The sequence below is a fragment of the Dromaius novaehollandiae genome, unplaced genomic scaffold, assembly GCF_036370855.1.
Source record: "Dromaius novaehollandiae isolate bDroNov1 unplaced genomic scaffold, bDroNov1.hap1 HAP1_SCAFFOLD_41, whole genome shotgun sequence".
Classification (NCBI taxonomy): Eukaryota; Metazoa; Chordata; class Aves; order Casuariiformes; family Dromaiidae; genus Dromaius; species Dromaius novaehollandiae.
Window position 1 is genome coordinate 1462984 of NW_026991492.1, and position 70607 is coordinate 1533590.

Below are 70607 nucleotides of genomic sequence, written 5' to 3' on the forward strand. Positions count from 1 at the left end.
AAACTTGCACGGGAGGAGCCGACGGAGGGAAGACCCAGACGCTCAATATGAGTGATCAGTGTACTTCAACTTTATTAGGTGTGGTCTTTCTTTATATAGTAGAAGACTAATCAGGCTCATACATATTGCAAAAGCTGAGCTCCTTATTGGTAACAGCAATTTGGTTTACCCAGCAACTTCTGCATTACATCACCCGCAAGTTCCCAGGACTAATCATTGATAACACCTTGGAGCCAAGGACAATGTGTCCTTGGCTCTAGCTGTTTTTACTCTCATACGGGACTTGGCTCACATCAACTGTGTGCGATATGCACTTAGTTCTGCTTCCTTTAGTTGTTCAATCTTCACATGACCTCTGCCCTCAAGCCAGTCCTCCACAATTCCCCCGTTTTTATTTTGTGCGAGAAAGACCTTTTTAGTTAATTGTTCAAGCTTTTGTGTTAAGCAGCTAAAAATCACTCTTACAACAATTAAAACTAATACAATTATGAATAGAATACGTAGCCCTTCTTTGATCAAGCCCAAAATCCAGGTACTCACATTACCAAACATCTTTCTAAACAGATCATCAAACCAATTATACTGTACGGTGATTCTCTGGGTGTGGTCCTTTAGCCATTTCAATTGCTCATGGATTGACTGTCCATGATCAGAAAGATTAAAACAACACATTCCTTCAAAATCCTCACACCCGCGTCCCTGTGCCAAAAGCAGAAAGTCTATAGCTGCTCTATTTTGCAACACTGCATGTCTCAGGCTATCCATATCCTGTGACATTTCAGAGAGAATTTGTGTAGTAACATTTGATTGCTTAACAGCCCAACAAGCAAGTTTATTTAGATTAGACATGGCATGCGCAACTGCAACGTTAGGAGCTAAAGCTGCGGAGAAAAACCTTTCCGCAGGCCCCCATAATTCTACATCATCAGCGCAATCTGAACCTAGTTTTTTCAATTCACGCTTGCCTCGACGATTCTCACTTCTTCTATGTTTGATTGCTGCAGTCAGATTTGACCAACGCTGATCATGTAAGTCAGGGGCGAAGAGTGTCCTAATGAGTTTGGCCAGCGTTGAAATTTTTTCTTGAATAGTTCGTTTTGGTTGTAACGGTGGTGCTATCCATTCTAGTACAATGGGTTCCGCCAACCCTCTTTTTCCCCCCGTTTTTATTTTGTGTTGTGTAATGGCTCCCATTAGGTATTGTGGGCCACATAAAATAGTAAGATCAAGTGGCTGATTTTCCAGGCGTCGGTGCGTAGCACGCGTAGTAATTAGCGATGCAATTTCCTGGAGTACCCGTTGCTGTTCCTCTGTGAGCGTGACGGCAGCCGCTGGGTCTGTTCCCTTCAGCAAGGGACGTAGCAGATTTAAAAGTTCATTAGGAATGCCGACAACCGGACGGATCCATTGGAGGTCTCCTAATAGTTTTTGAGCATCATTGAGTGTTCTTATGTCAGTCCTGATTGTCAATTTCTGTGGTCTGATGGTGGCATTCGAAATATGCCAACCTAGATACTGCCAGGGGCTGGATTCCTGTACCTTTTCCGGGGCCACCACAAGTTCCTTTTTCTTTAATTGTGTGATTAGATCAAATTTTTGTTCAGGAGAAAAGGGGTTTTTTTGTGCCAACAATATGTCGTCCATGTAGTGATATATCATGGTCTCTGGCCACTGTTGACGTAACGGTTGAAGTGCCGCATCGACATAGAGTTGACAGAGGGTTGGTGAGTTTCGCATACCCTGCGGTAGTACTGTCCATTCAAATCTTTGGTCTGGCCCCTCTCTATTGATAGCAGGGAGTGTAAATGCAAATCGCTGTTTATCATCTTCATGGAGGGCTATAGTAAAGAAACAATCCTTTAAATCTACGATTAGCAGGTGCCAGCCTTCTGGGATCATTGCTGGGCTGGGTAACCCCGGTTGTAAAGCACCCATGTCATGCATCTGTCTGTTTACGGCACGTAGATCGTGTAAAAGTCTGTATTTGCCGGATTTTTTTCTTGATCACAAATATTGGGGTATTCCAAGGGCTGGTAGATAGTCTTAGATGACCTTATTTGTACTGTTGCTTTACTAGTTCATGTGCTTGAATGAGACTTTCCCGTTTAAGCGGCCATTGCTCTACCCACACAGGCTGATCAGTCCTCCAGCTGAGTGGGATTGGGAAAGTCCAGGCAATGGCCGGTGCTATAAAGGGTGTTCTGAGGTAAGCACCATACCCATCTGGGCAAGGATATCGCGCCCTATTAAGGCTTGCACTCCTTCAGGTAGGGGTAAAATGGAAACGGAGCAATTAACCACCTTGTTCCCTATAGTCCATTGTAGCATCGATGATTTCCGGGCGAGGGTGACCCCGCCTACCCCAGCTACTGTAGAGCTGGTCTCTCGGGTTGGCCAATGCTGGGGCCAAATCTTAGTGCTAATTATTGATACATCCGCTCCAGTGTCCAATAAGGCATTAGTGCGTATAGATTCTTCTTTATACTTTACAGTCACGGTTTGTCGGGACCTTTGATGCATTCCGACAGTCAGTAATACTACACTTCCAGTGGAACCAAAAGCACCATAGCCTCGTGGTTGCTCTTTCGCTGGTGCCACCCCTTCAGTCAGGTGGGGAAGCGGAATAAGTTGAGCTATTCTCGATTCTTGTGGTATGTGCATAGGTGGAAACATTGCTGAAACCACAATTTGTATTTCCCCGAAATAGTCCTTGTCGATCAATCCTGTCAAAACTTGTAATCCTTTCATTGTAGCGGACGATCTTCCAATCAGTAAGGCACCTATCGGCTCATGATTAATAATTACTGGTCCATAGACATTCGTCCGGATTCTTGTTGGCTTTGTATCCAATAAGGTGACGTCTACTGCTGTTGCCAAGTCCAGTCCGAGACTCCCTCTGGTGGCTGGTCGAAGACAAAGGGATTCATGCTGTTCGGAGTGGAGCTGGGCGCCGGGGGGGTCGGTAGTTGTGTTAACTGCGGGGGTTGCTGGGTTGTTGTTGTGGTGAAGGCCGCCTTTTGTGTCGTCGCGGGGCGGCTCGTCCCGCTTCTTTGGGCGTTTCCCGAACCAGCCTTCCAGCAAGCCGCTCCGTCATGTCTACTGCTTTTGCAATTGGGACACCATACTCTACTAGCTTGGCATTCTCTGCGAAGATGGCCAACAATGCCGCATCGGTAACAGCGTGCCGCAACGCCGCATCGGTAGCAGCGTGCCAATCGTCGATCAGGGGGGATATTTCCGCCGGGATTTTGCAAAGGAGCAAGGGCAGCGAATACCTGTCTTTGATTCTGTTGCATATTATCCCGCAACGCCTGTGCTTGCTCTCTCATGCTCTCTCCTAATTGTTTCACCGCCTCTACTAGCATAGCTTGCGGTCCTACAAGTACCTGCGCCATTCTTTCTAGCCCCTCCTCAATAGTCCATGTTCCCAGGAGTGTGGCTAAAATACTACGCGTTGAAGGGTTACTATTCTGTATTGCACATTGTTTCAAGATAGTCCCTTTCAGGTAATCTGGTACCCCTGCTGCTTGTATAGCATTGGCTACTCTGTCAATAAACAAGCCGAAAGGCTCTTCCCGGCCCTGCTTTATTCCCATATAAGATGGGATACCCCCTTCCTTTTTTTTTTTTTTTTTTTTTTTTTCTTTTCTTTTCTTTTTTCTTTTTTTCTTTTCTTTTTTCTTTTTTCTTTTCTTTTTTCTTTTTTCTTTTCTTTTTTTTTTACTTTTTTCTTTTTTTTTCTTTTTTTTCTTTTTTTTTTTTTTACTTTTTTCTTTTCTTTTTTTTTTTTTTCCCAAACTGCTTTTATTAGTGGTTTCTGACCATTAATATCATAGAGAAAAACTTATTTCACATTGATAGCCTGAGATGGGTGTCCTCAGATAACTGTGGCCAAAGGAAGAGGAGAAGGAGGAGAGGAGAAAAAGGCGGGGGGGGAAGAGAGAGGGGGGAGAAGAGAGAGGGGGGAGAGAGAGAGGGGGGAGAGAGAGAGGGGGGGAGAGAGAGAGGGGGGGAGGGGGGGGGAGAGAGGGGGCGGAGAGAGGGGGGGAGAGAGGGGGGGAGAGAGGGGGGGAGGGGGGGGGAGGGAGAGAGGGGGGAGGCGCTGAGGGAGGAGAGGGGATCTGCCGCATGGTCAATGTTGCTCCTTTTGGCAGGCCTGTGTTCCCAGACCCTCCCTGGGCAATAGTAAAGGTTCGAGGGGGGTGATGGGTATGGGAACACAGGGGACACCTCTGCATGCGGGGGTTCCTTGAACCCATCGGGGCTTCCCAAATGCTCCGCGGCGGCGGCAGCTACCTTTTTTTCTTTTTTTTTACTTTTTTTTTTTTTTTTTTTTTTTTTTTGAGGTGCGAGAGCATTAGTAACTGCCCTCCACGGCTTCATCAGCTTTTTTACTGTCTTGTTGTCACTTATTACTTCATCAAACAACTTGTCCCCAAATTTTTTCCATTCAGTTTGTTCGAACATGGTATCTGGGTTAACAAAACACCCCTTAGCCACTCCGTCAGCTAATAGCCCTGGGAGTTCCTTATGACATTCTATTCCTTGAGTACCTCGCTTTTCTAAAAAGCATCTTAATAAATAATAAGCCGCTTGTCGCGCCGTGGTTACTCACTTACCGTTGCAACCTTTGCAAGACCTGCGGCAAGACTTTCTGGCAGGACCCCGTCTCGTCCTGGGCACGGACCCCCTTTGTTTGTGTCCTCTCCACCTCCTCTGTAGCTCTGGCACGTAGACCCCCTTTTGTGTCTCGTCGCCTTTAGCACAGCAGGACCAGCTGTCTCTAGCACTCTGTCGACTCCTGAGTTTTTAATCACCGAGTCCCTGACCGGCAGGGTCCCTGTTCGGGCGCCATTTGTTGGAAACTTGCACGGGAGGAGCCGACGGAGGGAAGACCCAGACGCTCAATATGAGTGATCAGTGTACTTCAACTTTATTAGGTGTGGTCTTTCTTTATATAGTATAGGACTAATCAGGCTCATACATATTGCAAAAGCTGAGCTCCTTATTGGTAACAGCAATTTGGTTTACCCAGCAACTTCTGCATTACATCACCCGCAAGTTCCCAGGACTAATCATTGATAACACCTTGGAGCCAAGGACAATGTGTCCTTGGCTCTAGCTGTTTTTACTCTCACACGGGACTTGGCTCACATCAACTGTGTGCGATATGCACTTAGTTCTGCTTCCTTTAGTTGTTCAATCTTCACATGACCTCTGCCCTCAAGCCAGTCCTCCACACTAGATCCTGCCCCTGGTATTTCACAGAGGGTGACATGAATCGCTCTCCAGTCTCCCTTGCCCGTGCCAGCTGGGTCCCCACTGCCTCTCCTTTGCCTGTGGAAACCTGCTTTTAGCACTTTATCTTTGACTCCACCTTGGAGGACCTCTCACTTTGTGAGGTTCCACTCACTGACCACCCATAGAACATGCTGTCCCAGGAGATCCCCTGTGCTCTCCGGGCACCTCCGTATTCCCCTCCAGAAGGACAGGCATCAGACACTGTGCCTTAACGTGTGGCACAGCTCTGGGTATGTAAATCTGTGACCATTCATCCCCTTCACTGTCACTGGACACTGATGGGGGAGTCCTAAATCCAGCCCTTGGTCTCTTAAGAGATCATCACTCTCAAGTGATCTCAAGAGATCATTACATGAGTATGAGCTTTTTGCTCTTGAAACCATGGGGAACCCAGTCAGCAACAGCCCATTTTGGAATGATTTACCTGGGCCTATTCTTGACACCAGCTTTGGAGAAGCCCACCTTTCAGGCACTGCACTGGGTAGAACCTACTTTATTACAGAGATCCTGTGAGGGAGTCAGCTCCGACCCAGTGTAAGACACAATTTTACATAGGCATCAGGTGAGACAGAGCAGTCTCAGTAAAGGTGGAATGAATCCAAGCATTTGTGCAGCAACATGATAACAAATACTACTACTAATACTACTAATAAAACTAAACTGAACAAACAATGCTCAGTCCTGGTATGGGATACACTGAGAGTCATTTGTGGAGAGAAATGGCAATTTTACCACTGCTGAAAAATGTCCAAGAAATCACTTTCCCCAGTGCATCCTTGAGCTCCTTGTTCCTCATGCTGTAGATGAGGGGGTTCACTGCTGGAGGCACCACCGAGTACAGAACAGCCACCACCAGATCCAGAGCTGGGGAGGAGATGGAGGGGGGCTTCAGGTAGGCAAACATGACAGTGCTGACAAACAGGGAGACCACGGCCAGGTGCGGGAGGCACGTGGAAAAGGCTTTGTGCCAGCCCTGCTCAGAGGGGATCCTCAGCACGACTGTGAAGATCTGTACGTAGGACACCACAATGAAAACAAAACATCCAAAGATTAAACAAAGACTAACTACAATAACCCCAGCTTCCCTGAGGTAGGAGTCTGAGCAGGAGAGCCTGAGGAACTGAGGAACGTCACAGAAAAACTGTTCCAGAGCATTGCCTTGGCAGAGTGATATGGAAAATGTGTTAGCAGTGTGCACGGCAGCATTGAGAAAACCACTGGCCCAGGCAGCTGCTGCCATTTGGACACAAGCTCTGCTGTCCATGATGGTCCCATAGTGCAGGGGTCTGCAGATGGCAACAAAGCGGTCATAGGCCATGACTGTGAGGAGAGAATACTCTCCTCCTAACAAGAAGACAAAAAGAAAGACTTGAGCAGCACATGCTGAGTAGGAAATGGCCCTGGTGTCCCTCAGGGAATTGGCCATGGATTTGGGGACAGTGGTGAAGATGGAGCCAAGGTCAAGGAGGGAGAGGTTGAGGAGGAAGAAGTACATGGGGGTGTGGAGGCGGTGGTCGCAGGCTATGGCTGTGATGATGAGGCCATTGCCCAGGAGGGCAGCCAGGTAGATGCCCAGGAAGAGCGAGAAGTGCAAGAGCTGCAGCTCCCGCATGTCGGCAAATGCCAGGAGGAGAAACCCGTTGAGGGAGCTGCTGTTGGACATCTTGCTATCTCCGGGCATGGGGGACTGTTGAAAGAAGAAAAGACATTGAGAAGTTAGGAGAGACTTTTCAAGCAAAAAAAGTCCCCAAATGTTGCAGTTCCCATACAACCCCCCACATTGCCTCTCTCTTTACTGAGAGGATCTCTGTGCAGCCCCCTTGCTTGAGCTCCACTTTGCACTGGCTGAGTGTGCTGCTCTGAGGAGCAGGGACGTCTTCCAGAGGACTCCAGAGGAGTCTGTCCTGCTGTACAGTAGTGGGAATGGGGATGACTAGCTCTGACAGTCACCATTTCTGTCAAATGAAATCCACCTGTCACGTGGAAAGGCTTTTCAGCTTCTTCACTCCCAGTTCTAAAGCATGATGTTGGGGAGCAGAGTTTTAGGGATTTTTAAATAGCGTTTATTTTCTTTGAGATGTCCTTGTCACCCCTGGGCAGTGTTCCTCAAAGGCAGAAATAAATTCTCAGCATTTCTGCTGCGAGTCCTGAGAAGATTGGATTCATTGTCACCTACTGCAGAGTGAGGACATCTTGCCTGTCTATTAGCCTTGTTCCCAGCTCTCCTGTCCTCGCATCTGTTTGAGTGAAGGATCATGTTACCCTAAAAAGAAACTATCCACTGCTGAGAGCAGAGGAGTCCAGGTTCAAAGTGCAGGTCTCCAACCTTCTCACCCTTTCTCCAGGCACCTGAGGGAGCTCTCCACACTCCCCTTCTAGCCAAGGACACATCAGGCTTTTTTCAGATGCCCATATACAGCCACCCACCACCATCTCCATACTCTCAGCATCTCTGCAGCATCTTCATTTGTCTCTCAGATATCACAGAGTTGCTGTGAGACAGCTGTGCCTTTCTGGAGGGCAGCTCGCAGGCTGCCAGGACACCACAGGGAAACAAAGGCCTGCTAGGACTGAAGATGTTCTCTCCTTAAGGGACAGTCAGCTCAATTCCCAACCCCACGGACTGCATTTCCTGGAGCCACAGAGGTTAGAAGGGGGTTGGGGAAACCTCATTCCCATGCAGACTCCTCTGTTGCCCAACTCACACTGTTGATGTCTGAACTGCAGCTGAAACCTCCCCTACCCCAGGGAGCTCAAGAGAAGAACAGGAGCAGCATGGAGAGGAGGAAAAAAAAGGAGCAGCATCATGATCCTGCTGCTGAAGGAGACAAGAAGAGAGAGAGACAGAGGGACATTCGGGAAAGCCTTCACCTTACCCAGCTGGGCATGCCACCTCACAGACGGTAACATCGCAGGGCAGTCGCTCTCAGCCCCTTTGTCAGGAAGCAGAAAACAGACCCGTAGCAGGAAAGATGCCCCTCTCCTCTGGCAGAGGTCTGGCTGCAGAGGAGGCGGCTCATGCCCTGCACCCCATGGCTGTCAGGGCAGAGGATCTGCTGGATGGGAAAGGAGACAGGGGCAGCTTGCTCAGAGGAGGGTGTCTGCATCACAGGGACTGACCATGACTTGCTCAAATCCATCCTGCCATGACGATTATTTTTAGCAGTCCCTCTCATTCCCTGCCCATCTCTGCTGCCTGGAGCTGTCCCCACTGGCAGCTCTTTCTTTGTCCCAACATCTTTTCCCAGTCACTGCTCACAGATGCCATCCCACCCTCTGGGTGCTCAGTTCTGACCTACAGTAACCTCCCAGATCAGGGCACTGTCCAGGGGCATCCCTGTACATGCACGTCCTAAGGAGCAGGTCACAAAAAGTCTTATGAGGCCACAAAGGTGATGTTGATGCTGTCTCTAGGCTAACGTGGGGATGAAGCGGCTTGCTGAGGTTTCTCACAAACCTATTGATCTCTCAGAGTGAAGGTTCAGGAGTCCCAGTTCCTTGACAAAACAGAAAACTCTTTCCTTCATTCTCCCTGCCAAAATTAGGGAACCGAAATCGCAGACACCCAAAGGAAAGCTCCTTCGTTTTCAAGGAGCCCTGCCCTTGATCTTTGTCTTGAACAGACCCCTTGGACATGTCCTGTGCATGAGCTAGAGCTGTGAGCAGCCTTGACCCACGTAGCACCCACTCAAAGGGAGAATGAACTTGCCCTGCCAGGGATCGATCCTCTCATGCAGAGCTTCTCCCTACAGTGCCGTGGGGAGCCTCCCCAGGCAGGCTGAGTGTTGACCCTCACAGGTGGCAGAGACACTGCCTGGGCTCACAGCACCCTGGGGCACAGGGACACTGCTCTGAATCACAGCCCTGCACAGACCTGGGTGCACACCCTGGCTTCACAACCCTGCAGGGTCCTTGAAAGAAGGTAACAGCATGCCCTCTCCCTGTGACAGTGTGGCAGGGAATCCCTGCTCTGAAGCATCTCCTCGCTTCTCCTCTGCACTGGAGGAACCAGGAGAGCAATTCAGGGGATGGGCTGGGTTTAGAAGACCCCTCCAGGAACCTCAGTAGCATTGCCCTGCAGCCAGAGACTTACCGTGTTACGGGCTGTGAAGATTTCTCCCACAGTGAGCTCTCCTCTGTCCTCCCACTCCACACTGCCTTGCACTTCTCTCTGTCTTCTCTCATCTCATGTCAGCAGCAGCAGGCAGTGCCCGCAGCCCTGCTGCTCTTTGCAGAGCAGCTGCTCCTGCACACAGCTGTGTCTGGGCAGTGCTGCCAGGTTGCCATGAGCTCCCTCCATCCCAGGAGCCTGGCCCTGCTCAGGAGCAGAGGCCCAGCTGAAGGCCTGAATGTCTCTGTCCCTTGTGCTCCCTCCTCCTGGGAAATGTTCACTGAAGTAGACTGAAATAATCACCGATGGTCCCTCTCTAAACACTGAAGGAAGACTGATTGCAGCATTACGGTTAGTCTCATGAGAGGATGGTTATCTGCAAGAGGTGTAAATGTTCCACTCTGGAAGCCCCTCTTCCCATATCTTTACTAGGCAGGAATGGGGACAAGAAGGGAGTTCATTTACCCATGGTTCAGCTTTTGATTCAAATGAGTCAATTGAGGCAACTTATGCCAGGTTAGAAGCCCCTGGGCTGGAGTGGGATTCAGCTAATTCCTGTGAGCTCCATGAGCACACAGGAGGTGGGATTGCCCAAGCTGAAGTGTGCACAACAGAGATGTCTGCAAGCAAGCTCCTTGTCTAAGCTCCCATCATAATCACTGGAGATGGAGGGTGGGAGTCACTTGCCCACACACAAACACCTGGTGACAGTTGAAGAGACAGAGGTGGTCCCAGGCATGTGCCACTGTCTGCTTGCTCTGATGGAGTGACTGTGAGACCTGCATCCTTCTAGAGCCTCAGGTGGGGAATTTCCTTGACCATCTGAAATGACTGCAGATGCCTTCTGCTCCTACTAGAGCTCCACTCAGTATGAGGCAGAGACATAGGCAGATCTCTACAGTGCAAAAAGCTAACATAATCCAGTGCAGACACATGATTCAGTGACACAGAAATAGGCCTGCAGGGCCATGTCAGATGCTTGGGGTGTCCAGTGCAACCACATGTGTCTAGCAGATACTGCATGGGACGTACAGGAAAACCATGCCCTTTTGGACTTTCTATGGGGCAACTGTCCCAGAGCATCTCAGGTTTCCTACCTGTGCCTGGACAACTGGATCCCACCTCTGCCTTTAGGGAAAGTCCATCCTGTCTACACCCAAGCGTGCTGCATAAATGAGAGGCCCGTCGTACCAAGGTCTCCGCTCCACTCTCTGCACTCTCAAACCTTCTTGCTCTCCTGTCCCTGAACCTCTTCTCATGCCCACATGATATGAACAGGGAATGGGCTAATGATGACCTCAGAGTGGCTGGATCACAGGCTGCTCAAGCCAAGGGACTTTCTTCACTGGCACCTTGTCCTGCCTGCAGATCAGTTCACCTCTGTCACAGGCCCCAAGGTGCTGCAGAGTCAGCTCAGGCAGCAAACCCCTCTCCTGACATTTCAGCACAGCCCAGCTCTGTTTCTCCCTGGCCTTGGGCACTGCAGGGTTTGCTCTCTTAGTGGGAACCTCCCTTCACCATTACATTGCCGCCTGTTTTCTATGCCAGCATGGCTCTGCTCTGAAGTGGGGCCATTGCACACACGGTGCCCTTGGGTCTTCCTAACCATTTTCACCATGACCAGTCTGTTCTCTGTGCCAGAGCCAAGGCTCTGTAGCCCAAATATATGCAAATACGTGCAGCCTGGGGCACAGCCAGGAGCACAAGCTGTCACAGGACTGCAGCATCATTGGAATAACTGAGATGTGGTGGGATCACTCACATGACTGGAGGTCTGTCCTTGTAGGGCACAAGCTCTCCAGGAGAGACTATCAGGGAAGATGAGGAGGGGGGGATGCCCTATGTGTGAAGGGGCAGCTTGGATGTGTGGCGCTCTTCATATATCAAGGCAAGGGTTTGAGTGAGTGCTTGGATGCAGTCTCTGTTAAGTAAGCTGAAAAAGTCTGTGAATCACAGACCCTGATTTTTATGCGGGGGACTTCGATCTCCCAGACATTCACTGGAAGGGCAAACAGCAGAGTGCAAGCAGGCCAGGAGGCTTCTGGAGGGCATCAAGGACAACTTGTTAGCACAAATGTACAATTTGTGATGCTTCTTTGTATCTGCATTCAAACAGGGAGGAACTGATCAGGGATGGGATAGCCAGTTGCAGCCTTGCCTACGGTGACCATGAAAAAGTAGCATTCTGCATCCTGAGGGGAGTGAGGAAGGACAGTAGCAGAGCACAGACCCTGGACTTCAGAGGAGCAGACTTGGGCCTGTTCAGGGGACTGGCGGGGGATCCCAGGGGAGGCAGCTCTGAAGGGACCAGCAGCTCAGCAAAGCCAGCAGATCTTTAAGGACAGCACCTGCCAAGCACAACGACGGGCCATCCCAATACTCAGTAAAACTAACAAACATCTCAGGAGATCGGCTTGGCTGCTCTGCGAACCCATACCTCACCTCCAGGGCAAGAAGGCAGCATGAAGGAAGCAGAAGGAGGGAGAGGCTACAATGGAGGAATTCAGAAATATTGTCCAGCGAAGCAGGGATAGTGTTAGGGAAGCCAAAGCTCCCCAAGGGTGAACACTTGCAGGGAACATCAAGAGCATGAAAAAGAGCCACTACTGCTTCAATAACACTTCTCAGCAAAAAGCTGAAAATCAGTGTAGTTGTCTTCCCAAAGCTTACAGCAACAGAGTGAAAAGGAAAATGTTGGCTCACTGCTGGATTGGGCAGGGAATCTAGTAACAGAAGACCCTGGTAGGACTGAGAAGCTCAGTGACTTCTTGGCCCTACTCTTCACCAACAGGATCTCCTGGGCTGTTGTGCCAAGAGTCAGAACTCCAGAGGGAAAAAAAAAACCCACCACAGGTGGATGAGGATTGAGTGAGGGATGACTTGCAGGAACTCAACCCATACAAGCCTATGGGATTGGATAGGCTGCATCTGAGGACACAGCAAGGCCAATCTCTATCACCTTTGACATGTTGTGGAGATCAAGGGAGGTCCCAATGAGCAGAAAAAGGCTTATGCTCTGCCCATCTTCAGAAAAGGCCACAAGGACACCCCAAGGGGCTGCAGGCTGTTCAGCTTCACTTTCATGAGGAGTGTTTCATGGATTTAATCCATGAAACATACAAATATATGTGTGTGTATATCTGTGTGTATGTATTGATTATATATATATTTCATGACAGAGCACTTGTGTAGAACAACAGACTCTGCACACAACTGCAGGACCTGTATTTTCATAGCTCTGTGCTGTGTGCCATTCATTTCTACCAGATGATAAATATTTCTTTTTAAAGGCAACAGCAGCCTCTTTCTTTCCCTATCCAAAAAGTCCCAAAGAAGCCAACCAAAGCCCTGCTTGCATGAACTCAGGGATGAGTCTATTCCATGCACTCCAGGCATGCTGCTGGACCCACAGCATCGGGACCTCAGCACAAGCCCCCTGCCCAGCACAGCCTGCGGGTGGTTCAGGCCTCCCTGGAGAGCCCCAGCCCAGCAGGGAACAGCCCTGCAAGGCCAGCATGTTTCTGGCCTGTCATGCTCGGAGACAGAAGTGTCCTCACAGGCCATTTCACAGCCCTGTTGCTGCTGCTCAGCTGCTCAGACTGAAGTGATCTCGCAGCTGCTTTGCTGATGCCGTTCCTGCTGCTGGCCTATCCGGTAGTCAGGCAGCAGTGACCTCACAGTCTACACTCAAGCCATAAACCTGCTTCTGGCCTATCAGCAGCAGAGACAGAGGTGACTTTACCTGAACCGACAGCAACCGAGGGCCTGCTGATGGCATACAGTCTATAGAGAAGGAAGTGACCTCACTCTCAGCATCAGCGCCATGTCCCACTTTTGGCATATCAGGTACTGAAGCAGCAGTGACTCCACAATCAACATCCCCAGCACATTCCTGCTACCTGCCTATCAGGTACTCAGGCAGAAGTGACCTCACAAGACCTTTCACAGCCATGTTCCTGCTGTTGGTCTATAAGCTTCTCCTATCGGAATGACACCACAGCCACTTTGCTGACCCTGTGCCTGCCAGTGGCCTATCATTTCTTCAGGCATCAGTGACCTCACAAACAACAACGAAGCCATTAACCTGCTCAGCAGCACAGGCAGAGGTGACTTCACAAGAACCTACACCACCAAGAGCCTGCTGATGGCCTCTCAGCTACGGAGAAAGAAGTGACCTCAGTCAGCATAGAAGCCATGTGCCTGGTTCCTATCTATCAGGTACTGAAGCAGCACTGACCTTACAGGCCCATATCTGAGTCATGTGCCTGCTGCTGGCCTATCATTTCCTCAGGCAGACGTGACCTCACAAGCACAAACCCCAGCCATGTCCCTGCTGCTGGCCTGTCATGTTCTCACACAGAAGTGACCCTGTCATTGACTCTCAGGAAGGCAGGGAAGCTTTTTCTCCCAAGATTTGCTTGCTTCTGCAGTGCCTTCCCAGGAGCTGGGAGAGGGCCTAGGAGGTAGCAGTGCCCTGGCCCCAGGCACGTGTCAGCACCGTCCCCTCGTGAGCCTTGGGACCTGTCCCTCCTCCCTCCAGCCCTCTGACCAGCCAGCTGCTCTCCAACAGGGTGACAAGAGCCTGAGGTCTCCTTGCCAAACCTGAAGACATGCTCCTGATGGACTCCCATAAGCACTGCTGGCTGCTTGTCCCCAAGCACGTGGCCCAGGAAGTGTGTGCAGGGGTGTTATCACAGCCACATGACTGGGAGGAACAAGAAGGGCCAGGTCCCACCTGTGCCCATTAGCTGGCTGCAGGGAGGACCTTGGGGACTTGGTTTAGTTCTACAGAACAAAATTCTGGGTGTACAGTGCTCCTCCACCTAGCTGCACTCCCCAGTGCTGAGGAGCTAAAAAGAAAGCTTTAGGTGCAGGGAGAAAAGCAGAGAAATACTGCAGGTCTTGTTCAGGCCACATGTTACGGGATCTGCTTCTGAGTGTGTTTCAGTGGTGGCTGTGATGTGACTCAAGTCCCTTGTGAGCCACACATTGGAGGCATCTCGTAGTCTTCAGCCACCCTAGACTTTAAGGTCCCAGGCTGAAATCTTTGCTCGAGTGCGCAGAAACTCCCCCTTGCCTGAAAGGGGTCTCTCAAATCCTGCTGCCCTCCATCCCAGGAGGGGTGTCAGAAAAAGACCCTCCTTCCCCCAGGTGCTGCTGGTCATGGAAGAAATGACCTTGCCAGAGAGGGGGTAAATCCACCCATATTTGGAGAGGTTTACTGCTGGGACTCCTGGCCTGCATTCCCCCTCTGTTGATTCATTTCTTCTTTCTTCCTCCGCCTCTCCCACAGAAATTTATCTGACTCTGTGAGGTGTGTCCTGAGCCCACGGCATGAGCAGAGGAAGCCATACCCAGCCTCGTGGCTCAGGGTTGGGATCCTTGGCACCTCAGGAGGGTCACTGCCACTTGCTTTTTCCAGGCCTGTGCTGTGAGGTCTCGTGCACACATTTGCTTTCTCAATGGGCTCCCCAGGCTGCCCAGATTATCAGCGTGGCAGTGGCCTGGACTCAGCTCTTTCTTCACAGTCCTGATCTATTAGGCAAGGGGAAAAATGGAGTTCAGTGTAGACTGAGGTGGGACCAGAGGAAACATCACTGAAGAGCACAAAAGGCGTCAAGTAGTTAACAGTCCCCCTCAGGACATTCAGCCCTAAGGTTTTACGTTTTCTCTTTCAGACTAGAATCAGGCTCCATCTTGCAGCCACTGAAGGCAATGGAAAGGGGGTTTTGGCTTCTTTTCCCCCCATTGCTGTGCTTGAGCATGACTCCTAAGGTTTAATTTTGGGTTAAGTTAGATTAGCAAAGACATGTTCTATGACTACAAAATCATAATCCTGGCCATGCTATTAGAGGCAGAGTAAACCAGAAGTCCCCCTTGAGCAGGTCTGACACATCCGGCTCCAGCAACTTGGCCACTGGCAAAAATGCCTTTTTTTGGTTGTTTTAAAATCTTTGCAGTACCTGGGCACTTGTTGAGCATACCACGCTCTCCAACATGGGTGGTCTGTGAGTTCTGCCCTTCCTCTATTTTGCCCCTCTTTGAGACTGCCAGGTTATTTTGTGTGTCCCACTGCACTTGCCCTGCTGCCTGCACTTTTGCTAATACAACCCGGAAAAACGGTGGCCGTCCTTGCTACAAGAGCACCCTGCGGACTTCTTGTCAACTTGATGTCCACCACCACCCCCAGGTCCTTCCCTGGATCCTCTTTCTTGTCCTTCTTGAAGATTGATGCAATGTTTGGTGGGGGAGATGGGGAGGGCCAGGGCCGGGCAGCAGCTGTGGGGCTCTGCCAGCTCCTGCTGCACTGCTGGTCCCTGCAGTGTGGGGAGAGGGGACGGGAGATGGGGCAGCGTGGGGGTGGCAGCAGATCAGCAGGGCAGGGGCAGGGGGCAGTGGGGGCTACAGCAAGGGGTTGTGGCTGGTGTTTCTGCAGGGCAGAAGTTGTTGCATTCATCTCACATGCCAAAGTCCTTCACTGAGCCCAGGCAGAATCAGGCCATTTCCCTGGTGCCCGTGCCATCCTCCCAGCAGGATGGGGACATACAAGGTGGGCACTCTGCCGTATCCCTGCTCTCTGGAGAGCCTTTCCCCAGGTGAGTGTGTCCGTGCATTGGTGCTGGCCTGCTCAGCCATTCCTGGACCCTCCCCTGTGCTCCCCGTGGGGCTCCAAGCTGGTGGTGCTGCTCTGCAGAGCAAGTGGCTGTGGGGCAGCAGGGCCACAGGGTGACTCCATGCTGGCCATGGTGGTCAGGGTGGGAAGCAGACCCAGCGGCATGGGCATCATTGCACCTGACAACCCCCCACCAAGGGGCCTGTGGCCATGGATGATGCTCTGCGCAATCACAGGGCATTTCAAATGCCTCAGGCTGTGTTCAGGTGTGTCATTAAATATAGCCCCTGGTTTTGGATTGAAGGTGACATGAATCACTCTCCAGGCTCCCTTCTTGTGCCTGCAGGGTCCCCACTGCCTCTTGTTGGATTGCAGAGCTCTCACTAGCCTGGACATTCATTGGTTTAACCATTCACCTTTGGGTGACTCCACCTGATTTTGTGAAGCTCCATTCACTGCCCACCCCGAGGCACATGGTGCTCTTGCAGAGGCCCTGTGCTCTCCTGGGGGATCCATACTCCCTTTGAGCAGGATGGGCATCAGCCTCCAGCCCTGTCATATGGGAGATACCACACGACCACTCACCACCTCCAGGAGCACTGGGCACCCAGAAGTCAGAAGTGAATCCAGCCTTTGTTCCCTAACAAATCACCCCTTGAGCTCATGCCTTGAGCCCAAGGAAAGCCCTGGAAAAGCAACAGGGTCTTTCAGGGTGAAAGTCCTTGAGCACATTTTTGACTCCAGCTTTGGAAGGAGAGCCCAACCTTCAAGCCCTGAACTGAAGAAATCTTCTTTTATTAAAGAGACCACATCTGAAACAGGCATATACATTTTCACAGAAGACTTCTGGGTCAGACAGACTGGGTTTGAGCTCCTGGAGAAGTGGAAGGAATTCAGAAATTGGTGTACAAACATGGCTATCACAGGGAGAATTCCCAAAGCACAAGAGTCGTCTGAGACAAATTAGAAACCTCTTGTGAAGAAGCATGGGCAGCTTATTTCTGCTGAACTAGTACCAGTTGAATTAGTTTCCTCAGGGCCTCCTTCAGCTCCTTGTTCCTCATGCTGTAGATGAGGGGGTTCACTGCTGGAGGCACCACCGAGTACAGAACAGCCAACACCAGATGCAGAGCTGGGGAGCAGATGGAGGGGGGCTTCAGGTGTGCAAATGTGCCAGTGCTGAGACACAGGGAGACCACGACCAGGTGCGAGAGGCACATGGAAAAGGCTTTGTGCCGGCCCTGCTCAGAGGGGATCCTCAGCACAGCAGTGAAGATCTGCACGTAGGACAGCACAATGAAAATGAAACACACAAAGACTAAGCAAAGACTAACCACAGTAACCCCAATTTCCCTGAGGTAGGAGTCTGCACAGGAGAGCTTGAGGATCTGGGGAATCTCACAGAAGAACTGGTCCACTGTGTTGCCTTGGCAGAGTGGTATTGAAAAGGTGTTCGCAGTGTGCAGGAGAGCATAGAGAAAACCACTGGCCCAGGCAGCTGCTGCCATTTTCACGCAGGCTCTGCTGTCCATGACTGTGCCATAGTGCAGGGGTTTGCAGATGGCAACATAGCGGTCATAGGCCATGACTGTAAGGAGAGAATACTCAGCTGACATGAAAAAGACAAATAAAAATATCTGGACAGCACATCCCAGGTAGGAAATGGCTTTGGTGTCCCACAGGGAATTGGCCATGGATTTGGGGACAGTGGTGGAGATGGTGCCAAGGTCGAGGAGGGAGAGGTTGAGGAGGAAGAAGTACATGAGGGTGTGGAGGTGGTGGTCGCAGGCTATGGCTGTGATGATGAGGCCATTGCCCAGGAGGGCAGCCAGGTAGATGCCCAGGAAGAGTGAGAAGTGCAAGAGCTGCAGCTCCCGCGTGCCTGTGAATGGCAGGAGGAGGAACTCATTAAGGGAGCTGCTGTTGGACATTTGCTCTGCCTTGCTTCAGGGCACTGTCCAAGGAGGAAAGGGCATTGACAAGTTAGAACAGGCTTCTCTGAGCAAAACCCAGTCCACTCCTCATTGCATCCCCCACAAGGCCTCTCTCCTTTACCTTGTTCAGTTCCCTTTCCTGGCCTCCGCTTTGTGCTGAGTGTGCTGTGCAGCTCAGGGGCCTCTGCCCATGGGCTCCAGAGGAGTCAGCCCTGCTCTGCTGGGGTGGGTAAATGGAGGTGTCAGAGCGCCCCGTGTATTCGGTGGGGATACCTGGGCATGGCTGCCCTGAGCTGAGTAAATGGGATTTGGTCTGGTGACCCAGGGGGAATATTCTCTTTTTATCACTGGGAGAGACAAACACAGCACTCATGGCAGCTGTATCTGGAAGAGAAGGTCCCTGTGGGGGATTCATCTCCCCCAACCTTGCCCTCTTGAACAGGGCTGTCTGTATCTGGATCAGTCGCACCAGCTCCCACTCTGCCAAGGGAGAGGAACAGTGCAGTGAAGGCAGGGACTGACCCGACCCTTCCTAGACATGTCTTTCCACCTGAGATGGACCCTGCCCTCACATCAGTTTACCATCTTCATTCTGTCTCCAGACACTGGAGTGGGAGTGGGAAGTTACTGCCTTAACTGCAGCTGAACCCTGTCCTTCACCCCAGAGAGCAGGAGAGCAAGAACCAGCCCAGCACAGAGAGGTGAGGAAGCAAGGAGCAATACTGTGACGCTCCTGCCACAGGGAAAGCAAGGAGCGAGACAGACGGGCACTCAGGAAAGCCTTCCCCTCACCCAGCTGTGCACACCACCTCCCACACGGCAACATCACAGGACAGTCACCTTCAGCCCCTTTGTCACACAGTGGGAAATGGGTACGTTGTCAGAGCGATGCCCTAACCCCTGCTGGAGCTCAGGCTGCTGAGGAGGGGGCTCATGCCCTGGACCCCCTGGCCTTGAGGGCAGAGGATCTGCTGGGTGGGAGAGGAGACACAGGGGACTTGCTTAGAGGAAGAGGTCTGCACTGAAGGGGACGACAGGGAGGTCTCCAAATGCCCCCCCCACACACACACACACAGACACACAGCATTTATGGTTCTAATTTCCTCTCATTCACTGATCATATCTTCACTGCTCGGCACTCGGCATGTTTCCTCCTGGGAGCTGTTGCTCTCTCCCATGTCTTTTCCCTGCCAGCACTCTGCAATCAGTAGGAAAATGAAAGCACGGACTCAGGAGCACCCTTATCTATAAGTTAACCCCTGTCCCTGCCTTGACCGTCCTCTAGAAAAGGCCTGTCAGAAATATCCTGGGGGTGAGCTGGAGCTGAGAGCAGCCCTGATGCATGCAGCACTCTCAGCAGCAGGAGGAACCTGCCCTGATGGGGGTCACTCCTCCCACTCAGATCTTTTCCCCACAGCACCGTGGGGAGCTCCCTGGGCAGGCTGAGTGCTGACCCTCACAGGCAGCAGAGTCACTGCCCCGGGCACACAGCACCCTGGGGCGCAGGGACACTGCCCTGAATTACAGCCCTACGCAGACCTGGGTGCACTCCCTGGCTTCACATCCCTGCAGCATCCCATGATGCCTTGTCCCTCTGACTGTGTGCCAGCAGATCCCTGCTCTAAAGCACCACCTGCTCCAAACAGGAGAAGCTGGCAGAGCTGCCCTGACAGACCCTATCGGCTCTGGAAGGTGCCAGCTGCAGAAGAGCCCTCCAGGAACCACAGCAGTGTTGCCTGCAGCCAGAGACTTACTGTGTCAAGGGTGGTGAAGATTTCCCCCCACAGCAAGCTCTCAGACACCCTTCTGTTCCTGACTGTCTTTAACCTCTGAGTCAGTCATCTCATTCTGGCCCCTGCAGGCAGTGCCCTGACTCTTGCTGCTCCTTTAAAAGGAGTTGCTCCTGGACAGAGCTGTCTCTCTGCAGCACCTGCCAGGTTGCCATGGGCTCCTGCAGTCCCAGGAGCCAGGCTCAGCTCAGGAGCAGAAGCTCAGCTGAAGATGTGACTTTCTCTGTCCCCCGCACACCCTTGAGATGTTCCCGGGGCTCCAGGGCTGACAGTTCCTGAAAGGCAGCAGAGTCACCCAAAGGAAATGTCCACTGAAATAATCACCAATGGTCCCTCTCTAAACCGTGGGGAGAGACGGAGTCCAGCACTGCAGTTTGTCTCATCACAGGACAGTTTTCTAAGAGAGGTAGAAATGTCCAACTCTAGAAGGCCCTGCTCCCAGCTCATAAGGAGACAGGACACCTGCACAAGGACAAGAAGGGAGTTTGTTTACTTGTGCTTCAGGGACTGATGTAGAAGAGTTAATCAATATATCTAATGCCCGTTGAGAAGCCCCAGGGATGGAGTGGGATTCACTTCCCTTCCATGCGCTCCGCAAACTCATAGGACATGGGATTCCCCTTGCCCAAGTTGTAGTGTGCACAAAATGCCTGTCTGCATGGGGGCTCCTTGCCTAAGCCCCCAGTGTAATCAGTGGAGATGGAGGGAGGGAGTCAGCTGCACACACACCCCTTTGGACATTGGAAGTGTCAGAGGTGGCCCAAGACACGTGCAAGCGTCTGCTGGCTCTGACGGAGCAACTGTGAGACCCACATCCTTCTAGAGCATCAGCTGGGAACCAGGTGGGGAGTCTCCTTGGCCAGCTGAAATGGCACTTGATGCCTATTACTACAAGAGCTCTGCTCACTATGAAGCTGAGGGTGTTAGAGGAGCAGACTTGGGCCTCCTGGGGGGCCTGGTAGAGGGATCCCATGGGAGGCAGCTCTGAAGGGCAGGGGAGCTCAGGAAAGCTGGCACATCTTTAAGGACAGCATCTTCCAAGCTCAAGAATGGCCTATACTGATACTCAGGAAAACAAGGAGATGTCTCAGGAAACAGGCTCGGTTAACAGGGAACTTACGACTGAACAACAGGAAGGAATGGGAAGCATGGAGAGGCTGCAAAGGAAGAATTTAGAAATATTGTCCAGGCAAATCATGAAGCAGTTAGGAAAGCCAAAGGCCCTCTAGGATTGACACTTGCAAGGGATATCAAGGGCACAGAGATGAACTGCTGTTGCTTCAGTAACAGTAGCTGCAGATAGGTCTGGGGAAACTCAAAGCCTTTGCTTCAGTCCCCACCAACAAGGTGTCTCAGGCCATTGTCCTAGAATCAGGTCTCCCAAGGTGAAAAACAACCAGCAGGGCATGAGCGTTGAGTCAGGTTTTACATGGGAGAACTCAACCCATTCAAGTGTTTGGGACTGCATGGGCTACAGCCGAGGATGCTGAGAGCTGGCTGAGAGACATCAGTAAAGGGAGGGAGGTCCCAAGGTGAGGGCAAGGTGGGGAAGCAGGTTGGGTGTCTACAGTCTGCAGGCACCCAGCAGCAGGCATGGGACAGTGCAGGACCATCTGTGGTAGATACAGCCAAGGGCATTGGCATACTGTGGGGCCCAAAAGAACAGAGGTCTTTGTCCTATGGCTGTTGTCTCTGTCACTGAGGTCTGCCAGGAGACACCAGGGCCTCACTGTCCCCTTGCCCACCAGGGCACTCCAGCAGGTGCCTTGCTGTGGTCCTGCACTGGGCGTTGCACACCCCCACCCCGACACTGCCCCCAGGGATAGTACTGGGCAATGTGTGAGGGAAAGGATCTCCCTTCTCAGGAGCTGGGGGTCTGTGCTTGGCCATTTTGCTTCATAACACACATCAAGGGTTCACTTGGCATCAGAGGCACCTGCACATTTCCTTCACCAACTGTAATCAGTGCCTCCAACTTTCTCTGGCTGCTGTTTGTGGCTGTGAGGTCACTTCTGCCTCTGTGGCTGAAAGGGCAGTGCTGGTTATGTGGTTGCTGTTTGTGGTCGTGAGGTCATTTGAGCCTCAGTGCCTGATAGGCCAGTACTGGTCACATGGCTGGTGTTTATGCTTATGAGGTCACTTCCACCTCAGTGCCTGATAGGCTGTGCTGTGGTCATGGTTGCTGTTTGTGGTTGTGAGGTCATTGTGCCTCTGGACCTGATAGGCCAGCAGCAAGCACATAATACAAATGATCCAGCAGCATGCGAAACTGCATGCCAAAATCTAGTTCTAGCAATAAGAACTTCAGGGCAAATGGGTATTAACTCAGAAAGGGTACTATCTTTAGCAAAAATCTGAGGAATACCCAAGCAATTTTTGGAATCGCTTAACAATTTGTAATTGTTATGGAAGGTTAGGCTCGCCGGCCACTATAACAAGGTCCAACCCTAGGTTCCCGCAGAGAAGTTCGGGGCCAAATCAAAGTGAATTAAATAAATAAATTTTAATGATGTGTCTGCAGTAATTGCAGCTCGAGCTGGGTGCCTTCGAAGAGGTACCCCGAACAAAGAAATCCCTGGGCAATTATAACTTCTGAATCTAAGTTTTCCACCCCTCGCAGTAGTGCGGACCAATAGTAACATTCAGCTCTGGGGTCTCCTGCTCCTTATTGGGTCTCATCATTGTCCCCAGGCAGGCTGTTTCTTTCCTTATCTTTATTGTTGTGGTTTCTGCTGACGGATGTGCCTTCGTTCCTTGTTGGGTCCTGCCGTTGTCTCTCAAGGTCCTGAGGAGGAGGAAGCAATTCCAGACCACAACAGTTAACACTGCCCCAGCAGTGAGGGGAGGCTTTGTTTCTCAAGGTCCTGATGCTCTGCACAGGCCTTATTTCAAAGCCTTGACATCCTCCCTTTCGGAGTGTGAGACACAGGAACACAGACTGCTTCTAACTCTCTTCTCTTTCCAGCTGGAACCAGCTCTGGGGCACTTTCTTACTGAACTAGGTGAAAGTTCCTCATGTTACCTGAGTGCGGCCTAAGGCTTCAGCAAATTTAGCTCCTCATGCTAAGCAAGTTTTACAGAAATTGTGCTAAGTGGCTCCCTCTAGACAGTTTCAGGTCAATAACTTCCTGAACAGCGGGAACAGCCTGTTCCTGCCCGGGAATCATGCAGGACCTTTTGCAAGGGAGACAAAGGTGACAGCTACCGTGCTGCAGCAGCACCGGCTGCACTGCCCTCTCTGTCTCCCACCACAGCCCTGCCCACCCCTGCCCCTGCCCAGCCTGCTCTGCCCCCTCGCTCCCAGCCCCGGCCCCTCTCCTGCCACTGCAGGGACCAGCTCTGCAGCCAGGAGCTCCCCGGCCCCTGACCCTTCCCACCTCTCCTCACATCAGCGATCCAGCCCCAGACATGGAGCTGGATGCTGTCCTCCCCCGGGGTGAGGTCTTTCTATTCATGGAATTTTAGAGGAGTTCTAGTGGTCTGGTGGACTGGAGACCTCTGGAGCTCCAACCTCCACACAAAGCAAGGCTGCTTAGAGCTCTACAGTCTTGTCCGGCGATTGCTGGACTGTGCACGACCCCGGTTACCGTCCCCAAACCTGCTCTGCTCCTCTCGTCCAGACACTGCGGGATGGCACCTCTTGTTGGTGGGTCACTGGCCCACCTGCCTTGCTGTCACCCTCAGCTGCCGGCTCCCCTTCCCATATGGAGCAGCCCCACTCCTGCTGCTCCCAACAACATTCTCTTTGTAGCAGGATCCCAGTCACAAATGGTGCATAAAGAGTCGAGCTGAGATAGAGAAAAACCCACTCTCCTAACTATGCATGATAAAATCAGACCAAAGTGGCTGCCCTCAGTCTTTCATCCCTTTAAGACCCTGTGCAGTGTTACCTGGGTATGGGGTCCAAATCCACCTTTACACATCTACACCTTTAAACTGATCAGGCAAGACTTCCAGTCAGGATATATGGTCACCATTTGTACCTACAGCCTTCTCTGAGATCTGCTCGGGTGCCAGCTTCCCTTGCCAAGTCTTTCCTGACTTCGGTGCGGGGGCAGATCCGAGGCAGAGATGAGGAGTCAGGTCAGCAGGATGGGGACAAGGTGAGGTCAGGATCCGAGAGGTGCAGGGCCAGGCACAGCCATGTCCACAGCATAACTCAGGCGAGGCCCAAGGACAAGGGGAGCAGCTCCCTGGCGAGGGGGCAAGGCCTTGCTATGAGGGTGGTCACTCTCTGCCTCCCCTGCTCTTGTGCCCAGCAGATCTCCCTCCCTGTCTGCCTGCAGCCCCCTCCGGCAGCTCCTGCTGCCCCAGGGACACAGCAGCCTGCCCCGTTCTGGTGACTAGAGAAACCTGTTTCTCATTCTCATTTTCTATCTCTGAATGCTGCCCTGCTCCTCTCCTGGGGCATCCCTGCTCCCCAGAGAGCCTTTCCCAAGTCAGTGTGTCTGTGCTGGCCTGGCCATTCCTGCGCCCCTGCCCTGTGCTCCCCGCAGGGCCCCAGGCTGGTGGTGCTGCTCTGCAGAGTGAGTGAGCTGTGGGGCCACGGGGTGACTCCTGACTCAGCTCTGGCCATGCTGGTCAGGGCAGGAATCACACCCAGCTGGACAGGGATCACCACCACTGATACTGCTGGCACATGTCTGTGCTCGTGGATGGTGCTCAGAGTAACCCCAGGGCACCTGCAATGGCAGGAGATGTGTTTGGGTGGGCACTAGCTCCAGCCTGTGGTGTTTCACTGAGGCTGCAGGAATCACTCTCCAGTGCCCCTTCCCTGGGCCTCCTGGGTCCCAGCTGCCTCTCCAGGGATTGTAGAGCCCTCGTTTTCCCATGCATCCCTGGATTTAATGCTTTACCTTCTGGTTACTCCACTGTGGACCATCCCTCACTTTGTGAGGCTCCACTCACTGCCCACCCCCAGGCACACACTGTCCCTGGAGATCCTCTGAGCTCTCCTGGGGGCTCAGATTGCCCTCCAGAAGGATGGGCATCTCTCATCAGCACTGTCACCTGTGGGACAGCCTGGCACAGGCGATTCAGAGACCATTCCCCATCTCCACTGGCACTGGTCACCGAGAAACAAGCTCTGAATCCAACCCTTGGTCCCTAACAGATCACACTGGGATGCTGAGCTCATTCCCCAGATCCCATGGAGTTTGCAAGCAGAACAGCAGACCCTGCAGTGGTGCAATCCCTTGAACATATTTTTGACTCCATCTTCTGAAGAAAGGCCAGACTTCAGGCACGTCACACAGGAGAACCCCTTTTATTATGGAAATGTTATTCTGGAGGCCAGGTCTGGCATAAGGGTGCCCAGGGCCTGGTCCTGCCTGAGCTCACAGAAATGCACAAGGAAGCACCATGTTACAGGAGCGCTTAGGCCACGTACACACACGAGAGCACAGCAGGACAGTGTGGAAATTAGGAGAACAGCCTTGAAAAGAGAAAGTCCTGCTGCTGTTGGTGGACGAGTCTGCAGGAAAGCTGCAGCCCCCACTCCAAAGCTACAGCAAGGATATGCCTGCTGTGGCAGTAGGGATGAAGGCAGTGTAGGGATGGTCCTGAGGAGCAGAGGGTCTGTCCCCACAAGCTGCATCCAGCCTCTCCTCCCTTCTGCTCCCACTCCGCTGTGAATGTTGGAGCACTGAAGAGGGAAAGGACCAGCCCATGGTGACAGCTGTCTGCCACCCTCGCAGGAGAAGGGTGTGAGGTCACACCCTGAGTGTGGCTAGGAGATCTGGGCTCTCCTAATGGACATCGGACTTCTGGTCTCACCCTGTCAGTGCTCATCTGAGCCTGGCTCTGGGCCTCTGAGCATCCTTGGTGTCAGTTCTGAAAGAGACACTGCAAAGGGAAACCCATTGCACTGGGGGCATCCGAGGGAGCTCAAACTAGTGGGCTCTGAGGTTCCCCCACCTCTGCTGATGAAGGGGGAAGCCTGGCTTCCTGTTTCAACATGGTCTCTGGGTCAGATTCAAAGGAGAGATTCCAGAGCAGACATGACATGAACTGGATATTTTTCTTTGTTTTTACTGTAGATGTAAAAGAGAAAAGTAAGAAAGAAATAAATGCACAACACACACCCTTGATGCCGGATATCCTGGTGAGTGAATGAATGAGGGACAGTTATTGGTGCTGACCTTGTACCTGTTGGATCACTTTCCTCAGTGCCTCCTTGAGCTCCTTGTTCCTCATGCTGTAGATGAGGGGGTTCACTACTGGAGGCACCACCGAGTACAGAACAGCCACCACCAGATCCAGAACTGGGGAGGAGATGGAGGGGGGCTTCAGGCAGGCAAACGTGCCGGTGCTGACAAACAGGGAGACCATGGCCAGGTGCGGGAGGCACATGGAAAAGGCTTTGTGCTGGCCCTGCTCAGAGGGGACCCTCAGCACAGCAGTGAAGATCTGCACGTAGGACAGCACAATGAAAACGAAACACCCAAAGAATAAACAGGCACTAACCACAAGAAGCCCAGTTTCCCTGAGGTAGGCGTCTGAGCAGGAGAGCTTGAGGATCTGGGGGATTTCACAGAAGAACTGGTCCACAGCATTGCCTTGACAGAGTGGTATTGAAAATGTGGTAGCAGTATGTAGGAGAGCATAGAGAAAACCAGTGCCCCAGGCAGCTGCTGCCATTTTCACGCAGGCTCTGCTGTCCATGATGGTCCCGTAGTGCAGGGGTTTGCAGATGGCAACATAGCGGTCGTAGGCCATGACTGTGAGGAGAGAATACTCAGCTGACATGAAAAAGACAAATAAAAATATCTGGGCAGCACATGCTGAGTAGGAAATGGTCCTGGTGTCCCACAGGGAATTGGACATGGATTTGGGGACAGTGGTGGAGATGGAGCCCAGGTCGAGGAGGGAGAGGTTGAGAAGGAAGAAGTACATGGGGGTGTGGAGGTGGTGGTCGCAGGCTACGGCTGTGATGATGAGGCCGTTGCCCAGGAGGGCAGCCAGGTAGATGCCCAGGAAGAGTGAGAAGTGCAAGAGCTGCAGCTCCCATTTGTCTGCAAATGCCCGGAGGAGGAACTCGTTGAAGGAGCTGCCGTTGGTCATTTGGTCCCACTGGGCTTTCGGGACTGTCCAGGGAGGAAACGACATTGAAAAGGTAGGAGAGATGTTCCAAGGAAAAAACAAGTAACATTTCTCTTTGAAAACACCACATTACTTCTCTCTTTTTTGGGGAGGATCACTGGGCAGGTACCTTGCTTGAGGTCTGGTTTGTGCTGGCTGAGTGTGCTGTGAGGAGCAGAAGCCTCTGCCCATGGGCTCCAGAGCACTCAGTCCTTCTGCACAGTGGTGGGAACATGGGAACAGGGGTCAACAGCTCTGACACTCACCGTTTCTGTCAAACTAAATCTATTCGTCATGTGGAATGGCTTTTCAGTGTCTTCACTACCTGCTCTAAAGAATGACAGCTGAGGAACAGAGTTTTAGGGAAGTTTTAATAATGTTTATTTTCTCTGAGATGTCCTTGTCATCCCTGGGGAGTGTTCCTCAAAGGCAGAAATTCTCAGCATTTCTACTGTGAGTCTTGAAAAACAAAAAGATTCACTGCCACTTGGTACAGAGTGAGGACAGCTTGTCTGTCTATTAGCCTTGTTCCCAGCTGTCCTGTGCTCACAGTGCTTTGAGCTGGAGGAGCATCACTCTCATACATTGCCCTAAAAAACCCCCCAGCTACTGCTAGGAGCAGAGGAGTCCAGTTTCAAAACCACAGCTGTCCAACCCTTTCTCCCTTTCTCAGGGCACCAGAAGGAGACCTTCACACTCCCCTTCTAGGCAAGGACACACAGGGCTCTTTTCAGCTGCCTGTATGCAGTTTCCCAATACCATTTCCATACTCTCAGGATCTCTACAGATTCTTCAGGGGTCTCCCGGACATCACAGAGATGCTATGAGGCAGCGGTGTCCTTCTGGAGGGCAGCTCAAAGTCTGGCAGGACATGACAGGGGAATGGTCAAAGGACCATCAGGACTGAAGTTGGGCTCTCCTTAAGGGAGAGTCAGCTCAGTTCCCAGCCCCAGACTGAATTTTCTGGAGTCACACAGGTTAGAAGGAGGCTGTGGACACCCCACTCCCAAGCAGACCCCTCTCTTGCACAACTTGCAGACAGGTGTCAGAACTGCAGCTGCACCCCACCCCCCCCAGGGAGTGACCGCAAGGAGCCCGGGAGAAAAATAGAAGCAGCATGGAGCAACATCATGATCCTGCTGCCAAGGCAGGCAAGGAGAGAGAGACAGACGGGCACTTGGGAAAGCCTCCACCTTACCCAGCCGGGCATGCCACCTCACAGACGGTGACATCGCAGGGCAGTCGCTCTCAGCCCCTTTGTCGGGCAGCAGTAAGCAGGCCCGTGGCAGCAGAGAGGCCCCTCTCCTCTGCTGGAGGTCTGGCTGCAGAGGAGGGGGCTCATGGCCTGGACCCCATGGCTGCCAGGCAAGAGGCTCTGCTGGGTGGGAGGGGAGACGTGGGAAGCTTGCTCAGAAGAAGCTGTCTGCATTGCAGGGACTGACCAAGACTTGCTCAAATCCATTCTCCCATGACGATTCTGTTGGCAGTTCCCTCTCATTCCCTGACCATCTCTGCTGCCTGGAGCTGTCCCTGCTGGCAGCTCTTTCTCTGTCCCAGCTTCTTTTCCCAGTCAGTGCTCACAGACCCCTTCCCACCCTCTGTGTGCTCAGTTCTGCCCTACAGAAACCTCCCAGGACAGGGCACTTGCCTGGGGCATCTCTGTGCATGCACGTCCTAAGGAGCAGGTGAGATAAACTCCCATGAGGCCACAAATGCTGTCTGTAGGCTAAGGTGAGGCTAAAGCAGCTCGATGAGACTTCTCACAGACCTATTAATCTCTCAGAGTGAAGGTTCAGGAGTCCCAGTTCCTTGACAAACCACAAAACTCTTTCATTTATTCTCCCTGCCAGAATTAGGGAACTGAAAATGCAGATACCAGAAGCAAAGCTCCTTCTCTTTCAGGTAGCCCTTCTCTTGATATTCCTCTTGAAAAGAATCCTTGGACATGTCCTGTGCATGAGCTAGAGCTGTGAGCAGCCCTGATCCACTCAGCACCCTCTCAGCAGGAGAATTAACCTGCCCTGCTGGGTCGCTCCTCTCACCCAGAGCTTCTCCCCGCAGTGCCATGGGGAGCTCCCTGGGCAGGCTGAGTGCTGACCCTCACAGGTGGCAGAATCACTGCTCTGAACCTCTCTGAATTACAGCCCTGCCCAGACCTGAGGGCACACCCAGGCTTCACCCCCATGCAGCTGCCCCTGGCAGGAAGGAGCAGCATGCCCTGTCCCTGTGCTTGTGTGGCAGGGAATCCCTGCTCTAAAGCATCTCCTTTTCCTATGCACTGGAAGAAGGAGGAGAGCAATTCTTAAAAAACCCATCATTCATGGGACAGGCTGGATTCAGAAATCCCCGCCAGGAACCTCAGTAGCATTGCCCTGCAGCCAGAGGCTTACCGTGTCAGGGGCTGGGAAGATTTCCCCCACAAGCAGCTCTCCTCTCTCCTCCCACTCCACACTGCCTTGCACTTCTCCCTGCCTTCTCTCATCTCATGTCAGCAGCAGCAGGCAGTGCCCGCAGCCCTGCTGCTCTTGGCAGAGGAGCTGCTCCTGCACACAGCTGTGTCTGGGCAGTGCTGCCAGGTTGCCATGAGCTCCCTCCATCCCAGGAGCCTGCTCCCTGCTCAGGAGCAGAGGCCCAGCTGATGGCATGAGTTTCTCTTTCCCTTGGGCTCCCTCCTCCTGGGAAACGTTCATTGAAGTAGACTAAAATAATCCCCGATGGTTCACTCTCTAAACACTGAAGGAAACGTCCCACTGTGGATGTCCCTATTCCCACCTCTTAACTAGGCAGGACACCTACACAGGGAAAAGAAGGGAGCTCATTGACACATGGTTCAGGTTTTGATTCTGATGAGTCCTTTGAAGCATCGTACACCAAGTTAGAAGCCGCTGAGCAGCAGTGGGATTCACATCCCTCCCGTGAACTCCACAAACACACAGGAGCTGAGATTCCCCTTCCCCAAGCTGAAGTGAGCACAACAGAGGTGTCTGAATGTGAGCTCATTGTCTAAGCTCCCATTGTAATCACTGGAGATGGAGGGTGGGAGTCACTTGCCCACACACAAACACCTGGTGACAGTTGAAGAGACAGAGGTGGTGCAAGACATGTGCCAGTGTCTGCTTGCTCTGGTGGAGCAACTGTGAGACCTACATCCTTCTAGAGCATCAGGTGGGGGCCAGGAGGGGAATTTCCATGGCCAGCTGTAATGACACTGGATGCCTAATGCTCTTACTAAAGCTCCACTCACTATGAAGCAGAGACACAGGCAGACCTCTACAGTCCAAAAAGCAAAAAAACTTCAGTGCAGACATGTGATTTAAGGACATAAGATAGGCCATAGGCAGGACCATGTCAGATGCCTGGGGTGTCCAGCACAACCACATGTCTCTAGCACATACAGCATGGCACCTAGAGGAAAACCATGCCCCTTTGGAGTGGTGCTGGGCGAGAGCCCTGGGGCATCTTGGCTTTCCTACCTGTGCCCAAACAACTGGATCCCACCACTGCCTTCAGGCCAAGTCCATCCCAGATACATCCAAGTGTGCTGCATAAATGGGAGACACATCACACCAAGATCTCTGCTCTAGTCTCTGCACTCTCAAACTTTCTTGCTCTCCTGTCCCTGAACCTCTGCTCACCCCTGGATGTTATGAACAGGGAATGGGCTAATGATGACCTCAGGGTGGCTGGATCACAGGCTGTTCAGGACCAGCGACTTCTTCAGTGGCACCTTGTCCTGCCTGCAGATCAGTTCACCTCTGTCACAGGCCCCACAGTGCTGCAGAGTCAACTCAGGCAGCAAACCCCTCTCCTGACATTCCTGCACAGCCCAGCTCTGTTTCTCCCTGGCCTTGGGCACTGAAAGGTTTGCTCTCTTAGTGGGAACCTGCTTTCACCGTTACATTGCCGCCTGTTATCTATGCCAGCAGGTCTCTGCTCTGAAGTGGGACCATCGTACACATGATGTCGTTGGCTCTTGCTGACTGGTTTCACCATGGCCAGTCTGTTCTCTGTGCCACAGCTGAGGCTCTGTAGCACAAACATATGGAAATGCATACAGCCGGGGCCCAGCCAGGAGCACAAGCTGTCACAGGACTGCAACATCATTGAAATAACTGAGATGTGGTGGGATCACCCACATGACTGGAGGGCTCTCCTGGGAGGGTACAAGCTCTTCAGGAGAGACAGCCAGGGACAATGAGGAGGGGGGATGCCCTTGGTGTGAAGGGGCAGCTCAGATGTGTGGAGCTCTTCCATGGAAGAAGCAATGGTCTGGGTGAGTGCTTGGCTCCAGTCTCCTTTAAGCAATGTGAACAAGTCTGTGGATCACGGGCCCTGGTTCTTAGGGGGGTGGTGGTGGTGATTTTCATGTCCCAGACATTAACTGGAAGGGCAAGCAGCAGAGTGCAAGCAGGCCAGGCGGTTTCTGGAGGGCATCAGGGACAACTTCTTAGCACCGGTGTCTGATGGGACAATACTCATGATACTTCCTTGTATCTGGAAATTTCAAACAGGGAGGAACTGATCAGGGATGGGATAGGCAGTAGCAGCCTTGCCTATGGTGACCATGAAAAAGTAGAGTTCCAGATCCTGAGGGGAGTGAGGAAGGAGAGTAGCAGAGCACAGACCCTGGACTCCAGAGGAGCAGACTTGGGCCTGTTCAGGAGACTGGTGGGGGATCCAATGGGAGGCAGCTCTGAAGAGCCCAGAAGCTCTGGAAAGCCAGCAGGTCTTTAAGGACAGCATCTGCCACACACAAGGATTGTCCACCCCAATACTCAGTAAAACTAGTAGCCATCTCGGGAGATCGGCTTAGCTGCATTGGGAACCCTTCCTGAAGATTTCCACTATTTCACCAGAGGAGAACATTGACATTAAAATTAGTCAATCATTTGATCAGATGAAAGTGTGCTCATATTTTTGATATGTTGAAAACAGCTCTTCACCTTTTCAGGCAGAGCTCAGGTGTCCAACCACAAGCAACCAGTGGCACCTGGAAAGGCCCCGGTGTCTCTGAGGCACCTGCTTGGGCCTGGCAGCTCTCATAGGGGACCTGCGTGAGACCGGAGCCCCTGGGAGCTGCAGAGGGAGGCTGGGCAGAGGGGACCAGGGCACCTGCAATGACACCAGCCCTCCATGACCATATGACTGCATCCCAGGCCAGTTCTGAAAATTTCTTTAAAAAAGAAAAAAAAAAAAAGAAAAGAAAGAAAGCCCCTAAAGGACCACTATATTATAAAAAATAATAATCAGAAAGACAATAAGAATGCAAAACATTTAAAAGCTGGGAAGTATAACAAAATATTTATTTGCTTTAAATCTCTTTCTTAATTTCTTTTTGTTGCATTTTTAATGAAAATTTTGGTGTCTCTCCCAGTGACCCAAAACCACCCCCTTGCCCTTGGCTCTCCATGCCACTCCTCACTCTGCGCAGAGCGAGTCACACTCTGAGATGCTGAGTTCTTGACTGACAGAGGAAAGCAGGGTGACCAGGTTTCATTAAAATACTGGGTTTTTGGATGACCACATCTGCACATACCTCAACATACCTGTGTTACAGTGATGTCTTACAGGTGTCCCAATGAATCCAGCCACCCTCCCTCTTCATTCCCTGCCACGTTCCCTTTTCATTCCCTGCACGGTCAATGAAGTACGATATCCCTTCCCTCCCCTTCCCTGAGGGACTGAGGCAGAAGTGACCTCTTACCAGCTCAAAGCCACGCCTGTGCTTCTGGCCTGTCAGGTACTGAGGCAGGACTGCTGCCACAGTCATCGCTGAGGCCATGTGCTCCTGCTGGCCAATCAGCTCCTGAAGCACAAGTGACCTGAGAAGCACAAAGAGCAGCCATGTCCCTGCTGCTGGCCTGTGAGTTCCTCAGGAAGAAGTGTCCTCTCACTATGCACCAAAGCCATTTTCCTGCTGTCGGCCTATGACGTCCTGAGGCTGATGTGAGCTCAGGAGAACAACCAGCAGCAATTTGCCTTGTGCTGGCCAATGAGCTACTGAGGCACAAGTCACCTCACAAGTACAAACTGCACCAATATGCCTGTGCTGGCCAAAGAGGTACTGAGGCCAGGGGACCTCACCATCTGCATCCAAGCCATGGGCCTGATCCTTGCTTATGAGGTCCAGAGGCAGAAAGGACACACAAGAACACACAGAGGCCATGTGCCTGCTCCTGGCCTATCATGTACTGAGAAACAATTGACCTCACCGTCATCACCAAAGCAGTGTACATGCTGCGGCCTTTTAGGGTCTCAGGCACAACTTGACCTCACCAAGACAACCAGCAAAAACCTACTTGCTGCTGGCCTATCAGGTAGTGCCTCAAAAAGAACCTCCAATCCATGCGTCTGCAGCTGCCCTATCAGATAATGAATCACAAATAACCTCACAAACGCAAACAGCAGCAATGTACCTGCTCTGGCCTATCCTGTACAGAGGAACCAGTGACCTCAAAGTCAGCCTAGAAACCATGAAATGGAGCGGAACGGTACCTGTGCATGTTAGCTGACTGTGAAACTGATTGGCCAGCAGAAGACACGTGCCTTGCATGCTGCTTGTGAGGTTCTTTCTTTCTCTGGCGCTGACAGGCCATCAGCAGGCTCTAGGCTGGGAAAGGTTCTGGTGATGTCAGCTCTGTGTATTCTCCTAATAAGCAAGAAACTGGTTAATCACTTCAGTGTGGACTTTGGGATCTCTTCTGCCTCATTACCTGATAGGTCAGCAGCAGCAGGCCCACGGGTGGGGTCTGCTCGTGAGGTCACTTTATCCCCAGTACCTGGCAGGCAAGTTGCAGGCACACTGCTTGGATGCTGACTGGGAGCTCCCTTCTGCCTCCGCACCTCCAAGGCCAGTGTTAGGCCTCAGTCCTTGCTAGGCCACCCATCAGGCACACTTCCAACATCCAAGCCATGTTCCTCCGGGCTGCTTACGTGGCCTGCCACCTTCTGCTGACCTATGGGGTACTCAGGGAAGTTGGACACGCTGCACTGGGCAGATGTGACCATGTGTCATGCTTATAACTGTGGCTCCTGGGTGGCCTGTCTCTCACCACTTGTCCCCTTTGGGGAAGATGAGTAGCTCAGTGGTGGCTCCCTTGGGAGCCAAGTGAGGCTTTCCCCCACCTGCAGCCCTGTCACCCTTGCTTCCTCTCCCTCCCTTCGCAGAGAACAGGAGGGCGGGAGCAGAGCAGCCCCCACGAGCTGCCAGCAACAAACCGTCTCCTGACACAAGAGCCATGGGAACAGGTCTCCGCAGCAGGAGGGGGACCAGCAGCTTCCCAGGGTTCATCCTCAAGGCAGGACAAATAAACTGTAACTTAAAGACAACTGGTCATCAGCTAGACACAGCTGTGAGTCCACCTGCCTGCACAGCTCTTTGGATCACTACACCTAATCCACAGGAAGGCCAAATCCCCACAGCCTTTCCCTTCAGGAAAGATTTGCTGGAGGAGAAATCCTCTGTGGGCCTGCCTGTCCCAGCTCCATCACCAGATGGAAACACGCCCATTGCTTGGGGGAACACACAGAGGAGCTTTCTGCAGAGCCAGAAGCCCAAGAGCTGGGAAACTTCTCTACTTCAAGCTAAGCAGGCTTTGAGGCACACAGACAAAGGCACACAAGTGGTACTGGCATTTATTAGAAGGGTCTTTGACTCATCCCACATGGCACCACAACCATCTAGGAAAAGGAGGGAGCACTACAGCATTTGCTGAGCAGGCCGGCACTAACAGCATTTGTGGGAGAAGGAATTTGCAGGAGAGCAGAAATACCAGGAGGGGAACCCACACCCCAATGCACCCAAGAAAGCCAGGCACATTGATGGAAGCCTTCGCATCCGTATGCAGCCTCACCTCATTCACTTGCAGCTGGCTTCACAGGGGGTCACCATGTTGGCCAAGGTGCTGACAGCTACAGGGACACACCCTGGCACCCTGACTCCATCCTTGGGGGCTCTAGCACTGCACTGGCAGCCTACATGACTGGAGCGACCTAGCAAGAAAGAATCAGAGGGTTACTATCGTGTCTGCTGGCCTTACATAGTCACAACAGCCAGGGCCAAATGTCTCCCCTCTATGCTGAGCTGTATTTGCGAGAGTGCAGACAGCAGGGCCACCGGAGACAGTCTACCCCTCTTTTTGGCACAGCTGGGGACACGATCAGATACCGGGTCCTATTTGGGCTCTCCAGTTCTGGAAAGACACTAACACACAGGAGGGGAGTCCAGCACAGGGACACCAAGATGGTCAGAGGCTGGCGTATGGGGCGTATAAGGAGAAGCTGGGAGACCTGGGTTTGTTCAGCCTCAAGAAGAGCAGGCCAAGGGGGAATCTTCCTGCCTCCACAGTTGATGAAGGACAGGCATCTCAGAGCCATCCATTGCCTCGAGGGGCCTGACTTTTGTGAGGTGCCATCTCTACTGTTTGCCAGGGTCTGGGCAGGCAAAAGGTGAAAAAGTGGCTCTGACTGCTTTGATTTACACCCTGTCTCTCTGATGGATCGCAATGAATGAGGGTCTGGGATGGGAAGATGCAATGAGGGTCCAGATTGCGATGGACCTGCTGCTGGCCTATCACATACTGACACACAGCTGACCTCACAACCACATTCTCCACTTCACAGCCTGCTACTGGCCTATCACAGACGGACACACAACTGACCTCACCAGCACATTCCCCACTTCACAGCCTGCTGCTGGCCTATCGGCTTCTCACCCAGAAGGCACCTCACAGGCACCTTTACAGCCAGGCGCCTGCTGCAGCCACAGAGGCTGCTGGGACAGGAGGGACCTCAGAGTCAGTTCCCAGCCAGGTGCCAGCTGCTGCCTGCCAGCTGCTCTGTCTGCAGTGACCTCACAAGGGACTTCCCAGGCAGGGGCCTGCTGCTGGCCTATCAGGGACTCAGAAGGAGATGACCTCACAGTCCCCTGCACAGCCCTGTGCCTGTCCCTGGCCTACAAGCCTCTGAGACAGCAGCTACCTCACGATAACTTCCCCAGCCATGGGACAAATCCTGGCTTATCAGCTGCTCAGGCAGAAGTGAGCTCCAAAGCATAAAGCCAAGCAACATGTCTCCTGCTGGCCTGGCAGCTACTGACCAAGAGCTGATGTGACACTGGGGATCTCCCAGCCCGGCTCTCTCAACTTCTACCTACACCTGGCCCGTGAAACTTAGCAATTGCAGCAAGGCCTGCAAGTAATTCTGGGCAACATCTCCTAACAGGAGGATTGCATGGGAGCAGCGACCATGGAGCTGCAGACAGCAGGGCCTCATGGCCCAATCGGAGGGAGAAGCCTTCCCGCAACTCCCAAGTCTGGCTCCTGCCCCAGTGCTGAACACACCCAGCAAATCCTCCACACCCCCAGGACAACAAGCACTCTCCTGCTTGGGGCCCTGACACTCTGAGACACGGGCAAGGACTGCGGCCAGGGCATCTCAGCGGGGGAAACCAGCAGAGCCGGGATTCAGCAGCTCTGCAGCCCAGCCTGGGAGCAGGGCTAATGGCACCGGCCAGGGCAGCACTGGCCGCCCAGCAGCTGCCAAGGCCCTGCAGGAGCCCAGCAGCTCCCAGCACAGAGCTGCTCTGCAAACACCCTCCCGGCTGCTGCCAGGGCCGCAGGGCTGCGGCCCAGCAAGAGGCCCGGAGCAGCCGCAGCAGCTGGGGCCTGGCGGGACCCGCGGGGACAGCCTCTCTGCGAGCCCTGGAAACGCCCTGTTCAGGCCAAAAGGGAGCCTGGGGCAGGGTCCTGGCGAGGCCCCCAGCAGCCTGCTGCACTCCCATTGGCTGACGGAGCCATCAGTCCAACTCGGCCTGCCCTCCTCCCCTTGCTGGCCAATCAGAGGGCAGCACTGGGGGTGATGCCATGGCAACACTGTGGCCCTGTGTGACCTGGCGGGCAGCACCCCCCCCCGTCCCCCACCCCACGGTGGGGCGCCATGTTGTGGGCAGCAGCCCCAGGGCTCGGCAGCCCTCGTGCTGTGCCTGGCAGGCCTGGGCCGCGGCCAGGCAGGGGCTGCTCTCTGTGGGGCCGGACTGGGCCCTGGCGTGTCACTCCACAGGGCTGAGGAGCCCCGGGGCCCCGGGGCAGCCAGGGCCAGAGCAGCTCTGGGCCTGCCGGTGCTGGGCAGCGGAGGGGTGGGGCTGGGAGGGGGTGGGGAGATGGCCCTGCTGGGCTCCCCCCAGCACTGCCCCCCACGGCTCAGAGAAACAGGCTTGGGGTCAGCAGGGCCTTGTGGGGTGGCGATGGCACCCCCACCTGTTCCCAAGCTGCTCCCCCAAACAGGCTGTCTTTTGGGTGCAGAGGTCTGACCCCCGTTTGCAGGAGGACAGGGGCTGTGGCCATCGGAGAACAACATCTCTGAGCCCAAAACATGCTCTGCCAAGCTGGAAGCATAAAAGGATTCAGGGGGAAGGAATAGAGGTTCTCCCAAACAAGCAAACACTTTGGGGTTATTACAAGGTGAGGGATCCATTTCCAACAGGGGCATTTCCAGCAGGCTGCTGAGAGCCCCATGGGAGCTGCAGAACACCCCAACCTGCAGGACACAAGACCCTTTTCCTGCCAGAGCCAGATGCCAAAGGGGGACCCACTCCCAGGAAACCTGGACCTGCATTGCCGCTTGCCATGAGGGGATAGAGCTGGGGCTCAGGGCAGCAGCAGCCTCAGGACCCAGGAGTCCTGGCTGCCACATTGTCCCCTTAGCCAGATGGGACCCTCAGGCAGGGCTCTCATGGCAGCCCGCAGTCCTGGCCAGCCACTCCCACAGCCCAGGACCCACAGCTGTGTTTGCAGTTAATGGTCTCTGGGTGACACCTCGGGAAGGAGCTCCTGAAGCCCTTACCCTTTGGCGGAGAACCCCAGCAGCACAGGGAACAAGGAACTGTAGTGTGGGCTGATGGTATCGGTCCAGCAGCCTTCCATCTCGCATACCCCCTTCTCATCAGTGTGTCTCTGCAGGCGGGGAGGAAGGATGCTCTTCCCATCTTGTCATGCAAAACTCCTCTCCAGCATGTGTCTGTTCCTCTGCCTGTCAGTGAGCAGCTCCAACACAGCCCCGCTGTCTCCTGTCCCTCCTCCTTGTCATGGAGCAGCTCCAAAGGACAGCAGTGGGGAGCACATGAGCAGTGCCCAGCAGTGCCCGAGTGTCGCAGGCAAATAAGGACACTGCTGTGGCCCCGGGGAGACCTCCCTGTGATATGGCACTTCCAACTGTGACCTCAGCTCGTGTCATCAGGGGGCTCAGGAGGTCACTGCCAGGGAGATGGCACAGCCAGGGAGAGAGCAGAGAGATTTCCCCTCATGTCCTGGAAAGCAGTCACCTCCCCTCACCCCAGTTATGTTCCAAAAATTTCTGATAAATCCTTCAAGAACATCTCCAGACAGTGCCAAAGGTGTGAAATATCTCAAATGGGGCACTGGAGAGGTCGCTTCTCTGCCCCTGTACCATCAGGTCTCTGCAGTGGGCAAACCTGGGACTTGGGGGTTGGTTTGGGGGGTTGGCAGTTTTCAAAGTCATGATCAAAGTCAGGTGAGATGAAGGAGCACAAAGTGTCACCACGGGCCGACATGCTTTGGTGAGCCTCAAAGCTAGTTCCTCCTGGAAGGCTGTGAAATGCCTCAGGACCTGCATTTGGGCTCATTCGGAAGTTTGTGAGGTGACAAGCTGCCAGCTCTGCAGCTGCTGGAGTTTAAGAATGTCCCTACAACCAACCTTCCTCCCCTTCCTAGTCTCTGCACAGTCCCAGGGTGACTCTTGCAGAAGGGAGACTCCATCCCGCTTGAATACTGTCAGAGATGGGGCTTTCCAAGTCACTGCAAAAGGAAGGACTCGTTTACTTCTTTGGGGTGCTCATTCAGCCCTTGGCACCCCCTCTGTGATGCTGTGAACCCCGGCCCTGTGCCCTGGGCCCTCTGTCCTTTCTCTGCCCTGTCTCCTGTGTGTCCACCCAAAGTCTTCTGTATGCACCAGAGACACAACTTCAAATGACAGAAGTGTTGCTTTAGAGAGCTCACTTGAAGGTGAGACATGTTGTGGAGCTGAAGGCCTGATGGAGGCTAGTCTGGGATGTAGCTGTGCCCCTACACCCCCTCCTGCTCTGGGCCCAGGAAGGTCCCAGAAAGGAGAGCTGTGGGGTCGGTGTGGTGGGATGAGTTGCTCTGAGCAACTCCTACAGGACTCAGGGATGTTGAGAGAAACCTGGGAAAATCTCAGGAAAATCCCTCTTCTCTAGGGCTTTGCATCAAGCCTTCTCCAGACTTTTGTACAGAAACACAACCCAGTCTGGGATCCACAAGAGCAGCACGGCCCTGGCATGGCCCGCGACCCCCAGGAGCTGTGTGGCTCTCTCTTCTGTTTCCACGTGCCCTGATGATTAAATGGACAATTTCTACCATCACCTTTACAGCACCCTAGCTGGACATTGCAACTTTCAATTTTTTTCCAGTTTTCCTCCTCCCCTTGCTCTTGCTTCATTCAGATGCCTAGCTGCAGCACTGCACTTCAGAGAGTTTAAAGCTTGCTCTGTCTTTCAGCAGTCTGTCCCTTTAGCCAAGTCCTTAATTGTGCTTATATCTACTGTTTCCTATCTATCCAAAAGGTTTCTATAAGGCTATCCCTTATGGAAAATGGACCTCATTGGAGGCAGCTTGGAGTTAGCATCCTGTTCAGGAGTGCAATTATTTGTTATGAAACTATATCATGGTTTTTTTTTAATTTGTTTGAAAAAAAGAAAAACCTTCCTTGTCTATTTGCAGCTAGTTTTCTAGGTAAAGCAGGTGGGAATTGGGGCCTATGAACTGTAACATTTGGTTGCAGGCTTCAGTGGAATAAGGTTAGCTTTTAGCAAGAGTGATGGAGGTCCCAGGTGGCTGATGAGAGCAATGGCAGGGTTGGGGAGACGGGGAGGAAGACTGTTCATGCAGTTGTGACCTCTGGGACACTGCTTTTCCAGGATGATTTGACTTTATTAGGAGCCACTCTGGATTGATCTCAACTGGAGAATGTTGCTGTCCCTTATTCTGAAAGCTGAAAAACAATAATGATAGTGATAACGATAATGATAATGATAATAATAGAATCTTTAAAAGCAGAAATACTTGTATATTATTGAAGTCTCCATCTTTCAGGTACGCTCCCCAAACCTCTCCAGTTAGCCATACAAGACTTGAAGAAAATTCTAGGGAGAGATATGGTGCATCAGGGCTTCTTGCATTTTAGTTATCTCCATGGTGTATTTGGTGCTGAGTCCATGAACCACAGCTACTGGAAGCAGACTGAATGAAATGTTCCAGAAGTCAAAGTCAGAAACAAAGCCCAAAGCTTCTTTGAGTGTTAGTGGGTCCCACTAAGGGCCATGAGCAACAAAGACTCCCCCGGGTCTGATTCGAGCAGAAATTTGTCATCACTGACTACAGGCAGGCAAAGGAAATGTGCAGGTGTTTCTAATGCCAAGGCAACCTTGATGTGTTTGCTCAAGCAAAATGGGCAAGGATGGACACCCAGCCCCTGGGAAGGCAGATCCTTTCCTCCCACATTTCCCAGGGCTCTTCCTGGGGGCAGTTTGCATGTGGGGGTGCGTAATGTCAAGTGCAGGACAATGACACAACACCTCTTGGGGTCCCCTGGGGGCTGAGCGGCCCTCAGGCTTGTCTATGCCCTCCACTGTCTCCACCACAGGCCATCCTACACTGTCCCATGGCTGCTGCTGTGTCCCTGCAGACTGTAAATCTGCTTCCCCACCTTGCTCCCACTCCAGGAGCTCCCTCCCTTTACTGGTGTCTCTCCATCCTCACTGGCTGTTCCTTGAAACACAGAGCCAGGGGCTGATCACAGACTCCCTCTGGGTGATCTCTGGCAGCACAGCACTACTCTTTGAGTGACATTGATTCACGCTAATGTCCAGCCTGAACCTCCCAAGTTGCAGTTTGTGGCTGTTTCCCCTCCTCATGCTGGTTCCCACTACCAAGAGAAGCTCCTGGGAGCCCCTCACTGGGACACACTGCTGCAGCTGTGGCCACCCCAGTGCTGAGTTGAGGGGGATAATGGCTCCCCTTGTCTGCTGGCCAAGCTCTTCCTAATGCAGCCCATGGACCTCTGCCCTTATTCGCAACAAGTGTGCCCCACTGGCTCGTATGGCATTTCTCACGATGCCCAGGCCCATCTCCTGAGAGTCACTCCTCAGCTGCTAAGGTCCCATCATGTCCTAAGGCAAGGGATTATCCTTCCCCAGGTGCAGGACTTGCCCCTTTTCCTTATAAAACTTCCTGAGGTTTCTGTTGGCCACACCCTCAGGTTGCTAAAGGTCCCCCACACTGAAGCTCTCTTGTGTCAGCTGTGAATGTGTGTGTGTGTGTGCAGATGGCTCCCCCTGACTTGTGGTGCCTCGAAGTAGAGAAGAGCATGAGGGATTGCAGGACACCACAAGTAATAAAAGGAGGTTCTAGTGTAATGGAATTGCTGGCTGAAATAGGAATTACCAGGGCAATAATCTCAGAAACACCAAACGAGGGTGCAAGCAAACAAAACCTGGGCCTGTGGGAAAAGTGTAAATAGAAATGTGCTGTTTTCTTCTGGGAGGGTGTGAGGATGGTGTGACCACAAGGCAGGAAAGGGAGGGTCAGATACCGGTATGGAGACACTTGAGGTTCAGGAGGGGTTAAACAGAGTAGATTTAATGAACTGGGGACTGTGGGGGGCACTCGCTGATGTGAGGCTGCTGGACGCATGGGTCAGACACCCAGGCGGGACTCACTCTGTGTATCCTGAAGGCCCCTTTTATTTCCTAGAACTCTTTCCTTATCTCAGCTGTGCTAAGCTTGAGTAGCTCCTGGCTGCAAAGCAGCTAGACATGGTTGACCAAACGGAATATGCCTGTCCAGCCTGGATGGGTTTCGGTCAGTGTGCAGAGAGCACACGCTGGGGCTGTGATCACGTACTCTGCCAGTCCCCTGACTCCTCACCAGATCTCCCACAGGTGTTCTCACCGCCCTCCACACCCTGACTGACAGAGACGTGGTGTTGGTGCCACCAGTGTGTAGGCAAGGTTTGGACATGTCTTTCAGGCACTAGCTGAACTGACAGCTAAGGTGTACAAGCAACTAAATTATAGCAAATATATATAGTAAATTATAGCATACATGCACACAAAACTAATCCACCCAGGAGACCGGGAGTTTAATGTGTTTCCCCATTGTCCTCAATTCCACAGCCATGATGACAATCACTGCCAGGGGTTGTCCCACACTGATTCTTCGGATTTTACATCACTTAGTCGTTGGAGTAGGCTCGTTGGGTTCGATGTACTTACTGCAGGTTTGCCGGTGTCCCAACTGCCATCAGAGCACAGGGTTAGGATGGAGAGCAGGAGTGTCGCGGCTCCACTCAGCATACTCATCAGGACTCGGTTCTCTGGGTGAAAGTCTTCTGCAGGGAACATGGACTAGGACACTTTCCCCTTTGATTAGTACCAGGTGGGTGTCTCCTGGCCCATCAGCAATGATTTCCCCCTCCGACTATTCCAGTTTAGTCAGATCGTGCACCCTGTATAGCCAACACCACCTGGATGCTGAGTGGGCTGCAAGAAATCTCCTTCCTGGCTAGTGGGGACCCCTATCTGCTCAGGTATCAGTTGGGCTACTTGGTCTCCCTGTGTACATTGCAGGGGTTGGGATCCGGTGTAGTGGATCACAACTCTCACCTCCTCAGGACGGTTCAAGGCAATGACACCTGCAACGATGTCCACCCCCCTGGAGAGCTAAACTACTGCTGGGCACCAAGGGACCATAATACTCCTGAGGTATGGTGACCACCAACCCCATAGTCACAAGATGACGGCTCTCCAGTTCCAGGGTTATTTCTTTGTGTGGAAATTGCAGACCCAACCCTGCACTCCCGGGCATGGCTCACATGGGGAGGCAGGCTTGGGGGTGCAGCCCTTGCACTCTAAGCACATGCGGCCGCTCTATGGATTCCCCTTGGAAACGAGCATATGGGATAGAGCCACGGCATGGGTGGACCCTGAGGCAGGCAGTTGCCTGATGAATGTTTTTGCTCCAACCCCTGAGGGTACCAGCAGAGGACAATCTGTGCAGCTGCTCTTTGAGCAGCCTGTTCATCTGCTCTGTCAATCCTGCCCTTTGCAGATGGCAGGGTATGTGATATGTCCAGGCTATTCCCCGCTCTCCAGACCAATTCCGAACATCACTGCCTGGAAAGTGAGTGCCCTGATCACTTTGGATTTCCATTGGGGAACCACATAACCCAATCAAGACTTCTAATGCCTTAATGGTGTGAGCCTGGGTGGCTGTGGTGCAGGCGTGGGTGTACATAGACCAGAGCAGGTATCTACAGCGGTCAGGACATATCTGTGCCGCTGGCTCTCTGCTAACGGTCCAATGCAGTCAATTTGCCACTCCTCGCTAGGCTTCTGTCCTCTGCAGATATATCCCTTACTGGTCCACAAGTGCTGTGGAGCTAAGCAGGTGCAACGGGGGGCAATGCTGCCAGGACCCTGCTTGTGCCACTGGCAGCTCCCCCTCCATGCACGCTGCTGGTGGGGCAGTGGGTGTCGGGGATCCCCCTTGCGCTCTCCCGGGACCCTGGGGCAGAGCCCCCATCCTGCTGAGCTCCTCTCTAGTAAAATAAACTGCCTCTGCCCCATCATCCCACAACCTTAACAGCCACTCTAAGAACCCTTCACAGGGCGGCTGCCTGCAGCGACCTGCACATCCTGCAGCTCTGAGGCTTTAAAATCACCGCTAGTTGTGGTCCCTTGTAGACTGGCTGCATTTGGTCCAGTGAGCAGCTGCTCCACCACCAGCCGGGCAGCTGTGTCCCCCTCCTGCTCTGTGTCTGACTCCGAGCTGGGGGCCTCATCAGGGTCGCAGACATTCCCATCCCAAGTTTCTGGATCCCAATGCACTTTTCGCACCAGTGGCCTGCACCGCCAGGGGACGGACATCTTGCTAACCCCCCTGTCACCACCCGCAATTTGCTATGTGGGTGGCCAAAACAGCATGTTGGTGCTACAGCTTCTCAGCTCCATCTGTGGTTGCAGTTGAAACCTCCTGGGTAGGTTGGCAAGACTCCTTAGCGGCTTTGAGATCGCTTCCCAGCTGCCCATTTCCCTGGTGCTGCATCAGTAACGCCTTGTCCAGGGTGCGGAGAGCAGTCAGGAGGATCCACCCCAGATCCCTCGTCGCCTTTCACACTGCCAGCCTTGCTTTTTCCAGCTGGAGCTTGGAAACCAGTTCCAGGAGCCGCTCTGGGGATACTCCCAGCTCACTCTCCAGCTCCGGCCATGCGGTGGGGCGACTCACCCCGCCAGCCTGCGAGCCATGGGTAACCACCAACCCGTAGTGGCCACCCAGGAACGTGGCTCCCCGCCTCCCTCTTGTCCTTTCACACCCAAAGAGGCATCTCCACACTGGTCTCCTGCCGACTACGCCAAATGTGACCGCAAGGCAGGCAAGAGAGGGTTGGATACCAGCAGAGAGGGACACTCAAGGTTCATAAGGGGTTAAACAGGATAGATTTAATAAAGGACTTACACCACAGACTGCACGAGGAGCCCCGGGAACCGTGAGGAGGGGTTGCTGATGGGAGGCTGCTGGAGGCATGGGTCGGATGCATGGGTCGGACGCCCAGGCAGGGCTCGACTCATTGTATCCTAAGGGCCCCTTAAATCTACTAGAACCATTTCCCTATCTCAGCTGTGCTAACCTTGAGAAACTACTGTCCGGGAAGCAGTTAGATGTTGTTGACAAAAGGGAATATGCATGCCTGGCCATGATGGGAATTTGGTCAGTGTGTAGTTTCACACGCTGGGCCTGCTGCCACGTACTCTGCCAGTCCCTGACTCCTCGCCAGGTCTTCCACAGGTGTTCTCACTACGGTGGGGAATGGCCAGTGCTGGAAATGGCTGGTACAAGGGGTTGGGTGTGGGAGGAGTTTCCTGGGACAGCTTCTCCTCTCTGTTCATGCAACAACAAGCTGGGCTGGGTCTTTGGTCTGACAGACCCTGCTTGAGGCCCCCCACAAGATGAGGATGGTCTACAGGCCCAGTAGATGGTCTCAGGATCTCCTCTGCATGCTCCCTGCCAGCCCTGCAGAGGACCAGGAGAGGGCTCGTCCTGCCAGGGCTCACGGCAGCATGTCCAATCCTCCAGCTGGGCATGGAGCCTTGTCTGGGTGTGACTTTTGGGGTAAGGACCAGGCTCTCTGTTCCACCCCCCACTCTTTGCACAGAGCGAGTCACACTCTGTGGTGTTGAGCTCTCTCAACCGACGAGGAAAGCAGGGGACCAGCTTCAAGGAAATGCTCTAGTTTTGGATGGTCAACATACCTGTGTTACTGTGGTGTTTTAAAGGAGTCCCGAAAACATCTTGCCACACTCCCTTTTCCTTCCCTGCATGGTCAGTGAAGTGTGACTTCATTTTAGGGGACAACAGGGAGGAAGCTGATCTCACCCCATGCCAGATCCTGTCAGTCTCTGTCTAATCCAGTTGTCCAGACTTCCCTTTCTAGTCTATGGAGGGAAATAAGTTGAGATGTTTTGAGATACATTTCCTAATCGCAAGTTAAGGCCCCGTAGGAGACAGATCAAAAACTTCCAGTACCACATGGGAACACAGCTACCCCAGGGCATCTCAGGCAGCAGTAGCCTCTCTGTGTTGTCAGATGAATCAAGCCCAAAAAGTAGATTCCAGTCATAAGTTGAAATCTTCTCCAATCTTTTCCAACAACTTTGCAAAGTTTTTACCATTGCCAAATATTTTTTTCCTTTTTATTACTTGGTAGTACCATGTTCATGCACTAGAGTCATTAGTCTGTCTATGTGAGTCTCCATACCTATAAACACATTCTTCATCAAAATACATTTGCTGCCAATATTCTGAACAGACAAAGTCTGTTCTGAGGAACTGCTTTATTTCAATCGACATGTTTCAGATCTCTTCTTCTGCCTCTCTGTCCTTTCTTCTTCCTCTGCCTCTTCTCTCTTTACAGGGAATGGTTCACTGAATCACAGCCTTTGGGGTGGACGAGACCTCTGGATTTCATCTAGTCCCAACCCCCCGGTCAGTGCAGAGGGAACTAGATGGGGTTGCTCAGGGGCTCCCTCCAGTTATGCATTTTCCACAAAGGTGCTGAGAGTGCGCTCCATCCCATGGTCCAGGCCATTAAAAAGATGTTAAACAGTCCTGCCCCACATGTTGATGCCACAAGGAACTGACTGCCCCTTGGAACTTGTACCACTGAGCACAGCGTTTCAGCCTGATGGTCCAGCCAATCTACCATCTGCCTTATTGTCCATTGATCCAGAGCAGATCTCAACAATTTGCCTATAAGGAGACTACGAGGGACTGTGTCAAAGGCCTTGCTAAAGTGAAGGTTCACAAAATCCGCTGCTTTCCCCTCGTGCACAAAGCCATTAGTCCTACGACAGGAGGCAATCAGGTTGGTCAGGCATGGTTTCCATTTCCTCTTGGTCAACCCATGCTGCCTCTTCCAACCCTTCTCCTTCATATGCTTGGAGATGGCTTTCAGGAGGATTTGCTCCATCACCTTGCCAGGGTTGGAGATGAAGCTGACCAGTTTATTGTTCCCCAGATCCTCCCTATTGCCCTTCTGGAAAATGGATGTGGTCTGCCTTTTCCTAGTCATCAGGAACCTCCCTGATTACCCTGACATTTAAAAGATGATCAAGAGCTGTGTTGCAATGACTCCAGCCACTTCTCGCTGCACCCTGGGGTGCTTCCCATCCGGTCCCATGGACTTGTGTGTGCCCACTGGACAAAAGTCCTCCCCAGCTGCATCGTCCTCTGCCATGGGTGAGGCTTTGCTAACATAGATGCTGCCAAAGGCCTTGGGGGCCTGGCGGTAGACAATACCAGTAAAAGAAGAGGTAAAAGAGGCAATGAGCACTTCATCCTTTCCCCGTCTTTGTCACTAGGTCCTCTGCTCCACTGAGCAGGGAGACCACATTTTCCTTGGATGGTTGTCAACATCCTTCTCATTCTCCCCTCACCATGGAGGGGTCCAGGCAATGGACTTTTATGTGGTTAAAGGTGGATGCAAAGAATTTCCAGGGTGATGTAGAGAAGTCTGAGGCAGTGCCTCCCAGGCTGCCCTTACAGTCCACAGGGAGGAGGAGGTGTTCACCTGCCTTCTTTTAGATGGTCACATAAAACACAAATGACTCCTGTCCCAGAAACATTAGCTCTGTGCTTGAAATAGGGCCTGAGGTCACAGGCTTTTAGGATAATTCAGGTTGAAGAGGCCACAGGAGGCCTGTAGTGCAACCTGCTGCTCGCAGCAGGGTCAGAAAGAGGGTCAGAAACAAAAAAAAAAAAAAGCCCTTGCCAAAGGATTTCTGGGTTGATAGAGCAGGAGAAGACAGTAGAGGGTTGATGGAGTGGTAGAAGTCTCCTGGACAAAAGGGTTTCCTTTTTCCCTTTCTCCAGAGAATTAAATCCTCAGCTTTCCAGAGGGAAGAAGCTGGGACACTAACTTTGCCACTAACATGGAGGCGGAGAAGCTCCTGAGGCCCTTACAGACAGAGGCTGGTCCAAAGGCCACCACCCCCATGGCACCAGACCCCCAGGCATGCCTGCCTTGCTGCTGGGCACCCTCCAGCCCCAGGCAGGAGGTCTGCTGGGAACAGCGTGGGGTCTGCAGCCTGCAGCTCTGGCCACCCAGCAGGTGTGGTGGGACCCCACTCCTCTGGATGAGACTGGGCTCTGCTGCATTTCCCCAGTGTGAAGACTGTGTTCCCTCCAGCTGGGAATTCAGCCTGGCAGGGAGGGCCAACACAGGAAACACAATCTCTGCTGCGGGATGTGAGAGAGAGGGGAGGGCAGAGGGGGATCTGCTCATGCCCCAGGCAGTGATTCCCTCCCTGCAGCCAGTACAGCCCTGCTCATGCCCTGTAACCTGTGAGCCCAGGACATGGGACTCCCATCTGCCCTGGCTCTAAAGATTTCTCAGCCCTCAAGACCCAGGATGCAAAGCACCGCTCTGGGGACACCTCAGCAGTCGAAGGGGCTGAATGACTGACATGTTCCTGAGAACTTTTCTGCAGTCTTCTGCACTGGTTTGATGCCTGTTGCCCATGGAGCAGAGACTCCTTTTGAGGATGAACTCACTCCCTGTGTGACTCTGAGGACAGAGTTGACCAGGCAGTACAAATGCCAGCAAGGCCTCAACCCCACAGCAGTGTCCCCTGCCCAGGACTCCTCCTTCCAGCCCCTTCCTCCTGGAGGATTTGGGTTGGGAGGGACTGCTGGAGATCTCCAGGACCACCATCTGCTCTGAGCTGGACTATCTTTACAGTTAGATCAGGTTGGTGAGTGCTTTCCTCTGGAGAGTTTCTAAAAATCCCTGTGGCCTTGCTCCAGTGCTGCTCAACTACCATGGTTATTTCTTTATTTTTTTTTCCTTAATCTCATCTGAAATTTTCCTTACTGCATCTTCTCCTTGTTGTCTCTTCTCCTTTCCTCCCCTTGGCCCCCAGCCAGACCATCCCATCTGCTTTGACCAAGGACAATCGCAGCCTCACCTCCAAGCACAGCCTTGCTGGGATCTCCAGGGGCCGTGCAGGTGGGCCGTGGTGGCCAGCTCCAAGCAGAGCTATGTGCTGCAGGTCCCTACATGGTCTCAGAGGAGAGTGTATGGAGACATAACATGAGCCAGGGCAGAGCCTGTGGGCTGACACCAAGGCAGAGCTGAGATCAGCAGGGGTGAGAACAGCAGACCTCCAGCAGCTCCTCTCCCTGCCTGTGCAGGGAGTGACACACCCAGCAGTGCGCCTGAGAGAGGACAGTGACGCAGGACGGAGGGCACCGTGAGCTGCGTTACTGGGCTCCAACCACCTGTGCTGGGTCTGGGAGTCCTGGCAGCCTGTGCCGCTGGCTGCAGCCCTCGAGAAATCCCCGACTCTGCTAGCAGCAGTGGTTCCCCTCCAGGACTGTCGGGAGCTTCTGGAGTGTCGTGGCTCCTGTCTCCCTCCTGTCCCTGCGCTGGCCCAGCCCTGCTGCCCTCCGTGTGACCCCATGGCCCCACTGAGCAGGCACCGCACAGGACAGGGTGCGTTCAGGGTGGGGAAATGTCCCCCCAGCATGGTTCCCATGACAGCCCTCAGTGCCCCCTCCCCCAAGGCCCTCCTGCCCAGCAGCCTCCCACCAGTCCCCAGCCCCTGCCCAGCCCTCATCCTGTCCCCCAGGGTTAGCAGAAGGCCATGCTCCAGGGTCTGCTGGGGTCTGGGCCCAGGGAAAGAGGCCAAGCGGGGTGGTCATTCCCCCCACCCAGGTGCTGAGCCCAGCAGGCAGACGGAGCTGCTCACATTCAAAGATCAGCCCTCACCAGGACCATGGGGAATGGCCAGTGCTGGAGATGGCTGGTACCAGGGACTGGGTGTGTGAGGAGTTTCCTGGGACAGCTTCTCCTCCCTGTTCATGCAACAAGCAGCTGGGCTGGATCTTTGCCCTGAAGCACTCTGCTTGAGGTCTCCCATGGGAGAAGGATGGTCTACAGGCCGAGTAGACGGCCTCGGGATCTCCTCTGCATGCTCCCTGCCAGCCCTGCAGAGGATCCAGGAGAGGACTTGTCCTCCCAGGGGGTCACAGCTGGACACACGGTCCTCCAGCTGGGCATGGACCCCTTTCTGGATGTGACTTTTGGGGTGAGGACCAGCATGCAGGGTGAGGGAGATTGTCTCAAGGTCATGTGCTGGGGACAGGGCCTGAGGGACAGCAGCAAACTGAAATGGCTTCTGGGTCCTGCTTCCTTCAATGCAGGCTCCCACAAAGGATTCCAGACTTTTTTTTTTTTTGGTGCCACCCACCAGGAGGGACGATGGCACTCTGAGCTGGGAGGGTGGGGAGCATTAATCCTTCTTCAGGCACTGCCCAGGTGATGTGGAGGGTCAGGACAGTGAGGACTTCGGCTCTACACCATAAGCTCGCTTTAGTGTACTCACACTCTGAAAGTGTTTTTTTTTAATGTACGTCAGCATTTTTCTCTCCAAGACACTTTCAAGCCCAGTTCCACTTCCTTCTAATTTCTCCCAGTCACTCCTCTGATCTTGCTGGCCATTCCCACACCCCCTCCCCTGCTCTGCAGGGCCCCAAGCTGCTGGCACTGCTCTGCAGAATGAGCAGGCTGTGAGGCCACAGGGCCATGAGGTGACTCTGCACTGGCCGTGCTGGTCAGGGTGGGAGCAGACCCAACCAAATGAGGATCACAGCCTCTAATCCCTGCAGGGGGACTGCAGATGTGGCAGGTGCTTGCAACGACTGTGGAGCATTTCCAAGGATGCTGGTTGTGTCCAGGTGTGCTTCTAGATCCTACCCATGGTATTTCACAGAGAGTGACATGAAACGCTCTCCAGGCTCCCTTCCCCGTGCCAGCTGCGTTCCCACTGCCTCTCCTTTGCTTGTGGAAACCTTGTGCTGGCACTTTATCTTTGACTCCACCTTGGTGGACCTCTCACTTTGTGAGGCTCCTCTCACTGCCCACCCATAGAACATGCTGTCCCAGGAGATCTTCTGAGCTCTCCGGGCACCTCCAGCTTCCCCTCCAGAAGGACAGGCATCAGACACTGTGCTTTAACATGTGGCACAGCTCTGGCTATGTGAATCTGTGACCATTCATCCCCTCCACTGTCACTGGACACTGATGGGGGAGTCCTAAATCCAGCCGTGGTCTCTAAGAGATCATTACATGATCATGAGCTTTTTGCTCCTGAACCCATGGAGAACCCCACCAGCAGCAGCCCCTTTGGTCATGATTTCCTTGGGCCTATTCTTGACAGCAGCTTTGGAGGAAGCCCAGCCTTCAAGCTCTGTACCAGAAAGAACCTACTTTATTTCAGAGATACTGTGAGGGAGTCAGCTCTGACCCAGTGTTGGACACAATTTTATGTGGGCACCAGGGGAGACAGAGCAGTCTCAGTAAAGGTCAAATGAATCCAAGCATTTTCACAGCAACATGATAACAAATACTGCTAATCATAGTAACAATAGTGAACAAACAATGCTCAGTCCTGGTATTGGATACCGTGGGAGTCATTTGTGGAGAGCTTTGGCAATGTTACCACTGCTGAAAAATGTCCATGAAATCACTTTCCTCAGGGCCTCCTTGAGCTCCTTGTTCCTCATGCTGTAGATGAGGGGGTTCACTGCTGGAGGCACCACCGAGTACAGAACAGCCACCACCAGATCCAGAGCTGGCGAGGAGAGGGAGGGAGGCTTCAGGTAGGCAAACATTGCAGTGCTGACAAACAGGGAGACCACAGCCAGGTGCGGGAGGCACATGGAAAAGCCTTTGTGCCGGCCCTGCTCAGAGGGGATCCTCAGCACAGCAGTGAAGATCTGCACGTAGGACACCACAATGAAAATGAAACATCCAAAGATTAAACAGGCACTAACCACAAGAAGCCCAACTTCCCTGAGGTGGGAGTCTGAGCAGGAGAGCTTGAGGATCTGGGGAATCTCACAGAAGAACTGGTCCACTGTGTTGCCTTGGCAGAGTGGTATTGAAAAGGTGTTCCCAGTGTGCAGGAGAGCATAGAGAAAACCACTGGCCCAGGCAGCTGCTGCCATTTTGACACAGGCTCTGCTGCCCATGAGGGTCCCATAGTGCAGGGGTCTGCAGATGGCAATGCAGCGGTCATAGGCCATGACTGTAAGGAGAGAATACTCTCCTCCAAAGAAGAAGAAAACGAGGAAGACCTGGGCAGCACATCCTGAGTAGGAAATGGCCCTGGTGTTCCAGAGGGAATTCACCATGGATTTGGGGACAGTGGTGGAGATGGAGCCAAGGTCAAGGAGGGAGAGGTTGAGGAGGAAGAAGTACATGGGGGTGCGGAGGCGGTGGTCGCAGGCTACGGCTGTGATGATGAGGCCATTGCCCAGGAGGGCAGCCAGGTAGATGCCCAGGAAGAGTGAGAAGTGCAAGAGCTGCAGCTCCCGTGTGTCGGAGAATGGCAGGAGGAGGAACTCGTTGAAGGAGCTGCTGTTGGAGATTTTGCTATCTCCAGGCATGGGGGACTGTGCAAAGGAGAAAAGACATGGAGCAGTTAGGAGAGAATCTTCAAGCAAAAAGCCTCCAGTTGTTGCAGTTCCCATACAACCCCCCACATTGCCTCTCTCTTTACTGAGAGGATCTTTGTGCAGCTCCCTTGCTTGAGCTCCACTTTGCACTGGCTCAGTGTGCTGCTGTGAGAAGCAGGGGCCTCTGCCCATGAGCTCCAGAGGAGTCAGTCCTGCTGTGCAGCAGCGCGCACAGGGGAATGGAGGTGACGAGCTCTGACACTCACAGTTTCTGTCAGGTGAAAACTACTCATCGTGTAGAAGGGCTTTTCACCGTCTTCTCCCCCCATTCTAAAGAATGATGTTTGAGGAAGAGAGTTTCTGGGATTTTATATTTTATTTTAGATGGTATTGTCACCCCTGGGGAGTGTTCCTCAAAGGTAGAAATCCTTGGCATTTCTACTATGAGTCCTGAGAAAAACGGATTCACTGTCCCTTGTTGCAGCATGAGGACAGATAGTCTGTCTATTAGTCTTGTTCCCAGCTGTCCTGTGCTCACACCTCATGGAGCTGGTGGACGATCGCACCCATATGTTGCCCTGAAAGGAAACCAGCCACTGCTGAGAGCAGAGGAGTCCACTTTCAAAGTGCAGGTCTTCAACCTTCTCTGCCTTTCTCCAGGCACCTGAGGGAGGTCTCCACACTCCCCTTCTAGCCAAGGACACACCGGGCTCTCTTCAGATGCCCATATACAGCCTCCCACCACCATCTCCATACTCTCAGCATCTCTGCACCTTCTTCATTTGTCTCTCAGCTATTACAGATATGCTATGAGACAGCAGTGCCTTTCTGGAGCTCTCAGCCTGGCAGGACACCACAGGGAAACAGTCAAAGGCCCATCAGGACTGAAGATGGTTTCTCCTTAAGGGAGGATCAGCTCATTTCCCAACCCAACAGACCCCATTTCTTGGGGCTGCACAGCTTAGAAGGGCACTGCTGACCCTCACTTCCATGCACTCGCAGCGGTGGTGTCTGAACTGCAGCTGAAAACCCATCCACCCTGGACAGCCTGGGAGAAGAACAGGAGCAGCATGGATAGAAGAAACAAGGAGCAACACCATGATCTTGCTACCAAGGGAGGTGAGGAGAGAGACAGAGGGACACCCAGGAAAGCCTTCACCTTACCCTGCGGGGCATGCCACCTGGCAGATGGTGACGTTGCAAGGCAGTCACTCTCAGCCCCTTTGTCGGGCAGCACTAAACGGGCCTCTGGCAGGAGACATGCCCCTCTCCTCTGCTGGAGGTCTGGCTGCAGAGAAGGCAGCTCATGGCCTGGACTTCATGGCTGTCAGGGCAGAGGCTCTGCTGGGTGGGAGCAGAGACGTGGGGGGCTTGCTCAGTGCAGTGTGTTTGCATTGGAGGGACTGACCATGACTTGCCCAAATCCATCCTCCCACGATGCTTCTGTTAGCAGTTCCCTCTCCTTCCCTGCCTGTCTCTGCTGCCTGGAGCTGTCCCTGCTGGCACCTTTCTCTGTCCCAACATCTTTTCCCAGGCAGTGCTCACAGACTGCATCACACCTTTTGTGTGCTCAGAGCTGCCCGACAGAAACCTCCCGGGACAGTGCACTGTCCAGAGGCACCTCTGTGCCTGCAGGTCGTAAGGAGCAGGTACCATAAACCCCAGGGAGACCACACAGCTGATGCTGATGCTGATGCTGAAGCTGTCTGTAGGTGGAGGTGGGGTTGAAGGGGTTTGCTGAGCTTTCTCCCAGACCTCCTGATCTCTGAGAGGGAAGGTTTGTGAGTCCCAGTTCCTTGCCAAAACAGAAAACTCTGCCAAAATTAGGGAGAAAACAGAAAGCACAGAGACCAGAAGGAAAGCTCCTTCCCTTGGAAGTAGCCCTCTCTTCCTCTTGAAAAGACCCCTTGGACATGTCCTGTGCATGAGCTAGAGCTGTGAGCAGCCCTGACCCATGCAGCACCCTCTTGATGGGAGAATGAACCTGCCTGGCTGGGGGTCAATCGCCTCACGCAGAGCCTCTCCCCACAGTGCCGTGGGGAGCTCCCCAGGCAGGTTGAGTGTGGACCCTTGCAGGCGGCAGAGTCACTGCCCTGGGCACACAGCACCCTGGGGCACAGGGATGCTGCTCTGAATCACTGCCCTGAACAGACCAGGGTGCCCACCCCAGCAGCACACGACTGCAGTATCTCTGGAAGAGGGCAGCAGGATGCCCTGTCCCTGTGACAGTGTGGCAGGGAATCCTGCTTGAAGCATCTCCTCTTCCTGCTATGCCCTGGATAATCCAGGAGAGAGAACAACAAAAATGCTATCAGCCATAGTTTCTGCTGGGTTCAGAAGACCTTGCCAGGAACCTCGGTAGCATTGCCCTGCAGCCAGAGACTTACCGTGTCAAGGGCTGTGAAGATTTCTCCCACAAGCAGCTCTCCTCTCTCCTCCCACTCCACACTGCCTTGCACTTCTCTCTGCCTTCTCTCATCTCATGTCAGCAGCAGCAGGCAGTGCCCGCAGCCCTGCTGCTCTTGGCAGAGGAGCTGCTCCTGCACACAGCGGTGTCTGGGCAGTGCTGCCAGGTTGCCATGAGCTCCCTCCATCCCAGGAGCCTGGCCCCACTCAGGAGCAGAGGCCCAGCTGATGGCCTGAATTTCCCTGTCCCTTGTGCTCCCTCCTCCTGGGAAATGCTCACTGAAGTAGACTAAAATAATCAGCTATTGTCCTTTCCTAAAGAGTGGAGAGAGACTGATTCCAGCATTGCAATTTCTTTCATCAGAGGATGGCTATCTATGAAAGGTGAAGACGTCCCATTCTGGAAGCCCCTATTCCTTTCTCTTAACTAGGCAGGACACCTACAGAGGCCCAAGAAGGGAGACAAAGGGAGGCAGCTCTGAAGGGCAGAATTTCTCAGGGATTTGTCAAACAGAAACATGCTGATGATGTGCAAAGAGAAATGGCAAGGTGTGTACAGGGGGCAGAATAACCCCATGCTAAAATAATCACCGATGGTCCCTCTCTAAACAGTGGAGAGACACCCATTCCAGCATTGCATTTTGTCTCATCAGAGGATGTTCATGTGTGAAAGGTGGAAAAGTCCCACTCTGGAAGAGCCTCTTCCCATCTTGTCCCACCACTGCCTTGAGGCCAAATCCATCCTGTCTGCATCCAAGCGTGCTGCATAAATGGGAGAGGCACATCACACCAAGGTCTCTGCTCTAGTCTCTGCACTCTCAAACCCTTCTTGCTCTCCTCCTCATGAACCTCTTGAACCTCATGAACCACCGCCAGATGACATGAACAGGGACTGGCCTGATGATGTCCACAGGGTGCCTGGATCAGAGGCTGCCCTGGCCCGGGGACTTCTTCAGTGGTACCTTGTCCGGCCTGGACATAGATTCACTTCTGTCACAGGCCCCATGGTGCTGTGAATCAGCTCAGGCAGCAAACCCCTCTCCTGCCATTTCAGCACAGCCCAGCTCTGTTTCTCCCTGGCCTTGGGCACTGCAGGGTTTGCTCTCTTAGTGGGAACCTCCTTTCACCATTCCATTGCCACCTGCTATCTGTGCCAGCATGGCTCTGCTCTGAACTGGGGCCATTGCACACACACCGTCTTTGGCTCTTGGTAACAGGTGTCACCATGACCAGTCTGCACTCTGTGCCACAGCTGAGGCTCTGCAGCCCAAATACATGCAAATGCCTGCAGCCTGGGGTACACACAGGAACAGCTGGAGATGCACAAGCTGTCAGAGGTCTGAAACATCGTAGGAATGACTGAGATGTGGTGGGATCCCTCACAGGACTGGAGGGCAATGCTTATAGGGTAAAATCTCTTCAGGAGAGACTGTCAGGAAAGATGAGCAGGGGGGATGCCCTTTATGTGAAGGGGCAGCTCGGGTGTGTGGGACTCTTCCCACATGGGATGCAGGGGATGGACAAGGGTTTGGGAGAAACTGATCAGGGGTGGGATAGTCAGTGTCAGCCTGGCCTACCGTGACCATGAAAATGTGGAGTCCCAGATCCTGCGGAGACTGAGGAAGGACAGTAGCAGAGTACAGACCCTGGACTTCAGAGGAGCAGACTTCCTGGGCTGTTCAGGGGACTGGTGGGGGATGCCATGGGAGGCAGCTCTCAAGGGCCCAGGAGATCAGCAAAACCAGCAGGCCTTTAAGGACAGACCTGCCAAGCACAAGGATGGGCCATCCTGATACTCGCTGAAACTAGCAGACACCTCAGGAGACCAACTTGGCTAAGCAGGGACCTCGCACCTGAGCTCCAGGGTACTAGGGCAGCATGCAGCATGGGGAAGAAGGGAGAGGCAGAGGAGGAATTTAGAAATATTGTCCAGCCTCATAGGCTTGGTGTTAGGGAAGAAAAAAATCTCCCCTACCATTGACACTTGCAGGAGATGTCAAGGGCATGAAGATGAGCTGCTACTGCTCCAGTAAGAATCAAAGAATAAAAAGGGAAATGTGGCTAAATGGGACAGGGAATCCTCTAGCAGCAGATGCAGATAGGTGTGAGGAACTCAACCCCTGGTTAGCTTCCATTTCCACAAGCAAGGTCTCCTGGGCTGTTGTGCCTTGAGTCAGGACTCCAGAGGAGAAAAACAGCCAATGGTGGATGAGGTTAGTAAGGGATTCCTTGTGAGAACTCAAACTACACCAGTCAGAGGGGTTGGATGGGCTGCATGTGAGGATGCTGTGAGAGCTGACTGCTGTCACTGCAAGGCCACTCGCTACCATCTTTGACAGGTTGTGGAGATGGGGCAAAGTCTCAATGACTGGAGAAAAGCAATTGTTACCATCTTCCAAATTGTTATCCATCTTCAAGAAAGGCCACAAGGGCAACCTGGGGAGCTGCAGGCAGTGCAGCCTCACATTGGTGAGGAGTGAGTCCTCTTGGATCACAGTTCTGGGCACATGAAGGAGAAGAAGGTGCCTGGGAAAACTTAGCATGGATTTGCCCAGGGTAGATTGTGCCTTGCCAACCTGTTTGCCTGCTATGAATAAAAAGCTCTATTTGTGCATGGAGAAGAGTCAATGTCTTTTACCCAGACTTTATCAAGGTGTCTGACACTGTCTCCCTCAATATTCTTGCGTGCATGTTAGAACGTTACAGTCTAGAAGAGTAAACAACCGGATGGGTAAAAAGCTGCTTGGATGGTCAGGCTCAGAGGGCAGTGGTGAATGGGTAGCACTCTTCCTGGAGGTCAGGGAGAAGTGGAGCACTACAGGGTCTCTCCAGGAACTTGCCCTGTTTATCATCTGTATTAGTGACATGGAACAGGCAAAACTCATCATGCTTGTGGATGACCCCACAGTGGGGGAGGGGGGGACCAGTCATATGCTCGAGGGCTGCCATTCAGAGGGAGCTAGACAGGCAGGAGGAATGGGCTGTCAGGAACCTCACGGAATTCAACAAGGACACATGCCAGATGTTGTACCTCGGATAAACCAACACCCCACAGTGATACAGGCTGGGGCCTGAGTGCCTGGGGAGTGGTTCTGTGGAAAAGGACCCGAGGGTCCTGGGGGACAGGAGGCAAGACATGAGCCAGCAGCATTCCCTGGCAGCAAAGAAGGCCAGAAGCATCGTGGGCTGTCTGGCCAGGAGCACAGCCAGGAGGCTGAGGAAAATGATGATCGCTTTCTAGTCAGTATTCATTAGACCATGTCTAGAATACTGCATCCAGGTTTGGGTTCCCACAAAAAGAGGCTGATAACTGGGAGCGAGTTTGACCGAGGGCCCTCACGGTAGTCAGGGAGCTGGAGCACTTGCTCTGAGAGGAAATGGGGCTTGTTCAGTTGCAGAAGAGATGGCTTTGGAGGGATCTCATAGCAGCTTTCCAATGGCTACGGGAAGGTCATCCAGAAGATGGAGCAGGGCTCTTCACCAGGGTGCACAGTGGGAGGACAAGAGACAATGGGCATAAGTTGAAAGAAGAGATGTTTGTGCAGGAGATAAGGAAAAGCTTTTCCATTACGAGGATGGTCAAGCATTGGAAGTGATTGCCCAGAGAGGCTGTGCAGTCCTCTCCCTTGGAGGTTTCCAAGACCTGACCAGATGAAGCCCAGAGCCACCTGGTCTGATCCCAGAGCTGACCCTGCTCTTAGCAAGGAGATTGGACTAGAGGCCTCCTGAGGTCCCCTCCACCTCAGTCTCCAAGACAGCCTTGATCAGTCCTTTACTTTGCTTTCAAATTTCTTGGGTTTTTTTCTTTCTCCCCTTTTAAGTTTGTCTCCTTTACCATCCTGATCCCTTCCCCTACAATCGGCCCCACCCCTGCTTACCCTTAACTCATTGGTGCTGTTTTGGTTTCTTTCTTTTTTGTTTCTTTGTTTGCTTGCTTGTTGTTTTGACACAGGAGGAGCTACAGTGCAGAAGGATCTTGAGGAACTTGGGTGATTCAGACAACAGGTACCTCATGAAGATTTACAAGAGAAGTCTCAGTCAAGTCCTGTGCCTAGGCAGCAATAATCCCGTCCATGAGGAGAGGTTGAGGGACCTGGGCTTCTTTAACCTGGTGAAGTGCAGGCAAAGGGCAGTAGAGTAGTTGCCTGTGACTGCTTGAAGGGTGGTTTCAGAGATGATGGAGCTTTTCTTGGTAGTGGGAAACAGTATGAGAAGGAGAAAGAGCCACAAAGAGCAGCCTGTAGGGTTTAGATGTGACTTTAGGAAAAGAAAATGTCACTTGTAGGGTAGAGCTGTGGTGCTACAGGACACCCAGGAGGAGTCTGTGATCAGCCCCTGGCTTTGTGTTTCAAGGCAAAGCAAGTGAGGACAGGAAGACATCAGGAGAGGTCAGGAGATCTCGGGGTGAGAGCAAGGTGGGGAAGCAGGTTGGGCGTCTACAGTGTGCAAGGAAACATGCACAGGCATGGGAAAGCACAGGACAGTATGCGGTGGAGATGGCCAGAGGCACTACCAGGATTGAAAGCTTCTAATAGAACTAGGTCTTTGTCCTCTTGCCTATGGCTGTTGTCTCTGCCACCAAGGCCTACGAGAAGACGCCATTCCTTAAAGCGCTGTGGCCTGGCTGCCTCCTTGTCCCTTGGGAGCTCAGGAGGGGATGTATCATGGTCCTGCACTCGGCATTGTGCACCCCCACCTGCACACTGCCCCCAGGAAGAGCCCTGAGCAATATACGATCGAAAGGATGACCCTACCCAGGGGCTGGCTGCCAGTGCCTGGCTGCTCTGCTTGATAGCACACATCCAGGTAGACTTGGCATCACAGCCACCTGCACATTGCCTTTGCCTGCCTGCAATCAGGGCCTCCAACTTTCTGCTCTAATCAGCCCCCAGGGAGACTTTGTTGGTAATGGCCCTCAGTGGGACCCATTAACCCTCCAAGAAACTTGGGATTTGCTTCTGACTTTAACTTCTTGAGAGGTTTCTTCAGTCTTTTCTCAGCATCTGCGTTTCATGGGCTCAGCACCAAATGCACCCAGGGGCTCATTAAAGTGCAAAAGCCCCTAAGGAGCCATGGCTCTTTCCATAATTTCCTTCAGTTCTTCAAGTCCTGTGTGGCTAATTGGGAAGCTTTCAGGAGAGTATTGAAATTAGGCAGATTTCAAAGAGCACCTGAAAACAAAAGATGTCTGCTTCTGAAGCTTTCTTTATTCTCCAGTTTTCAGAATAAGCGATACCCATATTCCCCACCTAATATGGATCCAGAGCATCTCTTATTGAAGTGTGGGCGTGTAGGAAAAGCAGTATTTTTGATAGGACACACATATGGACAGCCTTCCTCCCTAGCTCCCCAGCCCTGCCACTTCCCTCATCAGCCACTGGGGACTTAGAGCACTCTGGTTAAAATCTAACCTTTTTCCTCTCAAGGCTGTAGCTGAATGTTACAGCTCATGTGCACCAATTCCCACCTGCTTTCCTTAGAGAACTAGCTGCAAACAGACACAGAAGGATTTGTCTTAATTGCAATGAAACCAAAATAAAGTTTGAAACACTTTAAAAAAAGATAAAAGACGCTCCTCAGCTCTATGTCAAGTCCAAGCTGCCTCCAGTGAGCTCCACTGCCCACAAGACATAACCTTCCTTGAAATGTTTTCAACAGATAGATGGGAAAGGATAGACAAGAAGCAGAACAAAGGAGGTGGCTAAAGAGACAATGAGACTGCTGAAAGCTGAGGCAAGCTTCAGACTCCCAGAAGCTCAGAGCAGCAACTGGAGAGTTGAGAGGTATCTGAATGATCAAGAGCAAGGGGAGGAGGAAAACTGGGAAACTATGGAAAGTGCATACACCCAGATCATCTGATGCAAAGCTGACTTTAGAAATGATCAATTTAATCAGGGCATGTGGAAATATGTGAAAGATTAGTGAGATTAAATCCACAGCATAGCAGACAGAGCAGTGGTAAGGCAAGTTAAGAGGCAGATCAATATTTCTTTTCCCAAGATAAAGACCCTTCCTGAAGATTTCCACTCTTTCATCATAGCACAACATTGACAGTAAAATTAATCAATCATTTGAGCTGATGAAAGTGTGTTATTATTTTTGGAATGTTGAAAACAGTTCTTCACCTTTTTCAGGCTGAGCTCAGGTGTCCAACCATAAGCACCCAGTAGCATTCGAATGGCCCCAGTGTCTCTGAGGGACCTGCCTGGGCCTGGCAGATCTCGCAGGGGACCTGCAGGAGACCGGAGCCCCTGGGAGCTGTAGATGGAGGCTGGGCAGAGGACACCAGGGCACCTGCAATGGCACCACCTGTCCATGACCCTGTGATCCCAGCCCAACCCTGAAAATCACTTTGACTTTCAAAAAAAAAAAAAAAAAAAAAAAAAGGAAAAAAGAAAAAGGATCTCCCCAAAAGACCAGTGTATCAAAAAAGAACCAAACAAAAACGGGCAATAACAACACAAAGAAGTTTAAAAAGTTTAAAAGTGTAGCAAAACTTTTTTTTTCCCCACTTTTCATAATCTGTTTAATTTATTTCTTTCTGGCTATATTCATGCACTGCAGTAATTACCCTATTTGAGTTTACATGTTTATATATATGTATATGTTATTCTTCATGATATGCTTCCTGGCAACACTCTGAATGGAGAAACTTTGTTCTGAGAAACTACTGCATTCAAATTGACATGTCTCCTCTCTCTTCTTCTGCCTCTCTGTCCTCTCTTCCTCTGCCTAGTCTGTCTTTACAGAGGCCTCATGGCCCCTCTGCCTTCCGGGGAAGTCTCCTGTTGGATCCTGCCAAGTAGATCCTGAATGAGCTGAAACTGGCTCTCCTGCAGCCCTGGGCTCTGCTTTGGCTTCTTGTCTAACTTCCCTACTATCTCATGATCATTGCAGTCATGGCTGCCCTCAGCCTTTACATCCCCATCTCGTTCTGTTTTGCTTTTGACTGACAGAGTCCAGCTGGTGTTGGCTCATTGATTGCCTGTGCCAAGAATTTTTTCCAACACTCTAGGAATCTCCTGGGCTGCTTGTGCCCAGGCCCACTGCCCTTCCAACAGATTTCAAGGGGGTGAAACTACCCTGTGAGAGCCAGGATCTGGGACCATGAGGCTTCCCCCAGCTGCCTACACAAAGTTTCAGCTACTTCCCTTCCCTCCTCAGGCAGCCGTTAGCAAACACTCCCAGCATGTCACCCAGACTGCTGTGTCCTCTTATCCTTCCTACAAGGTCTCCACTGGCTCATCACCTGCTCCAAGGCAAAGCCCTGTGCACTCCAGCCACCCCTTTGCACAGAGCACACCTGCACCTCCTCGCCACCCCAGCCTGCCTTCCTCAGGAGCCCAGTTTCATCCTGCCATGTGAGCTGTCCCACCACATGTGTGTGTAATTCCCTGGAGATAGGGGAGAGGGAGGTGCCAGTAAAGGGACATGGCTGGGATGTTGAATGTGGGGCCCAGAAAAGAGGATGACTCAGAAGAGGGACAGGGGAGAACAAGACAGAAGTGACACCTCTGCAGTGTTGATGGTGAGATCACCTCTTGTACAGGAACCTCATGGGCTGGGTTGTGGTAGGAGTCATTTTGAGGACAAGAAGAGAATCACACCACCACTCATCCCATCAGAGATGATATACAGGGAGGAGGATGGGGAGAGGCAGGCAAAGGGGACATGGCTGCAGTGTTGACTGTGAGGTCACTTCCACTGCAGCTGCCTGATTGGCCCTCAGCAGATGTGCTGGCCAGCAGGCTTTGTGAGGTCACCCAGTGCCTCAGAGAGCCCACCCAGCAGCAATGACAGCCCTGGGGAGGGGAGGGGGTGATGCAGGTGGCAGGGACCCATCTGGGTGCTGATTGTGAGGGCACCTCTCTTGCAGCCACCCCACTAGTCTGCAGCCGGCCGGCAGGCAGGCAGGCACAGCTCAGGGCCACCCTGCTCAGGACTAGCCCTCTGGAGTGGACCTGCTGCCAAGCAGTGCACAGCTCCTCACCTAGATCTCCTCCAAGCCCAGCATGCTGCCCCTGTGGCCCAGAGAAACCATGGACGTTACCTGGAGGCTTCCTTTGGCAGCTCAACCTTCCCAAAGTAGCGCATGGTGTATTGTTACTAGCCAGAGGGTTTTTTTATAGTGTGCTACCAAGAAGGAGTCATCCTGCAGGCTCCAATATACAGTTTGATGATGGGTGGGTGAACTGAACTGTGCAAGGCCTCCTGGCACAGCCCTGCACTACTCTAGAAGGAATCTACCTTCACTTGCTTTTATCCACACCTCACGGCCAAGAGGGCACCTTCCTCCAAATTAGCCTCAGATCCACACTTGGGATGTCATCTCACAGGGGGTTCACTTGCAAAGAAGAGTCCATGAGTGACTTAATACCAATGCTATGCCCAAGCTGATCAGGCAGGAGCTTCAGAACCTGCAGGCCTCAACCAGCTCAGTGACACACTGCAAAACGTGCTCAGCTGAGTTGGACACCTGATCTGTCAGGTCAGAAATTACTCCCTTAGAGCAGAGAGGAGCACGTGGAAAGGTGAGGACCATAATTCTGAGGGGGCTTGCAAGTTATCTGCACAAAACAACTTCAGCTTTGCAAGCTGATTCTCAGCTATGACCCCTGAAGTATTTCCTGCTGACTTGCAGGAAGTGCTTGAGCATCACAACTCACTTTAGTCACTGTGTATTTGGAAGAAGTGATTTTAAAGGCCAGTTCTTTTCTGGAGACATACTTTGTCTTTGGAAGTTTCCTTATTTTGCCCATTTGAAAAGCTAATAATTGTAGCACTGCCACTTGAAAGGGTGTCTCTGAGTGCTCCACTGTGGCAAGACCATTTTCTGGTTAACTCTGTGTGAAAAAAGTCCCATGTGATCTAAACTGCTCTCTGAGGCCTCCCGCTGGATGTCAGCCCCTGGATGTCCCATGTCAGAGCCCAGGGCAGTGCGCAGGGTGCAGGGTGTAACAGAGAGCCCCAAAGCAGAAAGGCCTTCAGCAGGAAGAGCTCAGGACCTTTCCCTACCCATTATATTTCCCTGGAGTAGAGGGGTGTTAACTGGAAGGCTAATTAAGGGCTAATTGGGGTATACTACTGCATTATAAGCAAGGAGTTTCTAGGGTCCTGCCACATGAGAAGAAAAGAGTGTCTGCACCAATTATGTATAGGGGCGGTATCCATTCCCCCCCCACACACACACACCTTAGCCTTTGCTAATAGGAGAGAGAGGCAAGTGCTCTGCCTCTAGCCTAAAAACCACTTGTGGTTGGACAGATCCCAGCAGTGTTAACTTCAAGAATCTCCAGCAAGGAACCCTTTCTGAAAGATGACCTCTTGTACTCCAAACACTCTAAGCTCCATATGTCTATGTATTTCATAGTCTATGTGGGATATCTGGCTGCAGATCCTGGCAAGAGCTGAGGAAACTCAAGGCCTGAACCTCAGTGCACAGAAGGCAGCAGGCTGCCAGCATCCCTGGCTCTCGCCACCAGGGCAGCCTGGGCCCTGCGAGCCAAGTCACCTCCTCCCCTCCAAGGGCTCCCCAGCTCCCCAGCCTGGCAGCACTCCCCACGCACAGCACTGCTCTCTCCAGACACCTCCTGCCATGACAAGTACCAAGACACTGAAGCCACCACCCATCCCCAGCACAGGATACCCCACCACTGTGACACCCCCACCCCCCACCCCTTGCCTCACACAGGTAGCCAGCCATCATGTGCCTCTGCAGCAGGGACACACAGGGGACAGGACTCGGCATGGCAGCAGCCAGGAGACCCACAAGGGCCCCAAAACACACAAAGGCCAAGTCTATATCCCTTCACTTCCCTTCCTCCAAGGCCTTGAGACAGGGAATTCCTCTGGACATCCATCTCCTGCTAGAGCCTTTGCAGCCATTTGATAAGCATCACACAGGCAAGCGTGGGACTCAGGATGGGACAGCCCATAGAAGAGGGGTCTGCCCTGGGGTGCTCCACAAGAATCCTGGGAACATCACAGCTGGAGTCACCACACTGTGCGGTTGCTGTAGCCTAGTGGCACACCCTCCAATGACCCCATGATCGCTGAACAAACCTAGTCAGCAAAGGGGAAGTGACACCACAGACTCACACCACAGGCATCCGGGTACTGTGGAATTCTCCACTGAAGGACCTGTGGATGTGCATACTGTTACCGACTGAGTACGGCTGTCTGTTGAATACGCGTACTATTGTCGACTGAGCACTGGGTTGTCTCTTGGTATGCCTGTTGGTATTGACTGGGGCCATACAGCTGTTGTGTAACCGTGGTCTGGCACTGTTTGACTGGATAATGAACTAAGCCCAGGAAGGCTAAGAGAGTAAGCCACACACCTCTGTGGGGACTCGCACTCACCATCAGCTGGCCTGCAGACCCAACAACCCACCCATCAGTGGGGACGACACTGAGGCCAACTGCCAGGGAGGACATGAATCATCCCAGTGCAGCTGGAGTGTGGTGAGAACAATCTGGGGAAAACTGTTACCGGAGGGGTGGCTCCATAAGGACAAGGAAAAAGCAGGAATGGTCACTACACTGTGCATCCGTGGCTTAACAGTAGGGCTTGGATATACTTTTAGGTGTGTTAATACTTACAGTTTGTAGATTGTTTGGTGTTGCCCAATGTTTGTTATATGTGTAGGACCACTTATCTCTAATGAACTCCTATACTTGACAAACAATTTCTCTCAAGCTCAGTGTGCCTGGCCTATGAGGGCCTGAGGCAGAAGTGACCTCACAAGTACAAACAGCAGCCATAGGCCTGCCACTGGCCTATCAGGGTCGCAGGCACAAGTGACCTCACAATCTGCATCAAAGACATGTGACCACTGCTGGCCCATCAGGGACTGAGGCAGAAGTGGCCTCACAAGTACAAACTGCACCAATATGCCAATATGAGGCACTGAGGCCAAGGGACACCTCACCATCTGCATCCAAGCCATGGGCCTGATGCTCGCCTAGGAGGTGCTGAGGCAGAAAGGACCCCACAAGAACAAACAGCAGCAACGTGCCTGCTCCTGGCCTAGCACATTTTGAGACACCAGTGACCTCATCATCACCACCAAAGCCATGTGCATGAGGCTGGTCTCTCCCGTTCTCAGGCACAACGTCCTCACCAAGACAACCAGCAGGAATGTACCTGACGCTGGCCTACCAGGTAGGGATTGAAAAGGGGCCTCACATTAAGCCCTGGAGCCATGTCCCTACAGCTGCCCTAGCAGGTACTGAGTCACCATTGACCTCACAAGCACCAATGACAGCCATGTGCTTGTTGCTGGCCTATCCCGTACCGAGGCACAAGTGACCTCACACTCAGCCTTGAAGCCATGTGCCTGCTGCTGGCCTATCAAGGACGGAGGCAGAAGCACCTCACAGTCTGCACCAACAGCACTTAGGTGCCTCCCCCGGCCTAGGAGGTGCTGAGGCACAAGTCACCTCACAGGCAGCACCCAAGCCAGCTGCCTGCAGCTTGCCCAGCAGCTCCTGAGGATAAAGGGACCTCACCAGCACATACCCCACCCATGGGCCTGCTGCTGACCTCTCAGGTACTCAGGCAGAAGGGACCTCCACATCCACACTGACTCTATTAAAAGGTTTCTTGCTGATCAGGAGAATACACAGAGGTGACATCCCAAGAACCTGCACCAACCAAGAGCCTGCTGGGCACAGCCTTTTCTCTACAGGAAGGTGCTCCGCCAAAGTATCTGTCACAGGGGGAGCTGGGAACCTCCACTGGTTCCTCAGGCATGAGAAACATCTCTGGACCACTCTGTATTTCACAAAAACACACAGGCTGAGGGAGGCTTCTCTGATGCCCGTCACAGAAGAGAAGCTCACCTGGGTCGCCCTCATGTCCCTTGATGGCACTGTCATCACTCCTTTCACAACACTCCTCTGCAAACAGCTGTTATCTCCTGGCAAGTCTCTCCAGGTCATGCAACATCTCCCCTCTGTCACCCTGGGGAGAAAACATAAAAACGAACAGTTGCACTTGCACTTCCTTTACCATCAAGTCCTAGCTGTGAAAAACTTGTTCTGCAGCACCTGCACAATGACAGCAGGACACCACTTCCATTTCTAGGGCCTCGGTACAGACATCAGCCCAGGGAGAAGCTGCACTGAAAAGGGTTCCTGACACTGTCAGATACACTCAGCACTGCACCAGGCATTGACCTGACGCCAGACCTCGGCTGTGGCAGCTAGTCTACAAACACACTGTCTCTGCCCCACAGAGCTGGCCCTTCTGCTAGATACAACCAAGTGCCAGCAAGCAGAGATGGGTGCAGGACACTCACCACTTGCACACTCCCCAGGCACTGCTCTGCTCACTGCCTTCCCCTGGCTCCTCACCTCAGACACACAGGGAAGCTCTTGTGGTGACACCAGGAGGTGGCCAAGGCACTCTGGGCTCACAAGCTGCATGCAAACACTCAGCACAAGACCAGGGTCAGAGCTGGCTCCTCGGGTGATGCTGGTGCTTTCAGAAGGAAGGATGCTGCTGCCTGTGGGCACAGCAGCCTGCTGCTTTCCACCCCCACAACCCCACCACATCACAAACCTCCAGCTAGGGACAAGGATTCGGGCATTTGTTCTGTAATAAAGAAGTTACAGGCACAACTTGGAAACATCTGGGAGTCCTGTAGGTCTCCTGAGCCCAAAGCAACCTCTGCCCCTTTCCTTTCATTAGCTGGACAAGGAGCTTCTGTGAAGGGCAAAAGGGTGCAGAGACTTTGAAACGAGGCATCAGCAAGGAGACAGGCCCAGACTGGAGGTGTGGGGAAACACCTGCAGTCCTGTGGGAACGGGATCTGCAGCAGGAGCCTGGGCTCTGCACCTGGGTTTGCAGCACACCGATGGCTGGGTGCCACGGGCAGCCTGGCCCTGGGCACAGCTTCACCCCTCGCAGAGCCAGAAGCCCAAGAGCTGTGAGACTTCCTCAGTTCAAGCTAAGCAGGCTTTGGGGCATGCAGACAAAGGCACACGGGGATGCTGGCATTTATTAGAAGGGTCTTTGACTTGTCCTATATGGCACCACAACCATCTAGGAAAAGGAGGGGGCACTACAGCATTTGCTGCGTGGGCCAGCACTAACAGCATTTGTGGGAGGAGGAATTAGCAGCACAACAGAGGTACCAAGAGGGGAACCCGCACCCCAGGTCATCCAAGAAAGCCAGGCGCAATTATTGAAGCCTTTGCATCCATATGTAGCCTCACCTCATTCACTAGCAGCTGCTTTCACACAGGGCTCACAGTGCTGGCAAAGGTGCTGACAGCTACAGGGACACACCCTGGCACCCTGCCTCCATCCTCGGGGGCTCCAGGACTGCACTGGCAGCCTACCTGACCATGACTGGAGCAACCTAGGAAGAAAGAATTGGAGGGTTACTGTCAGTTCTGCTGGCCTTACATAGTCACAACAGCCAGGGGCAAATGTCTCCCCTCTACGCCGAGAGGTATTTATTTTTGAGAGCAGAGACAGCAGGGCCACCGGGGACTTTCTACCCCCCTTTTTGGCACAGCTGAGGCCACGTCTGGATACCAGGTCCTGTCTGGGATCTCCAGTTCCAGAAAGGCAGGAACACACCGGAGGGAGTGCAGCACAGGGCCACCAAGTAGGTCAGGAGCTGGAGCATGGGGCATATAAAGAGAGGCTGGAAGAGCTGGGTTTGTCCAGCCTAAGCACGAGAAGGCCAAGGGGTAGGGGGGAATCTTCTTGCTCTGCACAGCTACCTGATGGAGGGCACAGAGAAGATGGAACCAGATTTTCCTGCAGGTGCACAGTAACAACCTGATAGGCAACAGGGACAAATTGGAGCATAAGACATTCTCCCTAGAGATTAAGAGCAACCGTTTTTCTCCATGAAGGTGGCCAAACTGTGGCACAGGCACCCAGAGAGGTTCCCACATCTCCATCCTTGGAGAGATTCAAAACTTTGCTGGAAAAGGCCCAAAGATACCTCATCTCCTGGGACCTGCCTTGAGCACGGCATTGGACCCCCACCTCCAGATGTCTCCTCCCTTGCAGGCTCAAGGGATCTGCTATTCTGAGACTCTATTCCAAAGGGACCAGAAGCTTTGGAGCTTCCACCTCCACAGCTGACCAAGGACAGGTGTCTCTGAGCCACCCATTGCCCCAAGAGTCCTGACTTCCTGTGAGGTGGCATCTCCACCATCTGCAAGGGTCTGGGCAGGCAAAAAGGGGAGAAGTGGCTCTGACTGCTTTGATTAACTCCCCATCTCTCTGATGGATTGGAATGGATTAGGGTCTGGGATGGGAAGATGCAGTGAGGATCCAGATTCAAGAGAAAGCCTTCAAGGAGTGAGAAGATGACTTTCCCCAGAACTCCTGGTACAATCCCAAAGACTCAGCGAAGCATCAAGAGCTTCAGAAACTGCAAGCCTAAACCTCAACTGACAGGAACCAGCAAACCGCAAGCATCCCTGGCTCACATCAGGATGCTCCAAGGAGGGAACATGGTCACCAATGGTCCCCACCCCAGGTCTCCCAGGAGAACACTGTAATGGCAGGCTACGGCCTGGGAGCACAGCACTGCTCTCTCCAGACACCTCCTCCCACGATGAGCACCAAGGTGTGGGGACCACCACTCATTCCCACCACAGGACACTCACCACTGTGACACCCTGCACCCCCGCCTCTCGCCTCACAGAGGGTGGCCAGCCAACACGCACCTCTGCAGCAGGGACACACAGGGCACAGCACCACACATGGCAGCAGCCAGGGCACCCCCAGGGCCCCAAAACACACACAGCCCAACTCTCCAGCCCTTCCATTCCCTCCCAGTCCTCCAAGGCCTTGCAACAGGCCCTTCCTCTGAACAGCCACTCACAGCCCTGCACCTGCTCACTTCCCACCTCCAGCAAGCAGAGAGCAAGTGCTCTCCCAGGGGCTCAGCAGGCCAGCTCTTGCCTCTCGCTTTTGCCTCCCCAGGGCGCTCACCCAAGGGGCCTCCCTACGGAGGTGCCCTTGAGGCCTCCAATGCAGGAGGCCCAGTCTCTTTGGCACCACTCACCCTCTCACAGGGCTGGTGCAGGGGGCTCACAAATGACCACATGGTGACACACAGACACACTGCCCAGCACGCACAGCGCCAGGGCACCAGCCCTAGACAAGCAGGCTTCCAACCAGGAGAATGGCACAAGGCTTCCACTGCTCTCAAGCATCTGCATTCCCCTGTCTCTGCAAGGGCTGGGATTTCTCTCCCAAGCAAAGCCTGGAGCCAAGCCAGCAGGTTTCAGCAGTGTGTATGACACATGCAAAAACCAGTTGAGGCCCTGCCTCCAAGGTCTCACATAGCACTGCACAGGGAGAGTCCGAGAGCACCAGCAGAGTCACCCACTGAAGGAGCTGGGGGTGTGGGAGAGCCAAGCTCCTTTGTCCTCAGGCTTGGTACAAGGAGCTCTCCTCTAAACCAGCACCAGGGGCAGGCTGGAGGAAGGACCACTTCTCTCTCTTCTCTTAGTAAGCAATTGAGCCCCAGTGCTCCACTCATTGGTGCCTTGACTTTGCAGGGCTGTACTGAGACGATCCCATCAGGGCCTCAGCTGGGACAAGCTGGAAAACAAGAGTGGTCACAAGGCAAAAGCTCTAGGACTCTCCCCTCAAAAAAGGAGGAGAAACTCTAAAAGCACTCCTCTGCAAAAAGCCAAGGGAAAGTGCTTCCAGCACACAGGGTCCACAATGCCTGCCCAGAAGCCGGCAGCCTCCTTGGCGGATGACTGTGCTCCACACCACTGCTTTGGCTCCAGCTACTCACAGCAATGCATCTAGGGCTAAGTGGGACTCCTCACATCCACCCAAAGCTCAGGAAAAAACCAGCCCCTTGCCCATGGCAGCAGTGGCAGCACCTGATGACACCACACCTAGCACACTCCTGCCTGCACGTGGGCTGCTCTCTTTTTCCCCTGCTGCAGCACAGGAAGGTCACACTAGAGCAGGACAGTGGAGGAACTTGCAGAGACTGCAACTGGAAGGAAGAGAAACCTGAGCTGTGCATCCCTTGCAGGGCACTCTGGCTTGGCTTGCCTTCTCAAAGGGACTGCTTGTCTAAAGAGACATATGAAGGCATAAGCTCCTTGACAGTCATCTGCCAAGAACAGTCTTGCCTGTCTCCAAAGACCACCTCTCCACAAGGCCTTCACTCCTCCAAAGAGCTGCCAGCATGCCAACAGCCAGCAGGTCATGAGCATTTCCCTCCGCCTCCTCCTCCCTCAGCAAACACTGCTGCAGGGGAAATCTCTCATTGCAGAAAGCAAACAAGAGGGAAGGAGGGAAAAAGCAGGCTTGGTTCACATCTC

At 52.9% G+C, this 70607-nt stretch overlaps 2 protein-coding genes across 2 annotated transcripts; both read right to left on the minus strand.

Moving 5' to 3' along the window:
• Positions 1-17020: 17020 nt before the first annotated feature.
• On the minus strand, positions 17021-33065 carry LOC135326945 (olfactory receptor 14C36-like). Its single transcript, XM_064504587.1, has 5 exons — positions 33042-33065; positions 32534-32635; positions 30729-30855; positions 25897-26834; positions 17021-17302 (listed from the first exon to the last, which is right to left on the minus strand). Exons 1-5 carry the CDS (start codon positions 33063-33065, stop codon positions 17021-17023), a joined length of 1473 nt encoding a protein of 490 aa, XP_064360657.1.
• Positions 33066-50987: 17922 nt separating this feature from the next.
• On the minus strand, positions 50988-51506 carry LOC135326975 (olfactory receptor 14A16-like; the record flags this gene model as incomplete). The annotated part of the gene is made up of 1 exon (XM_064504616.1): positions 50988-51506. A coding segment is annotated over exon 1 (519 nt), but the record flags the coding sequence as incomplete, so codon positions are not given.
• Between the last annotated feature and the right edge of the window lie 19101 nt (positions 51507-70607).

Coding starts and splice junctions, on each gene's coding strand:
- LOC135326945 (XM_064504587.1), bottom strand. CDS start 33,065: ATGTACACTGCTTTGGTGATGACG. Junction 30,856..32,533: donor ACAGGCGTGGCTTTGAGCTG/GTAAGAGGTCAC, acceptor TTTGTGCTACAG/AGCCTCAGCTGTGGCACAGA. Junction 26,835..30,728: donor CATAGATAACAGGCGGCAAT/GTAACGGTGAAA, acceptor CTCCCTGGACAG/TCCCGAAAGCCCAGTGGGAC.